Genomic DNA, 67,859 nt, shown 5'->3' on the forward strand with positions numbered 1-67,859 from the left:
TCACCGTTCCTGGTCTTCTCAGTCAGCGAATAACCTCCTGTTATTCTAGACTGGGTAAGTATTCGCACCACTCATAGTCTTCTTAGTCAACGAATAACCTCCTATTAAACTGGATGAGTATATTAGCATTACTCGTGGTACTAGATAACCTTGTCTAGATTTCCTTAACTCTACATAGTTCAACAAGTGTTTTAATTCTAATTTCTATATAAATGTTAGAATTGGTATAAAAATAAAAATGTTATAAATTCAAATATAAAATTTTAAAAAAACTGATAACAGTTCCAAATAAATATATTTAAAATTTTAAAAAACAAAAGTTAAATAAAGTTAAATGTAAAATATAAATTTAAATAAATTGAATATGTTAAAAATATTTAATAAAATATTTAAAATTGTCATTATAACAAATATATAAGAATTAAATTTAATCTCAATTTAAAAACGAATTAAATTATTAATTTTTTTTAAAGTGAAATTAAATCAAAATATCAAATACAAGGTCCACTTTACACGTGACATAATACTATATGTGATAAAAAAATGTCTTTTAAAATTTAAAAAAATAAAAGAAATTAATTTTTTTAAAAATAAAAATTAAAAAAGATCAACTAACATATAATACATATTTAAAGCTATTAATATAATAAAAAGCCCAATTGTTACATATTTAAAAAAGTATAAAAACCTAATTAAAATGAATATATATTTTCAAAAAGTAATTAAGACAAGTATTTTAACCTAAATTTATTGTAATATTTTAATACAATAATTATGATCTCTCAACACCTCACCAACAAATCACATTCTACAGTTCCACAGGTCTTCATCATTGTTGAAACTGAATCACTCACCTCGATATGACCAAAATAGCATTAAAATTTCTCAGTAAAAGACATCATATTCTAAAATGTTGTGATTATTTTCATATGAAGAATTTCATATGAACTGAGTGAATTATTGTGACAGTGTGGTAAGAAAAATGGTACGTAGGTACTTAGCTATGGTGTAGTTGTGAATGAAATTTGTACTAAAATTACTTTAGAAAGTTACATGTGCATCGAATAAAGATACTGACACCACATAATATATACTTCATTTACCTGTACAGTGCAGGAAAGCTTTATATATGCCAATAAACTTCTACGTATAATTTTCTGTGACTTTTTCATTGTTTTGTCAGTGCATGTATATCAATCACTATTTCTATGACAAATGTCACCTCTCACATTTCATATTTACAAAAAGAAAAGTAACATTATGGTAATCTTTTATCGATTAAACTATACAAAGTGCATAAGAAAATATGACACAGAGCTGAGAAGAAATTCTTCTGTCTGTCTGATTCTCCAATCTGTTCAAGTTTGTGTAAATATTTTTCATTTAGATTTTTTTTCTTTTATTTTCCTTATCTTTGTTCACTTGAATGAATTTAGAGAGATTAAAGAGATTTGAAAAAATTTAAAAATAAATTTTGTTATTGCTTATTTGATTGAATTTGGAAGTAAGTGAGAGTGAATTTGGAAACAATGTTTATAAGAATTAATGTAAAATTTGATTGATGTGACAGATTAAAAAAATTTACTTCTAAATCTATTTTTAGTTACCTCCAAATTCACTCAAATAAACGACAACAAAATTTATCTTCAAATTCACTCAATCATTCTTTCCAAATCCATTCAAATGAACAAAATTTAAGTGTTGTAAAAGTAATTTTGTTTAGATTGTTTAGGTTAACTTCATGTTGTGAATGACATATAAACTTTGAGGATTGTGATGAGAAGAAATTTTTTAAAATAGTTTTATGTGGTAAATATAATGTAAACATCTTCATTAAGAAATTTTCATTATAAGTTTATGGTCTAATTCTACTTTTACTCCTGAAATTTAGAATGCATATTATTTTAATCTTCCAAATATTAAAAAGAAATTCTCTATTAAAAATTACAGTTTTAATTTAGCAAATTTAGTTACATAATTAACAAAATTTTGAAAATTAATTTTAGTTCCTTAAATTAACTATACAAGTATTTAAAAAGTATTTTTAAAATTTAGAGGACTAAAATTGAAGTTTTCTTAAATTTTATAGACCACGAATCTATTTTTTATCATTTATAATTATTATAATGATTTTTTTTGTAATTGTTGTAATTTATTTTGATATACACATCTTATTGTTAATTTTATCTTTATTAATATAAATAATTTTATTACTTTACTCTTAAGTTTTTAAAAATATTTTTTTTTAATTTCAATAACTATCTCCCTAAAATTATAAAAAATGATTTATTTTATATTTTTACATTTTTTATAAATTTACTAATAAAATTGTTTTTTTATATATATTATCAAGAGATAAGAGTGGATGCCATGCACATAGTGCTTCTTTTCAGCAGTAGTGAGTGTAAAAAAAAGTATCAGTTAATAAAAACCCTAATTAATTACCTTTATGGGAATATTTTGTTCCAATTATATTTTACAGTCAAACTAAAAACCTTAATTAAAATATTCAAATTTGATCACTTGCTTCTGTAATATGATCACGTGTTTTAAATTCAAAACGTGTGAATAACATCATCAACTCCAATGGTATTTGATTTGATTTTATTCCTGATTTGGGATCCCTAATTCTGCCTAATTAGTAGCTAAATTTAGGTAACAAATGTAGGTGTTTCAACTTACAAAAACAACACTGTCTGGGCACGTGTTGAACCTATTTAACGTGCACGTTATAACACACAAAACTGAAAGAGAATATGATATGTCAATTACAGAAATACCCATTACAATAATAATAATCAATTACAGCATAAGAAAAAGTTAAAAACCCTAATCAAGTGATTTAGATTTTCGAGGGTCACCATGTAATTTTTTAGGTAGGGACAGAAAGTTTTTTATCAACATCATGACATGTAAAGTCTTAAACTTAGTTTTCTGGATACCCCAGATAAAGTTAATTCCCATGTTTAAGCAAGAAAAAATCATTATTAATATATTCATTATTCTATTAATCAACATTCATCAGTCATAAAACAATGTGTGTTTACAATTTATTATAGAACATGTTTCCTAATTACATTGTTTATTTATAAAATTTGAATTTGATTATATATATATAATTTGTTCACCTATGCCATTATTTAGAGTTAAATTTTTAAGTATTTCAAACATAATAATGATAATAATACATATTGAAAAGACAGGTTTTGTGCATTTAATTATGAGAGAATGTTAATTGTTTTATTGAGGCACATGAAAATGCTAATGTTACACTATTGATAAAGACAGAAGAACAGGGAAAGAATCTTTCTGTACTACCAACCTTATCATTGGTGTTACGCCACCAATTTTTTTGGTAAAACCATGTTTACAATTTCTAATTATTCATCTATGTAACAATTGTGTTATATATATATATATATATAACCAATTAAGTATTGCATTAAGAAATTTGGAATTTACTAATCATAAAATATGCTTTCTAGTTTCCTCTTTCATTGATTCTTTCTAAGATTATACTTCACATGGAAGCATATCTGATTATGCAGATTTTTATTTTTTTTACTTTTGAATATGATTGTCTATATGGGGATTTGTTTCTTTTTTATCTTAGATCAGGTTATGCAAAGTAGAGAGACATGAATTATAATTCAACCCATATGCACGAAATTTAAAATTTAATTTCCAAATTTACGGGTGAAATATATGTTTCAACATGATTGTGCTTCATGAAATTAGCACATCACCAAAATGTCGGTAGAATAATTTACAAAATTAACAATTCAAAAACTTCAAAAACTACATATATTATATTATATTATATTATATTATATTATATTATATTATATAATATTATATTATATAATATAATATAATATAATATAATATAGTATAAAATAACATAACGTAATATAATATAATATAATATAATATAATATAATATAATATACTATAATATATCATAATATAATATAATATAACCTAACATAATGTAATGTAATATAATATAATGTAATGTAATGTAATGCAAACTCGAATTTAAAGGGCTACTTTGGTTCCTGTAGTATTTTTTTGTTTCTTATTCATAAATCATATACAAACCCAAATATTAAAATTTTCAATAATAACATTCTCTTTCCTAAACTTTTTCTTTTATCAACCGAAATCATACATAACTTCTAATACATCTTTCTACCAATTTAGTAAATATTTAGTTTAATATTATAAGAGTACTTTCACTAATATCATTACATTATTTATTTTTTTTCAATTTAGTGTATATTCAGTTTATATTATAAAGTGTTTCTTCAAAATCCAATACAAAATTACACTTAGAAGTCAATGAAAAAAAAAAGTGATTTATTCTCTACTCTAAAATAAAATTAGTTTTTACTTTTTTCCCATTTAAAATCAAAATACTTTTATTTCTCACAATTTCATATATATTTTTTAATATGTTCATTCCTTAATTTCTTTTAGAAATGAAGTTGGTTAATAAAGATTAGTTATTTATAAAAGTAATAAATATTTTTGTTGAAAAATTCAAGTTTGAATATAAGAAAATTGAATACTTTACATCAAGGAAAAATATCTATAAACACATTGTCTTTAAAATTTTGGATTGGAACTAATGTTAATTTTTCTTATATGGATTAAGTTAATGTCTCATTGATAATGTATCTTCTTAATAATTTTTTTTTTTCTTGAAAGACCTATCAATTTTTATACTATAACTTTTTTAGTTTTTTAATATATTTTTATATGGATTAAGATGTTTATTATATTGATGGAAAAAAAAGTATTTAAAAAGGTGAAACTCTTTTAACTTTTATGTAATGTTCTTGTGGAATTGAACATAGTATGTAAAGTTTCTTTTTACTTAGCATATTCTTCGTTGTCGGATATTTGTCTTCCAAGCCTTCTTTGTTCTCTATTGAATGGTAAAATATCTGTAGAAATTATTTGATGCTTAAGTTAGTACATGGTCAGGGATTCAAGTTAAATTTGAATAATGCGAAAAAATGAAGTTAAATTATGATTAAAATAATATTTATTGGCATATATTTTGCTGACCATGGACCTATCTAAATGGGCCACAATTGTGGATCCATCGATCCAAGGCCCAATGACCAACTTACCTGTAAGTAATTGCAAATGTTTTTTTACTAAGTTATCTAATGCGACAATGTCATAGGTAAACACAAGGAGGTACTAGTACAATACCCTAACTTAGTGAGCAGCTTCGTTGTCAAAGAATGTTTTAGTATGAGAATTATAGTATTTGGTATTCAGTATTCGGTACTCGCTAGTGATTGTTAAACTTACCATTTAGTAATATAATCTTCGATATCCAACTAGATGAGTCACCCCTCATATAGTACCAAATGATTGTCCTGTCAATTATACGAGTTATATAAGTTATCTAATATCTAACATTTTAAGTATTTGATAAACGGTATCATATCATTATTTTAGATAATTCAATTAAAGGTTATAATTTTAATCAGGCGAGGGTCCTCAACTACATATTGTAATATGAGTTTGAATTATGAAAATATTGGTTTGGAGAGACAAAAAGAAAATTAACCCTAGAGTTAGAAGAAAGAAAGGCACTCACTTAGGTTAGCACATGCAAATGCACCTTAATTATGAAGGAAGAAGGGATGAGTCAAATAATTTGAAGTGCCTATATGTAGTGTTGTGAATAGTATACATGCAAGCAAGGGCACTCCTAATAAAACTTTATTATAAAGCAAACAGAAAAATGCAGATATGATTCCAATTTGTGTACACTGCATTTGGAATCAAAATGTGGCAAACACGACTAATTCAAACAGTGCATTATTACTGTTTCATTTAGTGGGAGAATTGATACAACATTCTTCATCAACTCCGCAAAAATAAAAATTATTAATAATTGAAAAAATTAAAAATCTGAATATAGATACTAAAAATCTCACATGAGAAATAAATAAAAATAGATTAATATTTTTAGAATTTATTGGAGTAAAAGAAATTGTATAATAATAATAATAATAATAAATAAATATCCCTGTTTTTAAGGGGCAATTAAAGGCCTAGTACGAGCCCATGCCAGGGTTGTTAGGAGCACCATGACCCCAACACCAAAACAAGATTAGTGACTTCATCAATCACCAAAATCCAAAACCAAAATTCATGCATGGTGGACCCAACACACAAGTGAAATAAAATACTAAATTAAATAAAAGAGCTTACGAAAAACAAAATACACCCATAATGTGAAGGCTGGTACACACAACACAACACAACAACACCACACCTTCTGACCTGTCCCTCTCTCACTAATCTTTATCTTTCTCTCCATTATTTAAACATATGCTTTCTTATTATATTATTATTACTACCATTAATTAATCATAAAGTAATCTTCATCTACTTGCCTTAAAAGGAAAGACTCTACAAACATTTCCAAGATCACATGCACTCCGATTATTGCATAGCAAATTGCTACTTAGATACATTACAAACCATTAAACAACATTATCTTTATAAAGTAATATTAGGATTCTCCCACACCATTACTCAAACAAGGAAACTAACTAGCCTCTCTTTTTAGCATAAGGCATATTTCTAGGTTGACTCAAACACTTCATTAAGAAGAATAATTAAAAGAATAACAAGGTTTCTCTTCAAATAATCATTGCCCACATCAAGTACATTTTCCATACTTAGATTACCCAAAAAATATATATAATTTTGGATTAGCTTTGTTCTTAGAAGAATAATAGAATAACAAGATTGTTGTTTGTTACCTATTAAGAACCGCCCTTAACACTTTCTGCCTCTATCTCTCGGACACGAGATGTGAAGAAAAAAACAATAATTACTTATTCCATTTCTGACCGGAGAAAGAGAAAAAAGTGTAAAATTCTTAACCCTCATCGCCATCATCATCATCATCATCTCAACCAAAAAGAACACCGAAACAGAATAACACAAGATATATTGAGCAAAGCAAATCCAATCCCAAAGGCCAAAAGTGAGAGATTGAGAAGAACAAAAGGAAAAAGAAGAACAAAAGGAAAAAGAAGAACAAACAAACAAACGAGGTTGGAATAACTGAAGCACTGATCATTATTATTTAGTACTAAACATTTAACTACAATAACTAAGCAGCAGAATGAAACAACAAAATTAAATTCCCTAAGGGTATCATCAAAACCAAATCTCTCCAATGTCAAGAAGGTGATCATCTCATTAATTAACCAAAACTAAACAATTAAATGAAAATTAAAAAAAAAAAAGAGAAAGAGAAAAACGACTAATCGAGTAATTAACCGGTGCCACCTCTTCATTACTCTATCATCTAAGCATATCATTATTCTGAAATTTTTTTTTCCATTTTTTTTTTAAGAAGAAGAAGACCCGTTTGTTCCACCACCATTTGTTCCACTGTCATTATCGTACTCGTTCACATCATGAGAAGAACCGAGGTTGTGGTTGTGGTTGTGGTCGTGGTCGCTGTTACCGTTGATTCCGCCGCCGTGTTCCTGTTCGAGGCCGTTAACGTTGCTTCTGACGGTAGCTTTGTTTGGAGAGGCGACATGGTTAGTCCCGTTAGCAGGGCTACCATTGAGGTTGTCCTTTTTGGCAAAAGTGTTTTTGTTGTTGTGCATCCACACTTTGAGGACTCCTCTGTCGACACCAACCTCGCTACAAAACTCCATGACCATGTTTTCGTCGCGCTTCTGCATCTTCCACCCCACTTTGTCGGCGAACTCGTGCATCTTCTCCTTCTGCTCCTGGGTGAATTTCGTGCGGAAGCGCTTCCGGGAGTGGTGCGCCAGAGCCGGCGCGGCGGTGTTCTCCGGGGCCACGGAGAGGCCGCCGCCGCTGGAGAGGGCGAGGAGCATGTGGGGTGCGGAGGGGTAGGAAGAGATCGGCGGCGGAGAGGAGGAATTCGGACTCCGGTGCGGCGGTGGCGGAGGAGGGTGGTGACGGTGGTGGGGCTGGTACTCCAGAACATGATGCGTCGCCGGAGAAATTGGTGGCTCCTCTGGCTCGCGGCGGTGGAAGTTACGGTGGCAGCCGCAAGCGGCGCATTTGATGGAGCTGGGGTCGTCGGCGGTTGCCGCGGGCGACGGCATGAACTCGCCGCAGCCGTCGAGGGCGTGGCCGCCTAAGCTGGCGACGTGGTTCTTCAAGCATTCCTTGTAAACCACCGGGGCGGCGGTGCGGTTGTTTGCATGGTGGCGCTTCAAGACCCCGTTGGAGAAAGACACCGGCTTTGGACTGGGATTCGGGTTTCCGGCGGCTTGATGGATCCGGGTGGGAGTCTCTATGTCGAGTTCCGGCGATTTGGGGGCGGCGTTTGTGGTAGTGACGGCTGTTGGTGGTGGCGTTGGTGTTATTATCTCCATCCTCTTAATAAGAAAATAATGAGAAGAATTAAATGAAAAGGTTAACTTTTTGTGAGGGCTTCATGAAAAGTGTTGGGGAAACTTGAAAATGGGCTTGGTGATTCTTATGTAGTGTTGAGAGAAGTAAATTAGAGGAAAGAAAAAGAGGTTATGAATGTTTCTTGTTGAAGTTGGAAGAAAGATGAAGAAGAAATTGAAGAAGAGAAGAGAAGAGGAAAGAAAAAGATGTTGATGATGTTTTTGAGTGAGGACTGTTGATAATGTGGTTGTCCCTTCTTAACCACTTGTTTTTTTAACCCTGGTTCTAATCTATGGTTAAGTTATTGACCCTACTTCAGGGTTAGATGTGAGTAATAAATATACCCTCTCTTCTCCTCCTGTACTATTTATTACTTCTATTTATTTATTTATTATTATTATTATTATTATTATTATTTAGTCTAAGGAAATGATGTTAATATATTAAATTTATTAATATAAAAAAATCACACAATAAAAAAAATGTGGTTAGCATTTGGCATTATTATTATTATTATTATTATTATTATTATTATTATTATTATTATTATTATTATTATTATTATTATTATTATTATTGGTTGTAAAAGTATTATAGGTTGAAAAGAATGATTAGAGTGTGGAGAAGAAGGGTTAGTGGAAAGAGGGAGGAAATTGAAGTAATGAATGTTGAGTTGACTGTAAGCCCTTCTTCTAATCTCTCAAGCTTTTCCCAACAAAGGACATTTTCCACAGTTAACTCATTATTATGCTTGTTTTAGGGAAGCCAATCCGAAACTTCTACTACTTAATGTAATTCACTTCTCTTTCGCCGTTTATGTTAATAATAATTAAACTAAACTCCATTTAGCCTTAGTATGATAGTGTTGTTTAAACATATTATTTTCATAATATAATATTTGATGTCTAAATATGTAAATATTTTAAGTGAAATTATATACAATTGGATCTAAAATTGAAATTCATTTTTGTTTTAAGCTTATAAAAATTTTGGTTTCAAATTTTAAAAATAAATTAATGTAATCTTTTTAATCTAACAATTTTAATTCTTTTTTACAAATAAGTAATGTTTCATGTTGATATTTATTGTTATTATAAAATGTTTTAGATTAACATTGTGTGATGAACCAATAACTATAATATTGTTTTAAAAAAATTCATTAGTAAGAAATTATATAGATGTGACTTTAATCTTATCCACATAATAGATTAATAATATCTTTAACAAAAATCTTATTACATTATATTTATAAGTTTATATATATATATATATATATATATATATATATATATATATATATATATGATTTCATGACTTTTTTTTCATATTATTTCCTCTACTTGACCATTTGCATTTGCTTTTTATTAATTTAGTTCTCTTACTATGTTAATTATGTATTTTTAATCTATTTATTTATTAGTTTATATTTAATTTTTACACTTAATATTTAGCACTAAGAACTACCACGAGAGTGCGGCACAAAACAAGTTGATGCAGAATATAACAAAAGTATCAGAGTTAGCATCTAAGTTAATATTTATCATTAAAAGTTAATAAACGAAACTCAAAATTTCACACTAAAAGGAACCTAAGAAAAAATTCATTCAAAGTAAAAATTTTAAAGAAAAATAAAAAGAAAAAAAATACCACTGAACCAATATACTTTCCCCATTCCATATTTATTGCCATTTAATTTTTGATACGTACATTAAGAAAATAAATAATTACTCCAAGATAGTGAAATTTATTACGGATCAGTTTTATTGAAATGTGTTACAGTCTTTTTTATTTTTTACAAACATATTATCAACTATTGCAATATAAAATTATTAATTGGAGACTAAATATAGAATAAAACTTAATATTTTGAAAAAGAAAGCACTAATAATTTTTTTAAAAAAATGCTAAAATGCAACTAATTCAAATATGATGAAAGTATATTGGTGTCTAAATTTATAACACACTAATTAACTCATTATACATTAAATTATAAAAATGAAGATTGATAAACACATTAATATGAAATTCAAAAAGTATGACAACATTATATCATCATTTCCTAAACATTATGAAACAATTTTTAATTTCATCTTATTTCTTAGTTTATTCAGTTTTAGTGATGCCAGCATTGTATTGTTTTGCGTACCGTCTTATTATTTTTTGACAGAAATGTCCTTAGGATTAAAGAATATTACTGTATTTGGACAAGTTTCATGAACCCTCACTGTTCCTCAACCATAGTTACTTCTAATCACAATTAAAGACGTAAGGAGGGTTCAAATCATGTGACACGTGTTAATCTAGATCAACGTAATGACACGTGTGAGTCAGCCACGTGTGAGTCAGCCATGCAGAACCAAAGTCAAAGTTACTAAACACTGTAGAAGTCACGTAAAGACATTAATGAAGTAATTAATTGAGAAATAAAATAATAAAATTAAATCAGATAATAAAAGGTAAAATGAAACATAGGTTTGTTATATTAGTAATACATTTAGAATGTTATATCATTATTATTAAAAAATGTAATTAAATAAATTTAATAATATTCCTTCAAATGTCTCTATTGATAGTTAAAAACATTACTAAAAAGTGATAACAACATAACATACATCTAATATTAATAAAATAATAACAGTTCATATTTTACTAAAAAAATAATAATGTTAATAAATAACCTTGTTTTGTTGCCTGTCATTCCTGCCACAGGGATAAAGGAGGAACTGATTTGCACAATAAGGTATCTTATGTTTAGCTGTTAAAATTGGCAAGACTTGGTAAAGTAAATATAGAATACAACCTAGGATGCTCTGTTCAATCTTTGTTTCATAGCATGCAGGGGTCTCTGCGTTTCTCTTTCTTTCTCAATTCACTCAAATCACCATAGAAGAAGACCTAATATTCTGTTAACATTCTATTATTTTCTTCTTCTTTTCTAAGATTTTACTTCACACACTTATACATAGGGATGAATACATACAGATATACTGTAGTTGCATGTTCAATCTGAGTTTTATAAGTTTTATCTGAAAACATAAGGACTAAACTGTTGGCTATTTATTATAAGTTTAATAAGAAGACAGTTGTGATATTTGTAGTTTTAAATAATTTTAATATTTCTTAAGTTTTATATTTAGCAATTTTATAGTTTAAGAATATAAAATAAAAACAAATTATGTAACTTTATTAAAAAATACTCTGCTTTTTCAAAAAAGTTCTACTGGCTACAGAAGCCCAGTTAATTTCTCTGTTATTCTGTGAACCAAATACAAAATGAGCAAAAATACGAAATTAGAAATCTGACGTCCTAGTTATGCGAAATTATCATTATGATTATCATTTTTCCCACAGACTCATTTCAGGATTGTAGGTGCCCTAGAATTTTGTACTCTACTGTTCTTCTTAATTGAGAGAACTGTTTGAATTGTTCTTTTAACCTTTTTCCTTTACAAGTTTTTGTTCAAAGTCACTATGAAGTTCTTAGTACTAAGGTATTCTAGGATATTTAACCAAAAAATTCTGCACAAATTAACTTTTATGTAAGTTATTTTTATTTTAACTTATAATCCAAATAGGCCACATGAGCTGTATTCTATCTGTCCCAGTTCACAATGTAAGAAAGATGCTGAAATGAACTTATTCTTCTTGTTCAGATATAAACTTCATTTACAATCACAGAAATTCTGAGTTTGTTTCATTTCTAATTCTGATTGGACCTTATTCTTCTTTTCACTAGTGTCACTGTGCTGCTACAAGGATCTGAGAGACTGTATTGTGAATACATTCAAATTACTATTACACTAGCGCTCACTCCACCCACCACCAAATCTTAAATCACAGGTACTTCTTCCATCTCTCTTATCCTTTCTATGAACTAATTGAATGTCACAATAATCTAATTCAGGTTTTGCTTCTACTTTTTTGGTATCTTATTATGGCAAGCTGATTCATTCTAAAGTCAACTAGAAGAAACCGTATGACAATAACTTTAAGGTTTTCCACCATAGTCCTAGCACACCTCCATCACATGCATTTCTACACTAGTAGCCTTCTGAGTTCTTTTAAACTAACAAGTCACTCATTCAAAATTTTCAGAAAATAATGCCAAAGGTTGGAAGGAAACTACCTCCAATTAAGAATACAACTAACACTATATTGAAATGCAATATGTGATGCTGCACACATGCAATAAACACTATATTGAACTTTATGCAGCCATAAAAAAGGTGATATCATACCATGGATTAATGCTAAATGAGCAAATGTATTTGGTACAGAATGTAACTATCCTCACTACAGAGTATCTAACTGTCTACACAGTGGTATATAGGCAATCAAAAAATACTGAAAAACCTTTTTACAATTTTATTTTGTCTAATGAAAAGATAAATAATATTTATGAACAGCAAGCTTCAAAATAACAATTAGTAGTTATTTTAGTTGTTCTTGTCCATCGGAGGTAGAACCTACTCCTACATAATGAACTTGATGTATGAGATCGACAATGTTTTCCTTGAAAAAAGACATAATCTGTTGTGATTTAGCATCCTTTGGCATCATCAAAAAGTACAGAACCAACAGCATTCACACTATTCAAGAGTTCCTTGTACATTGAGTACATTGATAAAAAAAAACTGCTTTCAGATATAACTTAAGAAGAATCAATCCCTAGCTCGGTAGGAGGGAGTGTAAGCACCCATAGAGGAGTCAAGTTGTCATTTTCCTCAATGAATTTTCACATTGGTTAAAATTGTGATATTGATATCTGTTGTTATATAACTCCAAAAACAATTGTCAACAAAGGAAAGAAACCACAACCAACCATCTGAGAAGTAGTGACATTTTAGACTCAATTCCCACCATTGCCTTTGATATAATAACGTTTCTAAACGTGGTACAAGATCAGTATGAGAATAAAAAGTTCCTAAATGAGCTTAAGAATCACCAGAAAAGTAGACAGAAAAAATCTCAACACAAGAAAACTCAATAAAATGTGTCAACTTACTATCTGATAAATTTTTACTTTTTCTATCATCTGTAGAACAAGAGAATTGTCAAAGTGGGCACTCTTTTAAAAAGAATAACATTTCTGAATCTCCTATGCCTGAAGACTACCAAAAGTGGGTTTTGAAAGATTCATAAATATAGCTATTTCAATCACCAAGGAATACTTAAACAACTTTTTCTTGGTCTAGGATGAATACAACTTCCTATTGCTAACATGTTATTCGTACATAGCATTGAAATGGATTTTTTTTTATTTCAGTTTTAATTTAGTAAGGAGCTATGCCCCGGCAATGGTCTAGCTTTCCTTAATTCTATATTGTAACACAAGTTTCACCTCTAATTAGTCATATTTCAGTATCAATACTATTCAACTTTTGGGTCATATTAGACAAAATATAAGCATTGCCAATTTCAACCCCCGCCAGTCCTTTCTGATCACAGCTACTGAGCATAATAGACAAAAACACTGAATTGGAATAGTGAAACAAGAAATGGATATTATCAAAATTTATAATGTTTTTTAAAAGTTTATTTGTTCAGCAATTAGACAATGATAGAAAAAAAAAGAGGATGAGAAAACATTTCCTTGCTGTTTATGTTACTGGCTTTTAAAGCACTTATTTTGGAACCATTTTCAAAAACTCAATAAACGTTAGATGATAAATTGACAGCACAGGGGTAGAGTTGCTTTAAAAAAGAGTTCAAAATAATATAAAAAAGAAGTAAGAAGTTTTTCAAACATGCCTTTATAGAAGTCACCCCTGTTTTTTAAACGCTACAAAGAGGTGAAACTTTATAAAATAGAGAATGAATGCCTGAGACAGGGTGGAAATCCAAGATTTATACACATGTTTTTTCACCCTTTCTATTGTAAATGATCTGAGGTTTGCCTATTCATAAAGCCCAAGTCATCAAGGTAGGAGCTTCCTTTTAAGTTCTGGCATTACAAATGCTCTAGCATCCAGTAAATAATTAACCAAATTATACTGCAATGTTGAAAATGCCTCCAGGATTAAAGTTTGCTCTTGTTGGTCTAAGTGGAAATTTGACATAACAGGCCCTAGTTATTACTAACAGAACCATTATTCCAAAAATTAATACATTAAATTACAAGATATGGAAAAAATCATCAACTCAGCTCTCATGAAGGATGGAACAAAAGTAAAGCTAAAGTATCTATATTATCAAGAAAAAAATGAAGTTTGAGTTTATCACAAACCTATGCAAGCAGTTGTACCCCCAGAAAATGCACTAATACTAAAATCCCTCACAGTTATAGATTTGCATGAGAAGAATATTCTTCATGAGGTGTCAACTCTTCCTAGAAAAAAAAAAGGAAAAAAACACATGATTGTGAAAACAAAAGCTTTTTCAGAGCATTTTTAAAGCATAAAATCATTCATGATTGTCACGAAATAAATGAAAAAGCTAGTTTTACATAGTACACTAATCACAAATCAATATGTGATAAGTTAGTTGACTTCGATGATAACACCCACTTTGAAGATCATAATTGTCAATACACAATAGGTTGGCTAAGGGTGTAAGACTGATTCCCATCGTCACTAAGCCATTAAACTCAATCAATTACAAAATTATCATTGGGGGTTGTAAATGTTATAACTTGTTCACTTTGTATAAAACTGTAGTTGTATAAATTAACAGTGTTTATCATCCTAAATTTTCCCGGCTTCTGTTTGTTATCCATTCTCCACAAAACAACATTCTGCAGGATTTACACAAATCATGCCATTTCACTCTTCCTTTCAGTAACTTAATTGACATAAACTACTTACAAAATATCAAAACTTTTTCTACCCAGTGTCCTCATCTTCCTCTGCTCCAAAATCAAACCCAGAATTTTTCATCTTTCCTATGTTAACTGCAATTATTCAAACATCAAATAAAACACTGAGCAAGTAAGGGGCGGGGAATTGGTCCAGATGCATAGTATGATGTATTGAATTGAACAAATTAAACTGATTACAACCTTTGTGCTTAAGCTCATGCATTCATCAAACTTCATCCAAATAAAATCTGGGAAAGGAAATAGCAATTTCCCATGAACTTATACAAAATATTCCTAATATAAATGCTTTAAATTGAAGCAGTATGGAAAGTTTGACAAAAGCACTTCTCATTATCAAAATGGTAATTTAATAGTCCAAAAGAATGCAAAAACATCAAAGTACAATCAAAAGCAAATAGGGCTCACGTTTTCCCCCAAATTACAGAAACACATTTTAGAATTTCAAGGGAATCACTACCACACTGCAGCTTCCATTAATTCAAATGAAAAACAAAACCTAATTCCGGCTCTCTGTTCTCCCTCTCTTCCGTCAACCTCAATCTCCAACACCACTATCAAGCCAAGGAATCCCATTTGCGCTCTCATTACCTCTTCCTCAAACATGAATTAGGGTTTCTCCATTATCTGAATTCCACTTCACAAACGCATACTCTTAAATCCCTTCTCTCCAACCAGATTTTCCTCAACTCGCCGATTCAACAACATCTTCTCAGTCCCAACACGAGTGCCACCTCTCTCCTCCATTTTGGGAACGCCGAGTGGGTTAACGGAAAACGAACGGGTTTTGCGCTTTTTAGTTTTCAAACTCTTTCTCATTTTCGCGGTAATGCTGAGCTCGATCTTTTTAACAGCAGGTGTAAATTTATATTTATATTTTCTAAAAAGCTATGTTGAAATTTTAAAAATCTAATTATTTTTTCTAATTTACTTTCAATTATATAATCTCATAAAGGTAGATTCGAAGAAAATGTCATAAAACAACGTGTATATTCATGAAAAATTATGTAAAATTAATTATTTTACAAAAAATACAATTTTAGATGATTTTTTATAAATAAAATAAAATATCATAATTGTAAATCCTACACTATTTTTTATGGAAAATACTACTTGAACCTTTGTCACAATAGTGAAAAAAAAAACTTTTCAATAACTTAATTTAACAATGGTTCTAGTATAAAAAATTAATGGTGACAAAGTTAAAATAAAATGAGCATTTTCTTTTTCACACACATGCAATAATATTATATAATTTTCCTAATTATTAAACATTTTAAAAGTATATGATGTATTTAAATCTTATTAAATTTATGGAAAAATTTATCATTTTCAAGAAATTGACTCGTAATTATTTCAAGTACAACTCAACCACAAGCAAGATATATGTAATTATAAACCTGTCCATGTCCACAATAATCTATGTACGTATCAAAATAATAGTTCATTCATTCAATCATCTTTCTACCCCCATTTGAATTTTAATAACAATTCTTTATCAAATTAAAAAGATGACAAGATGAAAAATTCTTGATTTCTCTAATGGTCAAAAAGAGTAAGAGATAGAAAACAAGACTCACTAGTAGTGATGTACAATGTTTCTGAAAAATTGACCCAATAAGTAGGACCTATATGATGATATGTATATATACCTCTTTTGGTTTCCCTCAATTGTAGTAGTATGAGTAATTGTCAAGCACCAACCAACATAATAGTATTTCTTCAACCATTGTCTTATCATTCTTTCATTGTAGTGTAAACCCTACAAAGATGAGTGCCAACTCAACTCTAACTTGTGTAGGACAATCTAAATCTCAATACCAAGGAAAGTGAAGTAGGGTTTGTGGTCCACAAAACTTTATGCATATAATTAGGTTAAATATTTTGGAGGAAACTTTATCACATGTCATGATCTTTTATAAAAATAAAACAAAAGTTAATTTTTTTTTATTCTTATGGTAGTAAGAATTCTTCCTTTTAGCTTTAATATATAATTTAACATATCTGTTATTAATCCTACAATTACAGGCATTTTATCTTTTAAATTATAGTCATCGAGTCTCAAACAATATTTACTCAAACTTGATGCTAATTAAAAATCAAAAGAATAAAGAAATTACAACTATGAAGATTAAAATATAAAATTTTAAATTGAAACATTAAAATAAAAGCTAAGTAAATATAAATTTTATCTAATTCATACACGAAAAGGAAAGTGTAAGGATTAAACTCTAAATTAGGAATGGTTTATCAACAATTTTTATTTTCAGTTTTGTTTGGTTCATATATATGTTTGATATCATAATTAATGAAATAATCGATTAGATGTTTGTATCAAAGCAAATTGTTAAATAATTTTGTGCATAAAACCATAATTTTTTATGGTCTGGGAATGGAGGTGGGGATGGTGTTTTTTTAGGGATTAAATGCCATTATTCTGCATGTCTAACTCTCAACTACTTAGAACAAATCATACTTCATAATAGTAGTAATATTAATTAATTTTATTTTCTATTAAATTATTTTAAAAATGTTTATTTCTTAAAATGCATTTGGTTATGCCAATGGGTGGTGTCCTCAGATAGCGAAGGGTTACCCAAACTTTTTAAGGTATATGATAACAATTATGGTCAATTTAACTTGTGGCCAACGAGACAATCTAAATATACGAAAGCAAAACAGGTGCTTAATAGTTGTCCAAACAATTTTTCTAAGAGAATATATATATATATATATATATATATATATATATATATATATATATATATATATATATATATATATATATATATATATATATATATATATATATATATATATATATATATATATATATATATACACTCTGTTAATTTAAGGATATTTCATGAAATTTATCTTTAATGATAATAATGTATTTTTTAGTCTTTTTATCAAAAATCACCAACGTGCAACTGAAGTAGGTTCATTTTTTTAAAGAACCGACTCTCACACATGTAATGAATTTTGGAATTGGTTCCACCTCATCCATAACCGATTTCCTTTCTTTTTGTGAAATTACGGAATCAATTCCATCCATCCATAACCGATTCCCACCTTTCCAAACCTCAACCATACATTTTACCATCACCTTCTTTGACCACCATGATGTTGGTATACATAAACTTTTGGGATTTTAGCGAGGATAATAATAATGTTGCATGCATGTGAAATGAACATGAGATTTGAACAAAAGTATGAAATCACTGGAAAACAGAAAAGATGGGTGTTGAATGGTGTTTACAAAGTGGTTTCCCAACATAGCATCTAATAAATAAATAAGAATTAGTAATGAAAAAAAAATTCACTAAATTTTATAGAAATTGTTTAGAAGGATTTCATAATAAAACTTGTGTATAACTTTTAAACTCTAGTGATAGAAAGAAGGGTGGATTTTAAAATGAATATTTTAAATACCTTACTATTGAATAAAAGTGATTTTACTCACATGTTGTAATTTACATAATCAACATCTAATGAATGTCGGAAAATAGATGGTTTAGTTGTCTTTTTATGATGAGAGCAAAAAGGCATTTAATGGAATAACTCAATAGACACAAGATTTGTATATTAGTTCACTCCAACTAAACTACATCCGATCTCTCCAAGAACTTTTGAGAGGTTTCGTTTATCTTTTTTAAAGATTACATATGAGTTAAACACATTCTTGGTTGAGCAGTATTATTCACCACTTCTGGTTGAATGGTGTTTTCAAATTCTTTTCACAACATAGCATCTGATAAATAAATCAAAATTAGTAATAAAAGAGATTTTTAGACGCTAGACTTTATAAGAATTTTTAGAAGGATTTCATAAGAAGACTTGTGTATAACTTTTAAACTCTAGTGATAAAAAGAAGTGTGGGTTTTAAAATGAATACTTTAAGTACCTTACTTTTGAATAAAAGTGTCCTTACTCACATGTTGTAATTCACATAATCAACATCTAGTGAATATAGGAAAATAGATGGTTTAAATCACTTGTTTAGACGTTGTCTTTTCATGATGAAAGCAAAAAAGACATTTAATAAAATAACTCAATAGACACAAGATTTGTATATTGGTTTACTCCAACTAAGCTATATCTAGTCTCTCCCAAGAACTCTTGAGAGGTTCCATTTATCTTTTTCAAATACAAATGAGTTAAACTCACTGTTGATTTTGCAGTATTATTCATCACTCCTAGTATCCCTATACTTCAATCTAGTTATGTTTAACTCATTCCTCATTGTGTAGTATTCTTCACCACTCTTGGTATCCCTAAACTCTCGTCTAGTTGAGTTTAACTCACTTCTGGTTATGCAATATTCTTCATCACTCTAAGTATCCCTAGACATATGGTATCAACCTGATACGCTGTCCATTTGAGTTTCACCCACTCGTGGTTCCCTAGACAACATGTCTAGTCTGAGTATTCTAGTCACTTATATATTTTAGTCACTTTGACACCTTAGTATTCTAGTGATTTTTGGCATCCTTAGACGTTTGATATCTATCTGGTATGTTGTCTAGTTAAGTATCACCTACTCGTGAATGCAAGTGTTTTAATACTCTCCTAAACATATAATAAATCCACTTTGAGATATTACTCATGAGTTTTTATTTAAAATTAAAAATATGTATTTTCCATTAAAAATGTGAGACCCTTTGTGTTTCACATTATGGACGACTGTAATGACCCAAGATTATATTTATTTACATTATATTTATTTATGAAATATTATGTTTGAGGAAAGTGGGGGTGTATAATAACCTTACAATAAAACTTTCTTTCTATAAAAAAACAACACATGAAATGATAAAATATCATAACCATTTTTATCCGAAATGAAACTTAAATTTATAGGTCTTCCAACTCATATTAATCCTAAACCTTAAACTTCCTTTAACATGTTATCTAGTAATAACAGGAAACTTATTAGCACGAAATGTGCCAAAAACCAAATATTCCCACTTGAGGGAGTGAAGTGAGTGCAAATGATGTGGCATGAGTGAAAAGAGTCTTATTCAAAGAGGTCCAAAAACAGCTGCAACAGTTCACATACCCTTATTATGGCATCTGACAAATCCACCAACTAGTCCCTTTCAATAATGCAACTCTGAAACTTTGAGTTAATAAACCATAAGACCCTCTCAAAGTGAGAATTATGGTCCATAGATCACAACTATTAGTTAGAGAAATGGAAGAAAGAGCATGCCCCTCTTGGACCCTACTTGCCTCTCTCAACCATTGCACCATTTAGTGAAACTAGTGAAATCTTAACTTATTAATCAATTTAGTGATTGCTTGCTTGAAATTTTGAAAAGCTTGACAAATACTTCAAGCAAAAATAATTGACTGAAATTTTTTTCATCATAAATTTTTAAAAAGGATGGTAAAATGATGATTCTAGAACACCCTGTAATGTAATTTTTAATTATGAAATGGCATTTTCGAAATTATTTAAAACCTTATTTTCTCAATTCCGAATGTTTTGAAAAAAAATCATTATTACAATTCAATATGGAAGTGTTTGAAAAAATATGAGGTTGCAAAAAGCAATTCCCAATTGGTTATACACATTTGACTGTAGAATATGGATGATGGACAAAAATAATACAGTAATCTGGGTCCAATAGTTTTCTTTTTCTTCTTGAAATTAATCTAAACTGGCATGTTCATCTCAAAAAAATAATAATCTGTGAAGAAAACAATTCACAATAATGAGATACAAACACTCAAACATGCTAGTTGTAAAATAATGCAAAGTTGATTGAATCAGTGACATTTCATAACAACAAACAGAAAAAGAATATATTAAAGTATATTTAATACAGTAAATAAATATATATATATATATATATATATATAATCTGTCTTGAATTATTGTATTTCTAATAAAAAAATATAGATTAAGTAAAAAGTACAAATAAAAAATTATAATAAATTAATTAATGATAAAAGATAAAATAAAATATTTGTTTAAAATATATGTAATACTATAATATATCGAATAAAGCCCAATTTAATTTCAAATGAACAATTGTATCTAATGTTAAATTGATGAATACTAAAATAATGACATTCGGTTAGTTTCACTTATAATTCTAGTAATGTTATGATTTTAAGTCAGCGGGAGTCAATCAATTTGAGAATTAAGAGAAGGTTTGTTTTAAAACCTATTTTCCGCATTTGAGATATTATTAAAGTTTGAAATTATAATTTTTTTAACTTAATAATATTTTAATTGTTTTTTAAAATTTTCTTATTTTCCGTTTTTCATAACTTTTTTTCTTTTTTTTATAAGTTTCTTTGTCGTTCTCATTCTAAATAGAACTGTAATTTGGTCCATTTCGTATAACTCGACATAATGCACATGAATCAAGTTAAAATAATCCACTTAAAAATATTTAGAGTAAAAATCTCATAAAAGTCACTACAAGAAGTTAGTAATTAATTACTGGCAAATAATATCAAACAAAAGAAAGATGCTATTAGAGTTTCTCAAATCAATTTTAATATAGTATAGTACTATGATAAGTTTATAATTTAGAGTTTACCAAACCCACATTATTTAATAAAATAATTTAAAGTAAAAAATAATGAGAAGTTATTCACATGGACGATAAAAATAGTACATATGGCATACACTATATTATATTTTAAATTAAATAATGCTATCGTAGTGTCGATTAAGGGGACATAAAATTGAATATAAAAACAAAAAATAATAATAAAATAAAGATGCGTGTGAACTAAGAAATAATAATTTATTAGGTGACATATACTGTTACATAATATAATAATATATTAATGTCAGCTTAATCGATATTCATTGAGGTCATGGAAAGAAAATAAATAAAGAAATAAAATGATTTTTTCTATGTTTTTTATTTAGGTATTTGACATTGAGCTTTTGAGAACTATATCCTTATAATTACTATTACTAAAATGATTCAAAGAAATTGATGGTTTCACTATAGTAACTTGTGTATTTTTGAATTTTGTATATAATTTAGTAACTTACTTAGTCAGTAATGTTGTATTACTATATTTTATGACTGTGATTTACAATTCTGTTATAAGGTTGAGATGTAAAATTGGTATTATATTAAGAGTATATTTTAAGTTTATGCATCCATTATTGATTTTTAAATATTATTTTGTATTACATAAACTATTACAGTGAGTGAAGAGTTTATTGAAACTTAATGGATTTATATAAATATTTATCCACTTTAGAAGTAAATTGTATTAAATTGTTCCATTTAATAGGTTTGCTTATACTAGGGAGAAAGCAACCATCAATTAAATAATTAAATCAAATCTCTATTAAATTTTGTGTTTATAACTTCAAGGCAAATACTTTTAATATTAAGAGTCTGTCTCTAATTCACTGGGTACAACAATTTAGGACTTCAATCAGAAAGGAAAACCTGATTTATAGTGGCTCTTACCTCCTTCAATTTCAATTAAAAAATGTATTTTAACTATTAAGGGATTAGGGTATAAATTAATCTCCAAGATTAATTTAAAGTAAATAGTAAAAAATAGTTAAAATATTAATAATTAATGTTAAAAACTAATTAAAAGTTAAATTCAAAAATCAATTATAATTTTTTATTTATAATAAAAACTATTTTAAATACTAGTAATTTTTAATTTATACAATATTGTCTAACTTAAAAAACATAATGACTAATTATTTTCCTATTCAAATCTAATTGTTATTTAATAATTTTTTTGCAGTGATTTTTTTTCTAAATTTACAATATATCAAAATCTTATATAATTATTATATTAGTTGCACTGTAGGGTCGTCCGGTCAGTAATTGACTGAACAATCAATCTCAGCAAATTACGATTAGTAAAACCTGATAGTTCTTCTAATATTGTTCAAACTTATAAATTAAATATGTTTATTGGTAAAGTATGTTTATCAAGTATTGGGGTAGTGATTAGGCTAATGTTTATTAAAAGTGTATTCCAAAACTTATAAATATAGATTTAAGATAAGAAAACAGGTGATTATATTTATTGTATTGTTGAAAATTAATTCTGTTTATAGAATAGTGACTTAAATATCAGAGTATCTTTTGTAGGTATCTCACACCACATAATTAAAAAAGGTAAAGAAGAAAAAGAGAAAAGACTTGAATTACAAGTATTTCACCAGTTAATCATGAATCATATTAATAAGAATCACGTTGATTTACTAAATGTGAAGGGAGAGGTGTTGTCACATGTGCCATAAGGCATTGTAAATTGTAAGTTATTGAATTTTGAAAGTTCACTACTTTTTCCATCTAAACAATCAAATTAATTTGGACACCCCGACTGTGAAGGGCACAAAGAATCACATGGAGGAACATGGAGCCCCACAATTTGTGTCCTTCTACCTTACTTTACTTCTATTCATTTAATGTACCTCATCAACTTAAATTGCAATCAACCAAACCATATTCAATGAGGATTCATTGGCCTAGCTTTTACTATTATTAGAGATAATTTTAAAAGTAGTAAAAGTTATTTTTCTTTTCATTTTTAAACTCATTATTGAAGAAATTTTGTTAGCAAAAAATAGTTATACCTAAGGGATAAAAATCCAAACTCTATAACACAATCATATATTAATTCTTAATAAACTCATAAAATAAAATGATAAGTATTTAAATTTGTTATTGTGAGGTACAAATAATCATATTAACAATAATGAAAATATGATCTTTCACATATAAAGAATTTTAGATATCATTTTTTATTTTTTCTCATGATGGATGAAGAAAAACAAAACTTTAATACAATCAATCATGTTGTCTTTTAAAAAAAAAACACATAATTAATTCATCTTATAATTATTGTCCATCTAGATTTTAATAATTTCAAAAATAGTAAAAATGATTTTTCATTTTCATTTCTAAAATCATTATCTCTCTTAAATACCTTAACTTTTCATTATTTCTAATTTTTTATAATTTCTTAGAGTTTATTTTCATTCTTTTCTTTATCAAATTGTACTGATGAGATGGTAATAGAACGAATATTAGTTTTTACTAATAACAATTTATTTTTGACTAAGTTCGTTTCTACTTTAGAAACTTTATATACATACATATATATATATATATATATATATATATATATATATATATATATATATATATATATATATATATATATATATATATATAAATCTTCAAAATCATTTATTATCATATCGATTATAATTATAGTAAAAATTAAACAACAAAAATACACTAATGAATTTATATTATTACTCAATTAATGAATATTTTATACAATATATTTTGATTTACTATGTGAATATAGGTATATCTACCATTAAATAAAAAAGTAATTATTATGCTTAATATGTATTCAAACCAAGCATATATATTACTATATATTTTTATTTTTATCTTCGAGAATATACACATACATATATACTAAATTTAATAAAATTGATATATCTTAAATCAAATTAATTGTTTCTTAATTATCATTTAAAATAATTAATTTACAAGATTTACTTCAAAATATAAAAATTAAATATATGTGCGTGTGCGTAAACTACAGATAATTACAAATTCTTTATTACTTTTGAAAAAGAAATAGTTTATAAAATATGTTCTAAAATTCGTAGCAAAAAAATATTTTTTAAAGAAAAAGGTCCATATATATAAGTATGATAATATATAAACTAATATATATATATATATATAATTTTTTCTTACTATTTTTCAAATGTTTCATACATTATTCTGAATTTAAACTCGAGACAAATTAATTGAATATTGAATTATATATAGCATTATATTTTTATGATTCTTAGATATTTTCTACAGCATCATTTATCCATCATATAACTACCACTTTTTTTCTCCTACTTGGTAGTATTTTAATTTCAAGGGAACAAGCAATTTGCAATTCTCTACAACCCTAAATGAAAAGTAACTTTCACACATTTAAGAAGAACCTAACTACCAACTTCCATATTCCAATCCGTATTGTGGACCGTACGATGAAATCTCATATATCATTAAAGAAAACAAATCAACTTACGTTACTCTGTGATGTAATACTAATAGTTTTTCTTAATCTATCTTCAAATTAATTACTTGAAAAAGTAACTATTCAACAACAAAAACTATGTTTGTAAGTCATCTTATTAATTTATAAATTGTTTTCCAAATTATACTTTATCAGAATAACGTGAGAAAAACTTGAATTCATGTACTTTTGAGACGGAAGCAACAGTATAGTTAGTTAGCATGACATAACACTTTAACAGTAACATCATCAATGCTGACAAACATGTGTGATTTTAGGTACGAAGTAAAACTCTCTGCTAGTGTTCACACTCGACAGTAATAAATTTTGCTGCTACTTAAGGTATCCCTTCCAACCATTCAGCCTTCTTCTATAAATGCTCCCACATTCATCTCTTTCTGTCACCACCCTCTTCTTCTTTCTGCAGCATCAGTTTGCACAATATATTGAAGAGCTTTCTGGTTTATGTTAGCTTCCAACAATGGCTGTTGTGACTGCTAAGCTACTATCTGCTTGCATCATTGCCCTCATTGCCATTTCCATGCTTCAAACAATGGTTGATCTTTTCACTACAAACACATACATTTACAACTCACAATCTTTGATAAATCTGATTCAACATTGTCGAGGTTTTGAAAGTTTATATATTTCTCACATTTTTATTGGTTTGGTTTTGAAGGTTGTGGCATCCCATGGACATGGAGGTCACCACTACTATGACAAGGTGTGTCTCTGTCTGTGTGTATATATATATATGTGTGTGTGTGTGTGTGTATATATATATATATATATATATATAATATAGCATGTCTTCTTATTTCTGGTTTTTCTGTTTTGTGAGTTTTTGATGACTTATGTTCTGCATAATTATTGTGTGATTATCAGAAAAAATTTGGACCTGGAAGTCTCAAGAACTACCGTAAGTGAAGTTCTTTCTGCTATCCATTCTTTTGAAGTTCTTTCTGCTGTTCATTATTTTGAAGTTCTTTCTGCTATTCATTCAGTTATTTTTCAATATACACTATTTCCAAACATGGGGTTCTCATTTGATTATGGTCAAATATATTTTTCCGTGATCTTTGGATCTGAGACTTTGACTTTAAATTTTTGAAAATTAATTTTCTCATTTACCAATAACTGTACATCCAATCACTAAGAACTGAATTCATATTTCACAAGAAGTTATTGCCCTTGCAACAACATAAGAACTTTTCAAATGGAAAAAACCTATATGGTTGGTATATATTATTCCAAGATGTGAATTAGAATTTTCTTTTTTTTTTCTTGAAACATGAATAATAAAGAATTTTATTAATTTTTAACACATATTAAGAACATTATCAATTACACTAATAATAATGTATTTAAGTTTTACTTTTATCTGTTCTTATTTTTTTAAAAAGATAAATCATTGTTGTGATAAATTAAGTATTTTTATGTATATATATGTATCTTATATTATTTTTATTACAAGACTTATAATATAAAATATTAATTTATCTTCTATAAATTTAATTGTGTTACATTATTTTTAAAAAATTTTACTTTAATTTAAGAGTATTATAAATTTATATTTTTATGATCTAAGATCCTAATTTGAGAGGACTAGGGTGGGTTATTATATTAAGATTCCTTTATGATTTCAGTAATCAATGGATGAAGATGCCTTTAAGTTGACATGAGAAGATTCAATTTATGTAAATATTTTAATGAGATTTTTTCTTTTCTTTGGGATATGATATGACCAGAATGCCCTTCGCAATGCACAAGGAGGTGTAGCAGGACCCAGTACCACAAGCCCTGCATGTTTTTCTGTCAGAAGTGTTGTATGAAGTGCCTGTGTGTCCCCCCGGGGTATTATGGGAATAAAGCAGTGTGCCCTTGCTACAACAACTGGAAGACTAAGAGAGGAGGACCCAAGTGCCCTTAACCTCTTCTTCCATCAAGTTAACAACAAAGTTATATAGCTTTAATTTCCATAAAATGTAATGTCTCAATTATTCAAAAGATAAAATTTTGAATGTAATTTTAATGTGTTTACTTCAATAATTAATCTACATCAGCTTTCATGGTTAATCTTTGACATAGATGGAAACTGAATTGAAATTTTGATTATAATTGAATGATAATAATAAAAAATCTGTTTTAGACAATACATGATATTTGTTCTTAAGGCCCTGTTCACTTGAGTGGATTTGAGGGAGAGTAATTGAGGGGATTTGAGAGGATTTGAAAATAAATTTTTTTGTTGATTATTTGAGTGAATTTGGAGGTAAATGAGATTGGATTTGGAAGTAAATTTTTTTAATCTGTCACGTCAATCAAATCCTACACTAATTCTCACAAACTTTACTTCCAAATTCATTCTCACTTACCTCCAAATTGACTCAAATAAACAACAAAAAAATTTATTTTCAAATCCTCTCAAATCCTCTCAATTACTCTTCCTCAAATCCACTCAAGTGAACAAGGCCTAAATGAAGTGTGTCTAATACTATTGCTGAGATCTATGGAACTTCTCATGCTTGCTATAATTTTCTTTAAATTAATTGAATGAACAGTGTCAACAGTTTGAAATGCAGTAAAAAAATATGAGAACAGGATTTTGTAAAGGCAACAGGGTTTTCTGTCTGACATAGTGTTCTGACAATGATCATGGGATCTTTATAATCATACCTTGAGGGAAAGAAAATTACACAAGAAAAGGTGCAAAAGCAGAACCAACAATTAATAAGCTTAAGGTGTCATAACTGAGATCATGTTGTCTGAGAATTTGGAAACACGGATCACGGCATCCTAGGAAAGTCATGAGATTCATCTGAAAAATTCATGATAAATGAAATTACTGTTAAGAAGAGCTATGAAATGAGATTTTTGTGTGTTCGTTTGAAAAGAAAAGGAAGGAAGACACAGACAGATTTGCGGAATAGAGAGTTTTTTGATTACCTGTAAAAGTGGAGAGTTTCAGAGAGATTTATAGTAAAATGTCTTACTTACCTTCAACGTTTTATATAATTTCTTACCTTTTTCAGCTGAGCTTGTTTGAGATTGTATCGTTTTTTGGGTAATTTTGTTGTTGTGTTTGAGTTGCAGGATTGTAGATGAGGATCAAAAACATTCTCGTGTATGGTAGATGAAGTTGATGGCATGAAGAATAAAGTGGTTGAAGATGAATACGCGTGTTTGAAGCTGAAAAAGATGAAAAACAATGCTTGAAATGAAATTGGAGGGAGGCGTATTCGATTCCATTCCATTGGTATTCGGTTCCATGCATGCCAATGATTTACATAAAACATGTATTCGGTACAATTAAGTTTTATTCAATTCACCATTATGCAGAACCACTCGTATTCGGTTCCCAACAACGCTATATTCGGTTCCACGACAACCACACTCGTTATTCCTGGAACCTCGTGGTTGACCTCTTGGGCAAGAATCGCTTCTTCTACGCGATATGGGTATGAGCAGGTGCGCATGAGCAAGGCACAACTGCTGTAACAGTGCAGAACTTGGATGTGTGTTAATGGAGGATAGAGACATTCGATCCTGCTACATGGCGTTGGGACAAAGTGAAAGAGGACGTTAGGGGACGGTGATGATGATGAGGCAGTGTTTCTTTGCACCAGCGGGGACTTGATCTCGCTTCACGGCAACGGTGGCAGAAGATATCGACGATACCGAAGGAGATACACAACGTGAAGCCCACGTGGCTTTTGGTTTCGATTGAGAGTTGCAACGGGAGGAAAATGGATTGCCCAGAAGGGTTCATAGGCCATATCCAAACCAATTGCGTTTTGAAGATTTATGATTTTCTCTTTTCTATTTTTCCATATAAAAGTTATACAAATTAAGAATTTACAACCTAAACCAATACAAGTTGGTTTTGTAAATAGCTTCATTAGACCTTAATTGATATTTCAGAGTTAAAAAAAATCCTTTTGTTCATTCTATTATATTGTTAAAAGATACATGTAACGTGTTTGTTTCAATGTCTACACATGGAAGTTCATTTCTAATCTTTTAATTTTCAATATAATAAACATTTTTCGACTAACTTTTTTAGAGGTTGAACATTGTAAAAGTTAGAAGAAATTATATTAAAAAAAATTATTTTCAAAAAGATTAATTCAATTTACTAAATTATAATTTTTTTTACATTTTATAAATGATTTTTAATAATAATTTTTAATTTTTTTCTCTTTATAAATATTTTTACAATTAAATATAACATCAACAATTATCATTTTATACTACTTTTATAACTAGGGACATTTTGATCATCTTTAATTTATACCAATTAAACAAATTTTTTAAATTTGTCACATCAATCAAATCCTACATTAATTTTAAAAAACTTTACTTCCAGATTCACTCTCAATTACCTCCAAATTCACTCAAACAAACAACAACAACAAAAATTACCCTCAAATATCCTCAAATCCATTTAATCACTCTCCCTCAAATCATCTCCCACAAATCATCTTATGTGAACAAAGCCTAAAGGAAGCCATAGAGGAAACACATATCAACTCATGTCATTCATGAGCGAATTAGCATCATAGTAAGCATTTTCAATCATCCTTAACGCCTAGAAGAAAATGCTAAAACATGCAAAAGTGAAAAAGTTTTGTTGGAAGTCTCAGTTAAAAAGGGAGATAAAATCAATTTATAATACCTCCTCACTTTACAAATAGGTCTTGTTAGATTTAAGGTCCACTCCAACAATTTTCCAAAACTATTGGAACTTCAATAAACATGTCTTCTCTGAGTACAATACAGAATAAGTACATACTAACAGTGTATTTACAACAATCATTTTGTTGATATACCCTTTAGCATAAAACTATACACTTTTGTCATGTATAAGCTTCCATGTCCACAAACCTATGCTTTTTTAGCACTTGTTGGTTTTGTGATTCAAAACTATTGAGATCATCTTCTAATTTTCTCTTGCCATAAGGATCAGAAAACCAAACAGCCTCCAGGCCACTTTCTTGTTTGAAAACATGAATTCCACTTTGTTTAAGGATTGATGTCTCTTCCAAACCTACGTATTTAACTTCAGCATGGTTCCATTCATTTTCTAAAGGAACTCCATATAAGTTATCTTCAGACTCTATCGTTAGAAGATCAAAAATATATGTATGATCCATTCCCATCATGAAATAGCCACTACCAAGAAAACACTCACTGCCATTGATGACTACCATAGGCCTAAACATTCCACAGTCATTCACAGGTCCAATAACAAGACAAAGAACCTTCTCAGGAAACCTATTACGAAACCAGAAAGAAACTGAAGGTCCATTACTTTGGTGATCAAACCATTCTGGAACCCTTTCTCCTGGTAAATAAAACTGAGTTTTTCCAGCCTCATGTAGTTCCTGTTAGTCACAAAGAACTCATAAGTTTTCCGACATTAAGTGCACTATATAGTACTAAGTCAAGTACATTAGAAACAAAACAAAACCAAACCTGATTTAGGAACATGCTTGTACTTGAGGGAGTCAAGGATTTACAATTTGTTGCTAAGAAATGTTTCAAGCTTGGTGGAATCCCTCTAATTTCCTGAAGAAGCTTGCAATCACTCACATTAAGCTTCCTTAAAAATTGAAACTCTTTGATGCATTCAGGTAGCATTGTGAAATTGTTCTTTGATAAGTCTAAGTCTTTCACATGAGCAAATCTCATGAAACCGATTGAAAAGAAATCATCACACAGGTTGCATTCTGAGGCCCAAAGATATTCTACATTTGAAGATACTATAGATGATCCCTCTTTTTCTTCATCCTCTTCCTGTTTCAGCCATTGCCACCCTTTCCATTTCCAACCAATAAGATCAGTCAGTTCTGGCATCACAGCAATGCTACTCGGTAATTGAACAACTCCACAGTTTGATAGTTGTAACTCTTGAAGCCGTGTAAGATTTTGAAAAGAATATGGAAATTCTTTTATGGCTGTGTACTCTAACTGAAGTTCCCTTATGTTTTCCATCTTTCCTAATATTTCTGGAAAGTTTTCAAGACTGTAACAACGTGAGAGATTGAGCTTTTCAAGAGCAGTCAACTTGATAGGTGGAAAACTCACGAGTTTGGTGCAGCCAAAAGCACTCAATATTTTGAGTTTACATAGAAAGCCAATGGAATTGTGAATTGCAGTTAAATTCTGACAATGTTGAAATGAAAGTTTCTCTAAATTTGGGAGACCAGATACATCAGGTATCTGTGTTAAAGATTTGCTTTTGTCCAAATTTAAAAATCTCATACCCATGAACTTCTGCATAAACAAGAAAAGAGAATCAGATGCACAATCCTAATGTAAGTTCATTGCATGATGAGAAAAGTGAACTAGTTAAACTTGCCTTCAATAAGCTAACCAGGTCATGTGACGTAAAGCAACTCTGAGGTAATTTGCACATGGCAAGTTTCTTTGAATGAAAATCTGATGGTAAATCATGTGAAGGATATCTCCACCATTCTAATACTCTTAGACTATTTGGAAGATATTTGGGACCTGCAGAAAAGTTACCACTTTTAATAATTAGTGTTTTGAGGTTTCTCATCTTCTTGAAGGCCTTTCTGTTCCATTCTACCATTTCTTCTTTGTCAAGTAGGGGAAAATCCAAATGTATGATTTCAATTTCACTAGTTCCCTGTTAATGCAAAAGGGCACATATCAACCACCAAGAATTTAATCAGAACACATTGACAATATGATAAAGTTTGTAGACTTTTTATGATAATTACATACAGTATATTTTTTGTTAGTTTAGAGAGAAAACATTTTTACTTGTCAATGCAAGGAATTCAGCCTCATTCGTATATATGCAAGATATCAAACATGCATATTATAAAGGAAAAACAAACAAACAACTATGACATAGCATACAATTGTCTGAATAGATAAACAAAATCTCACTCACTGTGTTGTCTTCTAAAACTTGTATTATATCCTCATGCAACCATAATCTGCTACGTTTGCCTGGATCTTTTGGTGACTCCTTTCGTACAATTTCCTTACCCATGTCCTCTACCAAGTCATGCATGGTCACCATCATACATTGCATATTAAACTTTAAGAGAGATTTATCAACTAGCACCCCAATATGATATTTCATGCAATCACCATAATGTGCATGAAGTATATCTTGGACCTCTTCCAATTCATATCCCTTGAAGCAACAAGCAATGTCAAGAAAAACATTCTTCTCTTCTTCCTCCAAAGCATCAAAGCTTACTTTAAGTATCTTCAGGATTTGGTTATTAGGAATTCTTTCATATTGTTTGATCGCAGATTTCCATTCTTCTATACCTTTTCCAAACAAGTTGGAACCTATTACTTCCAAAGCCAATGGAAGGCCAGAAGCATAAGCTACCACACGTTTCAAGACCTCCTCATAACTTGGATCAGCTTCATCAGTTCTAAAAGCTTTCCATGTAAGCAATTGAAGAGCATCCTTCTTGTTCAATTCCTTCACCTCATACATTCTTTTAACCTCATGAGATGCTAGCAGCTGTTCATCTCGAGTCGTTATGATGATTCTGCTGCCTGAACCAAACCAGTCAGATCTTCCAACAATAGCCTGCAACTGCTCATGCTTGTCAACATCATCTACTATCAAGAGAACCTTCTTTCGTTGCAGCCTATGTTGTATCATTGAAATTCCTTCTTGCACACTTCCTATGTTTATTCTCTTTTCTTTAACCAACTCTGCAAGAAGAATGCTTTGGAGATGTTGTAATCCATGTTTGTCTGAGTTTTCTCTCACGTTTTCAAGAAAACACAGACCATCAAAATGGTCAAAAACCAAATTATAAATTGCAAGAGCAAGTGTTGTTTTTCCTATTCCACCAATTCCATGGATCCCAACCATGTGAACACCATCATCAGTTCCAACATCCAAAAGCTTCATCACTTCTACCATTTGTGCCTCTAATCCAACTGGGTAATCCGCAACATGTAAAGGAGTTCGATTAATCTTGCTAGAGACCAACTCAACAATCCTTCTGATAAACTCATATTCATATTCATATCTGTTTGGCAGAAATGTTCCAATGAAGTTAGATTAAAGATGAAATAGTTTATGCACTAGTTGTATAAAGAGTTTTTCACTATCATTAACCATTATGTTTAGCAAACCTCTATTTTCTGTTGACTAAATCATTAGACAAGTGTAACTGAATCAAACAAAACTTGAGTAAAAGTTTGGTAAAAGGGGTACCCTTGTTTGAAATGATAGCCAGACAAGCTAGCCACATGATGCAAAGCCATCTTCCATTTCTCCAACCTCTCCATGTTATGGCTGAAACTTTCCTTTTTGTCTTTGAACCTTTCCTCATGCCTTGTCAATGCTTCTGCATAACTACCTTTCTGGTGTCTTACATCAGAAGGATTTAAGTCATAAAAAACAGGCAAAACCAACAAGCCTTTCTCCTTAGCACAAGCAATGATATGAACAAGTTCATCTAAACAAAATGATGAAGAAGCATAGTTGTGAGAGAGCACAGTGATGGCAATCCTAGACTCTTCAATTGCCTTCATAAGTGCAGGTGTTATTTCCTCTCCTCTCTGAAGCTTCTCATCATCAATGAAAGTATGGATTCCCTTGTCATCAAGAGCTTTGTAAAGATTCCCAACAAAACCATGGCGTGTGTCTGAGCCTCTAAAGCTGAGGAACACATCATGGGAGAAGGCATAGGAACATGATATTGCAGCCATGAGAAGAAAACTTGGTCGGTTTAAGATGGTTTTGTTTCTCTGAAATCAAACTCCATAGGTGAAAATTTAGATTAAAAAAGTGAGATAGATGTGCTACCAAACATTCATTGCAGAAGAACTTTGTGGAAAAATATCTCTTTTTTTCTCTTTCTATGAATTCTTAACTTGTGGTCTACAAGCAATCATATAGATACCTTCACATCAGATGAGCAATTATTTTCGTTTTGGCTTTCTTTCAATTTTAATTCTTATTGCCTCAAAAACATAACTTCATTTTATAAAATAATATCTGAGACTTATTAGCATAACAGTTTTTTTCAATATCAACATATATAATAAAATATATTAGAAAATAAATATCCAATACATTTAAGATTTGTTGGAAATTTAAACATGACTCTTTATGCATAATATTAGTCTTTATTTTTTATAATGAATAATATTTACCAATTTTTTAAAAAAAACATTTTTCTTTTCTTGACTCTTACATTTTTCTTTTATGGCAGACATTTAAATTGATTTTTTACTCTCGTGTTATCCATGTATATTTACTAAATAAATTATAATCTATTTTACTGTATTGAAAAGACAACTTTAATTTTCACTTGTCACCTTCCTCTTCCCTTTCTTAAGATTGTTTCCTTGTTTTATTCACTGCAATCACTTTCTGAAGAGCTGGTTTGCTTAAGTTATACATTGAAAGGTTCAATTAGAGAGAAAAACTTAAAATATACCAAGATATCAACTATAAATGATAAATTTACAGGTCAATGGAGTATGACATGAACTTCTAATGCATAAATACTACATGAAATATTTTTAATATTTTTTTATAATTAAATAATAATAAATTGGATCATATATTTTTGATAAAAATATTTCTTTCATCAAGATTAACTTTCTGTTTTGTCTATGTAGCTGAAAAATAATGATAACAACATTAACTAAAAGACTAACTAATTGATAGCAATATTTTAAATAATTGAAAATAAAAAACATGTCACTGATTGTAATTTTTCTATCTTTAGTTTTAAGAGTTGGGGTTCGCTAATAAGCTATTATTATTTTTTTTTAATTTCAGTTAAAAATTAAGTTGAATTAAATTTAATAAAGTAGAAAAAAGCTATTTATTATATTTTTTAAATTAATAAATTTTTAGGGTGAATTTTGTTTCTGAATTTAAATATATATATATATATATATATATATATATATATATATATATATATATATATATATATATATATATATATATATATCAAACATATTGGTATAGTTCAAAAGTTTGAATCAAATTCAAACACAGTGTAGCGTCATCTTTTTCTAAAAAATTACATAAATTGATGTTTTATCTTTTTTCTTGTTATTATATTAATTGATAAATTTAAGAATTGCATCGATATTATATTATTTCCAGTAAAATAGTTTAAAAAGGGTAATTGTAATTAATTAAGAAGAATATTAGTAAACAAAATAATTAAGAATTTGTAATTACAATAAAATTTTAAACAATATATATATAATAAGAATTAAAAGCTTAGATAAAAAAAATTAGGGATCGGATCATATGTGTGGGACAGTTAATTAAAGCTATATTAAAGTATAAGAAAGATTTAAAATTAATTAATTAGGTGAGAGTTATACAAATTATTTAAGTGAATAATTAGTTGGGTTGATTTTTCTTTTCTTCCTGGGCTTTCAACATCCTAAACCCGTTTAGCATTTTAACATAGAAAGTTGCTCCCTCCACCCCCCAACTTCTCTTACACCTCCCCATAATTTTTTTAATTATAAAACTACCTTTTTTACTTTAATCTTTTTCTTTTTTATTTTTTTATCAAAACCCCTGAATCTCTCATTTTTTACTCAGTCGTGCAGTTCCCCCTCCCCCACCACTCGCACTTTCAAACTTTTCTCCTCCATATCCGTTTCTTTCCAACCCCTTTCCTTCTCCAGATTCGTTTCTTCCCAACACATTTTCTCCATGTCCGTTTATTCGTTCTTTGTTCTCCGTTTCTTCCCAACCCATTTTCTCCGTTTCCACTTCACCCTTTATCTGATCAATATCCACATTTTAGGCGCTGATGATGATGGTTTCCCTCCATTATTCTTCCTTTCCTTTCTTTTTTCTTCATTTGTTTCTTTCACGAAGCCTGCACCATTACGAATCCACTGTAGAGTCCCTAATTTAAGAGTACATGCACAACATTGACAAAAAGATGTCGTAAGGGGTCACGCAGGTGCACGCGGCGGTGGCGCCGGTGAGGCAGACGGCGACATAGGGTTCGCTGGTGATGATTTTGCGGTGGCGGTGACGGGTGCGGTGGAGCTTCCGTTTCCCGGTGATGGAGGCGCTGCAAATGTTGAGGGCAGAGAAGAACCTCCGTTTCTCGGTGCACTCATCTTGGCCGGAGAGAGCAACATCGAGGAGGTGCAGCCCGATGACGTGATCACGCTAGCGTTCAGGTTCGAAACTAAAAGTTGCATCGTTCCTTCTGCGCTGTTGCTTTGTTTGATGGTGTTCATAACCAAGCAACATGGCGAACGTGTTGCAGTACCGATTGGAGCGCATGGTGAATGAGCTTGACGACCTCGACAACACCATTGTGGGATAGCCACAACTTTGATGTCCTGGAACTGTGGTGAGTTGTTGAATAAAACAAAAATGGTGGAAAGCTTTGTCTGCCACCAACCAAAAGCACCACTCACTCATTGCTAGTCTTCCGTAAAATGCTCCAAGCCACAACCTTCATTCTTGGACTCTTGCACTTTCTTCTTCCATAAATTGAGAAGCAAGAAGTGAATCCACACACCAACACAAAGAAGGAGAATACCACCGTGAAGAAAAGAGAGCCACGGTGAAGGAGAGAAATAGAGTTTTTTGTGTGTGAGAGAAATACCGAGAGGTGTAGACACAGTACAATAGAAGATACTGTGAGTGGAAAGTGAGAGTTTTGTGTACCATCCGAGAGGGTGAGATATTTACAGAGAGATCCTCAGAGAGTGAGAGAAACACTGTAATCCTACTTTTATAGTGGAGATAATTTTCTGGACTAGGTCCCGTGGTTTTTTCCGAGAGGATTTTCCACGTTAAAATTTCCAGTGTTAATTTTCTCTTTCCTTACGCTTTAATTTTTACGCTTCCACACAGTGCCCATTTTGGGGTTCACAGAGGAGGGAACAAATACCGCTGTTTCCCAACAGTGGTATCAGAGCTACCGATTCGAAAAGTCACGGTCCTGTGAAACTCAAGATGGAAGGAGACATGTTCAAGCTAACTGCGGATAATTACTCCTACTGGAAGCCGATGATGGAAGATCATCTATACTGCAAGGATTTGTATGAGCCGATCACAAATCTGGAAATTCCGGAAGGGAAGACTGAAAAAGATTGGGAGATTCTGAATCGTAAAACAGTGGCTATGATTCGGAAATACATCGACAAAAGCTTGTTTGAGCATGTATCGACTTATACCGATGCGTATGAGTTATGGACAAAGCTTGAATCTATGATTCAAAAGAAGACTCCGAGAAATAAAGCTCACCTAGTCAGGCGACTCGTAAAGTTGGAGTATTCTGACGACCAGAATATGATCGAGCATCTCAATACCTTCAAAGGTATTGTGAACCAATTAATGAAAGCAGATATGAAGATTGATGATGAATTACAAGCTCTTCTACTCCTTAGTTCTCTACCGGAGAGTTGGGACACGTTGGTGGTCACTCTCAATAACTCAGCACCAGATGGAAAGCTCAGTCTGGATAACATCACAGACAGTTTACTGAATGAAGAATCCAGAAGGAAAGAAAGGGGATCGAGTAGTCACTCAGAAGCCAATGTTGTTGAGAATAGAGGAAGGAGTGAAAACAGAAGCAAAGGAAAACGTGAAAAGTCACGAGGAAGATTCAAGTCTCGTTCCAAAGGTCTGACATGCTTTTATTATGGAAAAGATGGTCACAAGAAGCCAGAATGTAGATTCCTGAAGAGAGATCAGAAGAATGGAACTGTACACCCTGATATGGTAGATCCCAAAAAGAAGTTGGAGGAAAAGACTACAACAGCGGTGGTATCAAATGATGAGAATGTGTTCCTTATCACTGAGGTAAACTATCTAAATATTGCTTTTGATGACTGCACTTGGATAGTAGATACCGGAGCATCTTTCCATGTTACTCCTCATGAGGGATTCTTCTCATCCTATAAAAAAGGAGACTTTGGAACAGTGAAGATGGGTAATCATGTCACAAGCAAAATTGTGGGCATAGGAGAAGTGACTTTGACGACAGAAAATAGAAACAAACTTGTGCTGAAGGAGGTAAGACATGTACCAGAGATACGTCTAAACCTTATCTCAGTCGGTAAGCTAGATGATGCTGGAATGAACAACAAATTCAGCGATGGAAGATGGAAACTCTGTCAAGGAAGCATGATTGTTGCTCGAGGCAAGAAGGAAGGCTCCTTGTACTGCATGCAAGGAAAAATATACAAAGGAGAGACAAATGTTGCTCAAGAAGAAAGTAAGGAGTTGTGGCATAAAAGACTGGGCCACATGAGCGAGAAGGGATTAGAGATCCTCGCAAAAGATCATCTCCAAAGTATAAAAGGACAACCACTTGAATTATGTGAAGACTGCCTAGCAGGTAAGCAGCACAGAGTATCTTTCCATAAATCTGATAATGGAAGTAGAAGAGAGCATATTTTGGATCTTGTGTATTCAGATGTCTGTTCAACATCCGAAAGGTCCCTTGGTGGTGCTCAATATTTTGTTACCTTCATTGATGACCACTCTAGAAGATTGTGGGTCTATCCATTGAAAAGAAAAGATGAAGTTCTACGAATCTTCAAAGAGTTTCACGCCTCAGTTGAACGTGAAACTGGTAGAAAGTTGAAATGCTTGAGAAGTGATAATGGTGGAGAGTACAGAGGTCCATTCGAGCACTATTGCAAGACTCATGGGATCAGACATGAGAAAGTACCTCCCAAAACACCTCAAATGAACGGTGTGGCTGAAAGATTCAACAGAACGGTTGCCGAGAAGGTCAGAAGCATGTTGTCTCACGCAAAACTTCCCAAGACATTCTGGGGGGAGGCAGTGCTAACAGCAACTCAATTGATCAACTTATCACCATCAAGACCATTGAATGGTAAGATCCCAAAAGAAGTATGGTCTGGTAAAAAGGCCTCATATCGCAACTTGAGAGTCTTCGGATGTAAGGCATCAATTCACATTCCGAAAGATGAAAGAGCAAAGCTCGATGCTAAGGCGAAAGAGTGCATATACCTTGGTTCTCCAAGAGATGAATTTGGTTTCAGATTATGGGATCCTGCAAACAGAAAGATTGTTCGAAGCAGAGATGTGGTGTTCTTTGAAGATCAGACAATCCAAGACATCAAGAAAGTGGAGAAACCAACACTTAAGTTGATAAGTGATCAAAGCCCTATTGTGATGAACAACTTAGGGGGAGAGACTCATCAAGCTGAACCAGAGTTACAACTTGATGAAATGGCTGAAGAAGCTGATCAACCTAATCTGACGGAAGAAGATCAACCAATTGAGGATGCTCCGCAACAAACCCAATTGAGGCGATCAACAAGGCAGAAGCAACCGTCAAGAAGGTATTTTTCAGATGAATATGTTAATTTTACTGATGAAGGTGAACCTCAAAGCTTTGTAGAAGCAATGAAGATGAAAGACAAAGACAAATGGTTGCAAGCCATGGAAGAGGAGATGCAATCCTTAAAGGAAAATCAGACTTATGATTTGGTAGAATTACCAAAAGAAAGAAGAGCATTACAAAACAAATGGGTGTTCAAGCTCAATAATGAAGAGAACAACCCAAGCCCAAGGTACAAAGCACGAATTGTCGTGAAAGGGTGCAACCAGAAGAAAGGAATAGACTTCGACGAAATATTTTCACCAGTGGTGAAGATGACATCCATTAGAGCAATTCTCGGTCTAGCAGCAAAATTAGATCTGGAGATTGAACAACTGGACGTCAAAACAGCATTCTTACATGGAGACCTAGAAGAAGAAATTTACATGAAGCAACCAGAGGGTTTTGAAGAACCAGGCAAAGAACACTTGGTGTGTCGTCTGAAGAAAAGTCTCTATGGTCTGAAGCAAGCTCCAAGACAATGGTACAAGAAATTTGATTCCTTCATGATCCAACATAATTTCAAGAAGACCTCCGCAGACCATTGCGTGTTTGTGAAGAATTATGAAAATGGTGAGTCCATCATACTTCTCTTGTATGTTGATGATATGTTGATTGTAGGGAAGGACAAAATTAAAATAGCTGCTCTCAAGAAGGCATTGAGCAAGTCTTTTGCCATGAAAGACTTGGGTGCAGTAAAGAAGATACTTGGAATGAAAATCTCCAGAGATCGTTCTAGAAGAATGCTATGGGTATCTCAAGAAGATTATATTGAGAAGATTCTCAAAAGGTTCAACATGCACAATGCCAAATCTGCTCGTGTTCCAATTGCTGGACATTTCAAACTTAGCAAGTCGCAATGTCCAAAGAATGAAGAAGAAAAGGAAGAAATGAACAAGGTACCCTACTCTTCTGCCGTGGGTAGCCTTATGTATGCAATGGTTTGTACAAGGCCAGATATTGGCTATGCTGTAGGAGTTGTGAGCAGATTCCTGTCAAATCCAGGAAAGGATTATTGGGAAGCTGTTAAGTGGATACTGAGGTATCTAAGAGGATCTGCCAAAAGAAGCTTGTGTTTTGGCAATGGAGATCTAAAGCTAATCGGATATTCAGACTCAGACATGGCTGGAGATGTCGATTCAAGGAAGTCAACATCAAGTTATCTGATTACTTTTGCAGGGGGAGCTGTTTCTTGGCAGTCAAAGCTACAAAAATGTGTGACATTGTCTACTGCTGAAGCAGAGTATGTAGCAGTGACTGAAGCCTCTAAAGAGATGCTATGGATGAAGAATTTCCTAAGTGAATTAGGACATGATCAAGATGATTATGTGGTGAATTGTGATAATCAAAGTACCATTCATCTAACCAAGAACCCCATGTTCCATTCACGCTCGAAGCATATCGACGTGCGGTATCACTGGATACGAGAAGCGCTGGATGAGAAGAAATTGAAGATAGAGAAAATCCATACAGACTTGAATTGGTCTGACATGATGACTAAATCAGTACCAACCAAGAAGGTTGAAGATTGTTGTCAAGGTGCTGGTGTCGTGGTACCTTCCAACTAAGTCAAGATACGAAGACGGGATGGAAGCCCCATTTTTTTGTTTTATGGGGGAGTTTTGTTGAATAAAACAAAAATGGTGGAAAGCTTTGTCTGCCACCAACCAAAAGCACCACTCACTCATTGCTAATCTTCCGTAAAATGCTCCAAGCCACAACCTTCATTCTTGGACTCTTGCACTTTCTTCTTCCATAAATTGAGAAGCAAGAAGTGAATCCACACACCAACACAAAGAAGGAGAATACCACCGTGAAGAAAAGAGAGCCACGGTGAAGGAGAGAAATAGAGTTTTTTGTGTGTGAGAGAAATACCGAGAGGTGTAGACACAGTACAATAGAAGATACTGTGAGTGGAAAGTGAGAGTTTTGTGTACCATCCGAGAGGGTGAGATATTTACAGAGAGATCCTCAGAGAGTGAGAGAAACACTGTAATCCTACTTTTATAGTGGAGATAATTTTCTGGACTAGGTCCCGTGGTTTTTTCCGAGAGGATTTTCCACGTTAAAATTTCCAGTGTTAATTTTCTCTTTCCTTACGCTTTAATTTTTACGCTTCCGCACAGTGCCCATTTTGGGGTTCACAGAGGAGGGAACAAATACCGTTGTTTCCCAACATGTACCTATGATAATGGTGCAGGTCAAGTGATGGTGGTGGTGCGGTGGGGAAGAAATTTGGAGAGGTGGAAGAAGCATCTGTGTGGTGGTGGTGGAGGGAGCAACCTCCTTTGACATATTACTCCTTGGCTCTTGGTATTTGCATACTCAATCTTTGCTATATACACTTCTCTTTTGTTTCTTTTCCTAAAATAGCCTTTTTACTTTTATTTACCCCTTTGTATTCAAAATAATTTTATCTCCTCTTAACTCTTTTACATACTACCCACCCTCTTTATTGCTTTCACTCACCAAATCCAGAGAAGATTTTCAGATTTAATTCAAATCACATTTATTCTAGTCATTTAAATTAAAAAAAAAACAATCCATTTCCTTTTTATCCCCTATTTCTGATTTAATCGAAAACATTTCGTAAAAAAAAACTGTCAAAAATACGTTTTTTGTTTTCATTAGAATCCATGAAGTACTTTCAAAATATTATTACATATTTTATGTTTCAGAATCTAAGGTATTAAAAAAATGCTTTAAAAAGTACACATAGTAAAATACATTTTTTATTTTTCTAAACTATTACAAAGTGTTTTTCAATTTTTTTTAATATCTAAAACCACTTTATGAAATGTTAAGAAAATAAGTGTGTTAAAAAAATGTTTTAAAAAATACTCATATATCTATATAGAGAGAGAAAAAAAGAGAGATAGAGAGAGAGAGGATGAGAAGAATTTTGTGTAAGCACAGGTAAAAAGACTCCAAGTGCTTTTTATATAATTTATTTTTTGGTGAAAATAAATCTTTGGTATCATATTATATAAAAAAATGTTAAGATTTTTGAAAAATATTATAATTTATTACATGTATCTAAATTTCATATTCTGTTTTCTTACAACAAGTCACCATCAAATATGTCTTCAAATATTAGTCTCACTTGTTAATATTCATCGACTAATGACATTATAAAAGTAGTCTTAGAGCATTAACTATTTATCAATTTATTCTATATTTTTATATAATTTACTACTATTGATGGTTTATAATACTTGATATGTAAAAAAATTTAAATGAAAATTTAATTATTATTTATATTTAATTTTATATCATATTTATTCTTAAAAATAAAATAGTGATTATCTAATTTTATCTGTTTAAATGTTTTTTAATCTATCATATTCATTAATCATACAGAAATTTTTATTAATTTTTTACTAAAATTTCTTATTCCAAACAATTTTATAACCCATCTTCTATCCCCTCAAATTCATTTCCTTACTCTTTCTCCAATATCCAATTCAATCCAAACACTGTCTAAATGTAAATACAAAAACCATTATAAAATTGTAAAAACTAAATAGAGAAAAAAACTTATTTAAGTTAATATGTAGTATCTATCTCAAAAATTTTAAACGTACTCCTAGTTATCTTTTAAATCATAAAGTCATTATTTTTTTTTTCTAAAAAATTTCTGGTGAAAGATTGGTCCTAAAAATATATTTTTTGAATTCTTTTAGCACTTATAAAACTCTAAATATTGTAATTTAGTTTGATAATAAGTAGAGTAAAAGAATAATATATTTAAACTAACAATAAAAAAATAATTATCAAAATTAAATTATTACATTCATTAACGATTGAATGTACTAATTTAATAAGAAAGTAAATGTCACAACTAAATTAATATATTTTTATATATTAAGGGTAAAAAATATTATGTTTTTAATATAGGTAGGTGATTAATTGTATGAAATACCAAAAGCTAATTTAACCCTATGTATTTGGTGTGTGGCAATTGCGAATTCAAATTCCCGCCAATGCCCCTTTTCTCTTTTATTTGATTTTCAAAATTCCAATCTCTGCTCTCTCCCATCTCCAACTTCCAAACCTTCCGCGCCGATGAACCCGCACGCCGAGTCCGCGCCTGACTCAGCCACGCGCCGCCGCTCCGCGCGCCCTAGGCTTTTTATAAAGGAGATGATAATGCGCAACTTCAAGTCCTACGCCGGCGAGCAGCGCGTCGGTCCTTTTCACAAGGTTAGGGTTTCTCTTTCACTTCCCAGTCTTTTTTTTCTTCTCTTTCACTTTCACACTTCAATTTGCTTCGAATTCGCTTGCGATAATTTGATTGGTTCAATCTCACTTGCAAACTTTTGAATTGGCGTGTTTACATAATGTTTCTAGAAGTTCACGAGTCGTGGAATTAGAATGTTTTTTCTTCCTCGAACCTTTTTTAGTGTTTTTGTGCGTATTTTGATTTGCTCCGGTTTCACTTGCCAAACTTTTGAATTGCTTCGGTTTCACTTACGAACTTCAAATTTCTTTGGTTTCACCTCCAAACTTTGGATTGATTCGGTTTCTTGCGAACTTTGAATTGCATTAATTTCACTTGTGAACTTTTGAGTTGCTTTTGTTTTACTAGCATACCTTGATCCGCTTTGGTATCACTTGCGAACTTTTGACCTTCTGAATTGCTTAGGTTCAATTTGTGAACTTTTGTATTTCTTCGATTTCAGAGTTTCTCTGCAGTGGTGGGACCTAACGGGAGCGGAAAGAGCAATGTCATCGACGCAATGCTTTTTGTGTTCGGGAAGCGAGCAAAGCAGGTGTGTTCACAGATGTTCAAGATACTAACAATTTTTGGAATTAGAATGTTATTTCTTTCCTGCTCGATATGTTTATTGTTGGTGTGCTTATTTTTTATTTGGAAACTGGTTTTGGTACTTGCAGATGCGGCTGAACAAAGTTTCAGAGCTGATACACAATTCTACTAATCACCAGAATTTGGATAGTGCGGGGGTTTCTGTTCATTTTCAAGAGATTTTAGATTTGGTAATTTCTACTTATTATCAACCTTGTTATATGTTTACAATAATATTAATCGGTAAAGTGACATGTTTTTTAGCTCTGCAATATGATATAATAGTATTCTGAAATTTTGATATTTAACTGAGTTGAAAAGTGTGGTCTGATCTATGTAGCAGATCTCACCTAGTGGATAACGACTTTTGTTTTTCCTTTTGAACATGACATATTCTGTTTAGCTCTCTGCCTTGCTTTCAATAATTGACTAATTGTGACTAAAAAGTGCCTCCTCGAAAATTTGAGAATACAGCTAATAGATTTGATGTTTCTTTTCTAAAACTACATGGCTGAGGATGTGTGTGGGCTTTTATTGTTTTGTTGATATGTTTATAACTAAGAAATAATTCCAAAAAATTATTTTTTTAATCTCTGATTCCCGTTTTCAATAATTTCTGAAGTGATATTGAAAATTAAAAACAAACTATAGGAACCAGCAATGACACCAAAGAGTTCCATATCCTGGCTATGTTTTTGATTGCTTTTTCTATTTTTAACTTTCATTTATTTCCCAGTTATGACCTTTTTTTTTTAAGTTGATGTCTATGTTACAGTGACTAAAGAGTTTTCAAACTTGTTTTATTTTATGGAATGAGTCTGTTAAGAGAGCAAAATTTAAATTTAATTCAATCTAACAAAACTGGTTTGGTAATATGAGTCAACTTAACTCAGTTTATCTTTTGGTGAGTAAAAAATTTTGTAACCGAATTCAACTCCAGGTTAGTGGGATTAGATGAATTGACTCACTTAAGGATGTTTTATTCCTTTTATTTATTTTTTATATTTTTTACAGTACAACCAAAGTGGATTGACTTTACTCTTTTTATAATAGGACAATCAAAGTAATCACTGAATTCATCAAACATTACTATAAATATAATAGTTGAAAAATTAAAGTGTCAACTTACAAAATTTGACAAACAAAAGAAATTAAACATTCAAACGAATTAAATATTATTGGTCAATATTATAGTATTTAAAAATATCAAATTGTGAACCTACACAATAAGAAATAGTAAATAATTATAATAAAAAACATTTGGAAAATGTTAAAAAAATAATAAAAAATTGTTGTTGGTGAGTTTTGTGTCAACTCACTTTCAATTGGTCTCGAATCTATTTAACTCGTGTTAAGTGAGTTGGGTTCAATTTGATCCATATTGAAAAAAAAACAATTTTTTTTAATCCAACTCACCACGAGTTTGAATTGGGTTGATGGAAATTCTTCAACTCACCCTCTCTTGCCAAGCACTGGACATTTTGAGTGTGGGACTAGAGGGTGACACAATGTCCAACAAACTTCACTAGGATATGTTCTCAATGACTCTAACACCATCTTAAGAAAATGGAATATAAGTTTAATTCAATCTTATAAAATTGACTTGGTAAGGTGATACGATAAACCCTAAGATGGTATTAGAATTATTCAGAGCAGTCTAGTTTGTTAGGTTTAGTGTTATCCGCTATTGGATCCCCAACCCGATTGCATGCTCAGAATGTCCAATCCTTGTCATGAAGGGGGTGTTTTAAAGAGTTCACATTGACTAAAGATAATGTCAAATTATGTTATATAAGTGAAGTGTAAATCTCATTTTGTAAGCTAGTTTTGTGAGATTGAGTTAAATTTGAATTTGAATTTCTTACTATAGCCATTTCTTATTTCTATATTTTCTTAACGAAAGTAAAAACTAAAAGTATCAATGGTTGCAGGAAGATGGAACATATGAGGCTGTTCCAGGAAGTGATTTTGTGATTACCAGGGTAGCTTTCCGGGACAACTCTTCTAAGTATTACATTAATGATCGCACAAGTAACTTTACGGAAGTTACTAAGAAACTAAAAGGGAAAGGTGTTGACCTTGACAATAACAGGTTTCTAATCCTTCAGGTCTGTTATTTGTTATATGGTGATTTTAAGATTTTCTGGAAATCTTTCTATTCTGTCCACCTCTTTTGATGTTTGATCTGCTTCTTATCAGGGCGAAGTTGAGCAGATTTCACTTATGAAACCAAAAGCTCAAGGATCTCATGATGAAGGTTTTCTAGAATACTTGGAGGATATAATTGGAACCAACAAATATGTGGAAAAGATTGATGAATCACATAACATGTTAGCACTCTTTCCATAAGTCCTGATCGAATCAGGCCATGCAACTCAATCAACATTATGAAATCATTTATACCTGTTTGCTGTAGCGGTCTAATTTTTTATTTTTATTTTTTAAATTTGATCAAGTATTTAGAACATCCAATGATTTTTTTCTGTTTTGAAAATAGCTTATAATAAAGTATTAAGATGGCTTTTGAAGAAAACACAGCAATTCTTCCCAACTTTGTTTATTTCAAATTTGTTGAAGACTTTCTCAGGAAGTTTTAATATGGATTGTTTAGGAAATTAGCCAATCTAAATGCACTCTTATTTTAGTATATCTTTCATTGTTCTTCCTATTTTATTCTTTTATAGTATACATGTTTTTGAGCTCATTGTTGTTGAAGTATTTGCTTTATTTCAATTTTAGAGTATCTAATTTTTGAAACAATTTTGTGATGTTTTAGGTTAGAATCCCTGAATGAGAAAAGATCTGGGGTGGTGCAAATGGTTAAGCTAGCTGAGAAAGAAAGAGACGGCTTGGAGGTATGTAAATTTATGGGTTTGTGTAAGCATTTTATATTGGTCCAACACTTAGCATTCTTATGCTGCAGGATGTGAAGAATGAAGCAGAAGCATACATGTTGAAGGAGTTGTCTCTGTTAAAATGGCAAGAGAAAGCCTCAAAGTTGGCTCTTGATGATACAAGTGGAAAAATGGATGAGTTGCAAGGGAATGTTGTCACTGTAGAGGAAAATCTCAAGGAAGAAAGGTAAATTTGGATTACATAAGGTAATTTAATTGTTTCTTTATTGTTGAACTTGTATTCTTGTCTCATGAAGGACTTCGTGATATCATATTCCAGGGATAAAATCCAAGAAAGTAAACAAACTCTCAAAGAGCTTGAAACTAAGCACAACAACTATATGAAAAGACAAGAGGTTTGGATGACATGGGTTTTGTAATTGAATCAGTTTTCATAGTTATATTGCTGTGCATTTATTCTTAATAATAAGCTTTTGAGGTGGTAATCTTGCCATTATTAACTTTTTTCATTTTCAGGAGTTAGAGAATGATATGAGGAAGTGCAAGGAAGAGTTCAAGGAGTTTGAAAGGCAGGATGTCAAGTATCGGGAAGATTTTAAACACGTAGGTCAGAAGATCAAAAAGCTAGAGGATAAAGTAGAAAAGGTAGAGGGAAGTCATAATTCATTGCTATTGAAACTATGTGTTCACGAGTCATCTAATTCTTTTGTTTCTACTTTGTATGTCAGGATTCATCCAAAATCGAAGCCCTTATAAAAGAGGGTGAGGAATCAACTGATTTGATACCAAAACTTGAGGACAATATTCCAAGACTGCAAAAGTTGTTGCTTGATGAGGAGAAGATCTTGGATGAAATCACAGAGAGTTCCAAAGGTGGACTTTTATCATTTTTTTTAATATATTTTCAATATATTAGAAAGTGCTTTTGACGAAATTTGCTTTGCTGAAGTGGTGATGGATCTCCAACTCCAATAACTATACTTTAGTCAGCCTCCTTAAAACATTTTTTGATTCTTAAGCATACTTTGTTGCAAGTTGGTACATTTTATTTTCCATTCTATTTTAACATTAAAAAGTTAATTTTAGTCAGTTTCCTTATTCTAATGCCTAAGAGATAGTCATGGCTGTCTTCTGCCTCTTGAGATTATGAAACACCGTTAGAGTGAACACACATATTCTATTTGAATAGATTTCAAATTATACCTTGCTATTTTTGTTGGAGTAAGCTGCATATAGTTATCCCGCGAGGTCTATATTATTTCTAGTTATTGTCTGGAACACATCATACTGACTTTCAGTGTTATTTGTTGTGGAGGCTGGTATTTATATTTTGTTTATTATATACCTCTGTACACAAACGGAACTGATATCCCATTTTGAATAGAGGGTTTTTAGCTACTTTGTCGTAAGTAATTCTTTTTTATCTTTTGTGTCCCTGCCATTGGTTGGTGAGCAGTTGAAACTGAGACGTACCGCTCTGAGCTTGCTAAAGTTCGTTCTGAGCTTGAACCTTGGGAGAAAGATTTGATTGAGCACAAGGGAAAACTTGAAGTTGCATGTACAGAAAGTAAGCTTCTGAATGAAAAGGTGAGAAGGACATCTCTTACGTTTTAAGTGCTATGGCTCCCAGTCTCAGCTTTAAAGATAGTAATTTATTCTTTTCTCTTAATCATTCGTATATATTTTTTGAAAAATCATAGTAAATCCGTATATGTTACTGTAATTAATTATGGTGATTGTATAAGGAAACTCTCTAACGAGCTTTGCCTCTATCATTTACTTACAATTTTCTGCGACCATATAATTTGAAGGGTCTTTGTGATTAGATAAAATGTGAAGAACTGGACAGAACAGTTATTGTTCTGTTTGATTTTGAAAGAGGTCATGGAACTACATGAAAAGGGATGAAGAACAAGACAAAAATAAAGAATTTTATTACATAGTAAACTAAAGATCAACATTTGTCTAATGGGAAATGTAGAAAACAGTCCGAATGCTCTACCTACTTTGGTGTTCAATCACTGTTCTAACTCTTGGAAAGTTGATTGAAGTCCAATTCAATTTTACAAATTTAGCTTGCAAGGTAAAATTTGCACTTATATAGTATAATTTGGTCATATCTCTAGTTGATATGAAACTTTCAATTCAAGACACTCTCTTATGTTGAGGACTAGATATTTATGGGTGGTTTGATAGCAAGTAACATGATAGGCTCAATAAGCTTTGCTAAAATAGACTCTAATGCCCTCTTGGAAAGTAGATTAAGGTCTAATTTAACCTCACAAAATTTACTTTTAGGACTAAGTTTTTATCCATTTATATGTTGTAATTTGGCTATATTTTTAGTCAATACGAGATCTCTAATACTGATCATCAAAGCATGTCAACTATACTCACTCCCCCAATCATTGCCATCACAACAACTACCATTGACCCTGGTACTACCTTCGTGCTTGTTACTGTCTGTCCCAGCTTTTGCAGTCACTAGTACCATTATTGTCACCATGAGTAACACATGGGGTTTGATGTTCATTTCGTATTTTTACTAGTCTTCTGGCATATTAAACACTATGTCACAAAATTATTTGCGTTTTCCATCAACTACCAATCAGCAGACTAAACAAAGAGTTGTACTGTGGCTTAGTTATTCTAATTTGAACGTAAGAAACTGAACATGGACGCAAATTGATTCTTTCTCCACATGTAAACTTTTATTTTTTGTTTTCATCATGCTTGTGAACTTATTCCGTAGCTATTTCGATTTAAAAGCTTATGCTTGCCCTGTACTTTAAATAAAATGGCCCTCTCTGCACATGAATGCTCATGATTCATGGAGTGTGCACTTATTTATTTATATTGAATTTGAATTATGGTACATTTGTGGGAGCAGTCCCTTTATGTTTTCTTGTTGTTGGATGTTTAATAAAAGACTATTAAAATTGGCAGCATGAACGTGCTTCTCAAGCTTTTAGAGATGCTCAAAAGCAGATGGAAAACATATCAGAAACAATTAAATCAAAGACTGCCAGCCTTTCTCAAATCAAGAGGGATATAGAAAAGAGCAAGCGTGATGCTGCAGAAGCTCACAGAATGGAAGAAGTTAGCAAGTTTTCTTTCTTATCCTTAATTCTATGTTTCTTTTTTGAGGCTTGGGGTGATGTGGTTGCTTCTTTTAAAGGAATGTATCAAAGAACAAGATGAACTGATTCCTCTTGAGCAAAGTGCTAGACAAAAGGTCGCAGAATTGAAGTCTGTTCTAGATTCTGAAAAGAGTCAGGGATCAGTTTTGAAAGCAATCCTGAAAGCTAAGGAAACAAAACAAATAGAAGGAATTTATGGCCGCATGGGTGATTTAGGTGCTATTGATGGTGAGGTTCTCCAATAACACTTTTAGCTTCATGAAGTTCCATGCCTTCCAAATTATGACACTTGAATGTTGCAAAATTTTCGGAATGTGATTTTGGATGCTCTTGTTTGTATCTAAGATTAAAATTTATGTTCAAACTCAGCACAACAGAACATTCAAAAGAAAAACATATCTTATTCTACATGATAAAAATAAATAGGTTTGGTAGGCTTGACTAAAAGCTTATGATTATTGAAGTTTTGAACTGCTAGTTAAAGGCTAGGCTTGTACTTTGCCAATTCGTTATTTGATTCTTGTTTGAGATTAAGTAAGCTCATGATGGGAACTGTAACATCCCATTTTAAGAGTATAAAACTACCAAAATGAAACATTACATAGATGTTAAAAGAACAACTAGGTAAAACAAATCTCCCTCAAAGAAGAGATCTACTTCTGTAGATCTATCCAACAACTCATCTGCTTCTCTCTTACCTCTAGCTGGAACAATTGAAAAGGTGAATCCCTAAGCTCACACCATTAGGTGATCATCGCAAAAGAGAAACAACATACAAAGACAGACAACAGAAAAACAAAGGTAAGCTAGATTACAACAATTTATGATATATATATATATATATATATACATATATTAACACGATGGTAACATTCACACAATAATCCTAGACATCAAACCAAACAACCACTTGTTATGCATGACGACCCTTTTTACTTGACCATCCGGATTAGTATGAATATGTAGCTATGGCAGTTTGTGCATTTATTGTGGTGAAATAGTTGGCCTACCCCAAGCTACTACACAAGGTTAGTTCGTTGTCACTCACCTTAGGCCAAGGTGAAGCCCCTAGGCTGGGACCTCCAACTATTCTCACGACATGCCTCACCCCTCTCTACTTGAGAATAGGTGACCATTAGAATGTCAGGATGAACTCCAAGACTGAGCTTCCCATATTCATACTTACAACACTTTAAACCACCACTAAGAAGTTCCTCCTTGGAACTCTCTTTCACACCTTTGAATCCATTGATATTAATTCACATTCACATAGTACACCAATACGTGAGACTATTGATCATGCATTAAAGAAATAGAAACACAATTACAAGTCATCAGAAATCACCCAATAACACAATTTATTCATGGCATCTTGATACTCATATTTAGATAAGAAAAATAGTTCTAAAACCCTCACCAACAGCTCTGGAAAAGTCCAAAATGACCTAAAGAACGTCCAAAATGGACATCCATAATCCTGAAAACTCTCCAAAAATGTCGTTGTGCAGCCAAGTGCGCCCAACGCCCCCATAGGGGCGCCAAGCGCCATGACAATAGCAAAACCACTTCGAATTGGACCTTGGAGAATCTACCCTCAACTTCTAAAGACCTCTAGGACCCTCTAGAACTTGAGAAAACTTAGAGAACCCTACTGACCCTCAATTTGCACTTGAAAACTCACTTCTCACTCCTACAAGCTACCCAATTTCAATTTTACACCTTTAAACTTCCAAATCAATTTATAACCTGCATAAACTAGTCCAAATATACTTATTAGCACTCTCTAAAACCTCAGATTTGTCCCAGCTACATTACTTCTCTTTTTCACCCTTCAAAGCCTCTAAAATGGGCTAAAATCTCAACCTATGAAGTCATTTACCATTTCCTAACAGATTTTACTGGTTTAAGCACTTAGAAAAGTCCCAATAAGTGTGATAACATACCTCTAACCTTCCAAAACAGTGCAACACACTTACCTTAACATTTCAGTACTCAACACCCTCTTTTTACACCAAAAACACTTGAAAACAGCCCCTCTATACCACCCTTTTTAATTCACACAGTTTTTAATCATCTAACCCCCCTAACAAGTTTCAAATTACCTCATGACAGTACCAAAACAATTCTCATAACATTACCAACCTATTTCTAAATTTCACTACCCAAACCCCCTCCTTTTAAGCTAAAAATCTAAGTAACTTGATTAATACTCTCACAACCACTTGAATTCTGTTTCAAACAATAACATATCCTTATCACACACATTTAAAAGAGTATACAGCAGCAATCATATCATCATAGCAACTACAATAAAACCATATCAACAAAACACCAATTTAACATACGTCAAATTTACCCAAACAAACTAATTTTTACTAAAACGTTTAAAATTTATAGAATTACTAAATTTACTTTACAAACACAATTAAGACAAGGTCTAGCTTCCCTTACCTCAAAATAACATCTCAACCCACATAAGCGTCCCGCCGGTCGCTTGAAACGTAAGAAATTCCTAAACGGACCTATGAGGCACTAAAATTGAAACGGACAGAGTTCTTAGAACTCTAAATTCACCAAAAGCAAGAAAAGAGAACTAAATGATACATGCATAACAGTTCTGTGCATGATCATTGACCAAAGCAAAGAGGATAGAAAAACGAGAAGAGACTTACTTGCTCTAAAACAAAAATTGATCGGTTGGATTTGTAGACCTTGACGTCGTGATCGTTTAGACACCTCTTGATCATCAAAGAGATGACTCAGGAGTTAGAACTCTTAGAAAGAAGGTAGAGAACTCTAGAAAAGTGGTTTCTAGAGAGATGATACGTTTTAAAATAATGAAACTCATTTATAACAAAAGTATTTATAATAAAATCGTTTAATATTAAAATAATCGAGTCTCACTATTTTTAAACTACCACCACTTCTAAAAATACCATTTTTTGGGGTTTTACAGGAACCAACCTCACATCTAAAACTTAAAAACCTATCTCAAAAATCATACTTGACAAGCGTGTGTAAATTAATAGAATATATTTATAATATGCCTGTAATTAATATTCAACATTCCAAATGCAAATCTCAGAATCAATATAAAACTTATTACTTGTCTCATGTTTTCTGAAGCATTCTTTCTAGTCTTGGGAGAATTAATATTTTTCTTGATGGTCTTGATCATAGCCATCGAGCAGGAATTAATTAACTGCAAAGTTAGTACTTAGTGTACAGTGGTCATTTATACAGCATTGAAGAAAGGATATGTGATTTCTTCTGTGTTTTTTATTAATAGTTAAGACAATCCTGATTTTCTTAGTATGATAAAGTAGTCATATTTTCTTTATGGAAACAGGGATCTGTGATTTCTTCTGAGTTTATTATTTGTTGGTAACATAATCCTAATTTTCTTAGTACACTGGTTTTGCTTTTAGATTGATATTACATTAGATCAATACTTTTAAATTTAATTTTATCATGTGGCATTCTACTTTGTTTGTAATCAATGAATGTCATTGGATTCACTTCTTATAAATTGTTGCAGCAAAATATGACGTTGCAATATCAACCGCATGTGCTGGACTTGATTATATTGTGGTGGAAACAACAAATGCAGCTCAAGCATGTGTTGAGTTGCTTCGGACAGAGAATCTTGGTGTTGCTACTTTCATGATATTGGTATTTTTTTTATATTGTTTAATTTGTTGTCTCTAAATGACTATTTAATATTTCAAAAGGCATAAATTAAATTTCTTCCCTTATACTTCTGGATTCTTGTGTATGTATAGTCACGAATGGGTTAAGGGCATGCTTGGTTAATGGTTACAAAAATTGATTACATTTTCACTCTTTCTTGGTTTTAAACATTTGTACAAGAAATGGTGAAACCCTCTATTAAATTTCAACAAACAACCTGAGATTTTGGCATAGTTGGTCTTTAATTTTTAAATTACTTTGGGAAAACCAGGGCCAATATAATTTCCTTAATTCAATATAGTTTGCAAATGAATGTTAGAGATATATCACTTATCTCTAACCATGATTGATGCTCTATTTGGTTCTGTAATGCTTTTTAAAAATGCTTATTATACTTAAATCAGATATTCAATATATGTATTTAGAATGCATTTTCTTTATTCAGGAGAAGCAAGTTGATCTTCTTCCAACGATGAAAAAGAAGGTAAGCACTCCAGATGGGGTTCCACGCCTTTTTGATTTAGTGAAAGTTCAAGATGAAAGAATGAAGCTTGCTTTCTATGCGGCACTAGGAAACACTGTGGTGGCTAAGGATCTTGACCAGGTCAGCTTGACTTTTGTAGGAGGATACTCCATTCTGATGTTAAATATTAAGGATTTGTTGTAAAATGATATATTTCAGATATGAAAATCATCATGTCCATGTTTAGAATTGTTTGATAAGCAAGTTTCTAGATGTGGTTTTGTACTTTCAACGTTTATAACATTGTGCTTACTATTTGGTCTGTTTAAGAAATAAAGACATACTAATAGGATTATTAGGCTTAACTTATGTACCTTTTGGTTGCAATATGTAATTGTAGTTTTGTTGCATTTGCAATTTTTCTTGTCAGTAGAGTTAAACGGTTAAATAGTAACATTTTCTTATACTGTAAAATTTAGGCTACACGTATAGCATATGGTGGAAATAATGAGTTTCGTCGGGTTGTCACCCTTGATGGTGCACTCTTTGAAAAATCTGGAACAATGAGTGGTGGGGGTGGTAAGCCCCGTGGTGGGAAGATGGGGACATCCATTCGAGCTACAAGTGTTTCTGTAGAAAGTGTTGGAAATGCAGAGAAGGAATTGTTTGAGTTGACTGCTAAATTGAATGACATTCGCCAAAAAATTGTGGCTGCTGTGCAACGTTACCAGGCCTCAGAAAAAGCTGTTGCTGCTTTTGAAATGGAGTTAGCTAAAAGTCAGAAGGAGGTAATGCACTATTTCTGAGCCTGAGAAAAGTAAATTGTAATTTTCTTAAAGTTGTTGATGCAGGCATTGAGACTTTTTCCCCTTCCTCTACAGGTTGACAGTTTAAGTTCACAATTTAATTATATTGAAAAACAACTTGATTCCCTTGAGGCAGCATCGATGCCACAGGAAGATGAGCTTGAGAGATTGGAAGAGCTGAAGAAAATTGTTTCTGCCGAAGAAAAGGAGATTAAAAGACTAACTAATGGATCTAAACAATTGAAGGAAAAGGTTGGCTCGAAATTCGTTCTTTTAATTCCTTTACAAATTGAGGGTTGCCTGACAGGTCTTGCATTTATTTTTATTTCTAAATAAAGGTGGATAAATGTTGAAAATAAAGGTTATATTTGTATTTAACTTTGATAGTTTAATAAATGTTTGGCAATTCCAGGCTTTGGAGCTCCAGAGAAACTTAGAAAATGTTGGGGGTGAAAAATTAAAATCTCAGAAGTCAAAGGTCCAGAAAATTCAGTCTGTAAGCATCTCTTATATCAAGAACCTTCAACTATATTTGATATGGGGGATTGTTTATGTACTAATGATCCCTTTTTACTAGGATATTGATAAGAATAGTTCAGAAATAAACCGCCTCAAGGTCCTAATAGAGACGGGACAAAAGATGGTGAAAAAATTGACTAAAGGAATTGAAGATTCAAAGAAGGAGGAAGATAGGCTTACTGAACAAAAGCAGAAGTTAACTGGAGCCTTTGCAGAAATAGAACAGAAAGCTTTTGCAGTTCAAGAGAATTATAAAAAGACCCAAGAGGTTATTAATAGCCTTGTTTTGGATTTTGTAAAAATTTTGCCTTAGTAAACTATACACGTTAAAAATGTATAGTGCAATGCACCTTTTGAAACTTATAACATATACATATTGGTTGTGTAGGGTCATGGCTAATTTATTTTTACCGTGCAGATAATTGACAAACATATGACTGTCTTGGAGGAAGCACAATCCAAGTACAACAAGATGAAAAAAAAGATGGATGAATTGCGTGCATCTGAGGTACTGGTTTGTTCATTTTTCACATTGCAACAAACTTCAAGTTTTCTCATTACAGTTATTATTTTTCAGGTTGATGCTGATTTTAAATTAAAGGACATGAAGAAAGCATACAAAGAATTAGAAATGAAGGGGAAAGGTTACAAGAAAAGACTAGATGAGTTGCAAACTGCTATTCACAAACATCTCGAACAGTACGTTATGAGATAACTCTTTTGGAATACATGGTTTATCATTCTGAAGTTCTTATAAGATTGTAAATGGTATGCAGAATACATGCTGACTTAGTGGATCAAGAAAAACTGGAGGCTACATTGACCGATGAACATCTTAATGCTGATTGTGACCTAAAAAAAGCCTGTGAAATGGTTGCTCTGTTTGAAGCACAACTGAAGGAGATGAATCCTAATCTTGATTCAATTTCAGAGTATGAATTTTTCTAATTTGTTGCTCGGTTTATCTTTACTTTTTCTGATGTTGTATTAATGAAGATTTACAATTTCTTACTATCATCAGATATCGAAAGAAGGTATCTTTATACAATGGGCGAGTTGAAGAACTTAATTCAGTCACTCAGGAGCGGGATGACATAAAGAAGCAGTATGATGAATTGAGAAAAAAGAGGTGTGCATGATAAATATATATATATATATATATATATGTATGTATGTGTGTGTGTGTGTGTTTAATTTATTTTATGCCTTGCATTTACGTTAGTTGACTGTGTTATGACAGATTGGACGAGTTTATGGAAGGATTTAATGCCATATCTTTAAAGTTGAAGGAAATGTATCAGGTTTGGAGTTTTATCTCTCTTTGAATGCTCACTTTCGTTGCCACAAACACGTGAAATTGTTCTCCTCCAGATTTATTTGTGATATTTTAATTCCTTATGGATTTTGTCACCTCTCTTAGGACTTTCAGACCAGCGTGTTGGCAACTTGGTGTGACTATGATGCCAAGTTATCTGTAAAATTTGCATTACTGCTTATAAAATGATGTTAAATTGAACCAACAATTTATTTTTAAAAATTTTAAGGGGTTAATCTAATGTAGAGTCTACACATGTATTAGTTGCATAAATTGATATAATGCTCTTAGTTATTTTTCTTGAGAGTGCAAGTTTCAATATTAATCACAAAATTGGTAGTTTGTGGCAGCAGGAATAAACATTTGCTCGAATCTAGTGGTAATGAATGAGTTCACCATATAATTAGTAAAAATAATTGAAAAGGACCGCTATTCTTAAAATGGTTCCAACTTTACCATGTGAACTATCCATTTTTATGTTGCCTTCGGAAGACATGCCACTTCTAAATTATACCGTCTCCATTTCCTGAAATCATTGTTAAGAAGCTCTCACAACAATGTTATATCATTCTCAGGAACTTATTACCCAGTAGTTACCATTCCTGTTGTGCCATTTTTACATGGTGTCTTGCATTGCGTATTTTTTTTTTCTTCAATGCCCAGTTTTTGTGATACTGACATAATTTTGTAATTATAATCGGAATTCATGGTTTGTGTAACTCGTTAAAAGTTGAGATTTGGTTAATGTCAAACGCTTTATTTATATATATAAGGAATAACAAAAATAAGCAATACTGATTTCTCTATTTCCTTAATATTGATAATGAGAACTAAAACAAAATTAAGGTAACATTTTTTAAAACTATTTTGAGGAGACAGGAAAACGAAAACAAAAAAGTTTTCTCACTTCTGGTGGCTCCAAATTTAAAGCTGTTATGTTTCCTAGACGTATGATTATGGCATGTGTAACCACTTTTATCATTTGCAGATGATTACTCTTGGAGGTGATGCAGAACTCGAGCTTGTGGATTCTTTGGATCCATTCTCTGAAGGAGTTGTTTTCAGCGTAAGACCACCAAAGAAAAGCTGGAAAAATATTGCAAATTTATCGGGTGGTGAAAAGGTTATCTCTGCTTCTTGTCTGCATTTTCCTTTGGTTTGGTCTCGGTTGTTACATTGCAAAGTTCTATGTACAAACTAGAATTCTATTTTCTGGGTTGAACTTACATGAGAAATTGAGCATTATGCTTCCTATGCATAATATCATTTTCTTAGGCATGCAGAAAACGTTAAAATGCGTTCATGGACACCATGATTTTTTTTCCTTTCTATATATTTTTTCTATTTCTTTTGCAGACTCTTAGCTCGTTGGCTCTTGTATTCGCACTTCATCATTACAAGCCTACCCCGCTTTACGTAATGGATGAGATTGATGCTGCCCTGGGTACTTACATTAACTTTACACCTGAATTCTTTCATTGTAAATGCTATATGCAATACATTAAACTCCTTTTTACTATATGGCTTGACAGACTTCAAGAATGTTTCTATAGTTGGGCATTATGTGAAAGACAGAACCAAAGATGCTCAATTCATAATCATTAGGTATGTCCTTTTACCCGGATTATCATTAGTAAATTACATAAGAGAAATGATAGTAATGATCTCATTTGAGCATACTTATTAAGACCTAATTACATTTTTTTGTCATAAATTGTGTAATTTAGTTTTGTATTTTCTAATGGTACCAATTATATTTTCTAGATAATGTAACTGAATTTTTTAATCTTTTAAACACATCTCTCAACTCAAGAAAAAACTAAATTCGTAAAATAATGATATCAAGAAACTTTGATGTAATTGAAACTTGAGAACTAAAATTATTCACATTCTTGACATAAATGGAATGAGAGATTAAGATTAGACTATTGCTACATTTGAGGGATTAAAAGTTCAAATAAGTCATTTAATATTTGTTGAAGATTTTTAAAACTAATTTCTTAAATTTCAGTTGTGATTTATAATTTTTAATAAATTAACTAGTAATAGTGTTAGAGTGTGTTTCTACTATTCATACTGTGTAATATTTCTAATACTTGCAATGGTGTATGATTATGCCTCGTGTAGTCTTAGGAACAACATGTTTGAATTGGCTGATCGACTTGTTGGGATATACAAAACTGATAATTGCACAAAGAGCATTACTATCAATCCGGGAAGTTTTGTGGTTTGTGAAAAGGCTGCTTGATGGAATTGTCAACGTTTTGTTGATGATATTTTGAAAAATGCTTCCATAATTAGTCTCTTGACCAGGTTGATCTTGCATGTAATCCTAAATGTTACTAATTTATTTGTCTTTTATGTTGTATATAAAATTATGGCATGTCTGACTTTTCAGTGTACCATAGATTAGGGGGAATGAAATCTATGTAAATAATTAATACACTTGTTTCTTTGTGACAGGAATAGTTTAAGAAGTTTTTAATTTAGATTAATTTGTTTCAGAAAATGATTTTATATTTTAAACCAATTGTAAGAAAGAATAATATTAGTTCAAAATTTGTTTGATATTCATTGAAACTTTGGTTTAGTTTAATTATATATTTAGGCCAAAATGGTCAATTTTTATAATTAAATTAAGTTTTAATATAAACTCATTTGTTAATAAACTTGATGTTAGAATTGTATACATTTAGGCCAAAATGCAATTCGTCAGATTTGTATTCTAAATCAATATTCTTTAACATAAGATATATTATAAATAAAAATGTTTTTATGTGCACCGTTCTTTTTTTTTTCTTTTCTTCTGTCATTGGTTTCAACAACGTACTTGCTTTAATTTTAGCTAATTGTGTTATAAACCAAAAAGCTGATTTGACTCAAACAAGATACCTTAACAGTAGGAAACTGCAGCTATTAAAAAATGTAGATTCTGCAGCTCAATGACAAGAACTATTTTCACAACACAACATATACAATGCATGTTACATATACAATGCATGTTCATTATTTATAATCTACAATTCCTTAAAATGAGTTTTCAATCAGCATGTTTGCAGTGCTAAAAAGTTAAGTCAGAAAGAAACCTTTCGCATTTCATTTCACCATACAACAGCACTTAATTATTACCTCGGTTTTTTTGGTGTTGAAGGTAATTTCAATGTCATTCTCTACTAATTAATCACGAATTTTACCGTAATTATTGGTTTAACATGAAATTCGAATATATACTTTTATACGGACTATTTTTAGACAAACAAACTAAAGGGACAAAGCACCAAATCCGTTCCTTAAATTTAAATGTTAGTACATGACATCTTTAATACATTTTTGCCCTCTATATATTAATAGATAATTTGACAATAATAATTTAATAAATTTATTAAACAATAAATTTTGTTATAATAAATTTTATTTATTTATTTTTAAATTAACGACTAATTAAAATATATCATACAAAATTTTATATTTTTTATTTCATGTACAAGTTTAGGAAGTAAAATATATTTAACCTCTTGTAAAAAATTTACCCATAATCTAATGTTGATGACATATAGCATATTCATAGTCCAGATAAGAAGTCACGTGGTCCCTTGACAATTATCCCTAATTGTAGAACTAAAATGTTAATGGGTAAAAGCTTAAAATTTAGGAGTAGTAAAACAATTGTTTTAGCAAAAACACTTTAAAAAATAAATGACTTAAAAACCTATTTTATCCTTAATTTAATTATATTCTGCCTTTTTAAATTCATCCACCCTCTTGAGAAGAATTTTAAAATGAAAGGAATGTATAGAATTTTGGGTGGAGGTGATATACAAACATAATGGTAAAATGATACGTAAAATAAGAATAATAACTTTTAACAAGATTGTACAAAAGATTTTCAATTTTATATTTTATATTTCTCTTGATTATTTTTCTTATATAACGAGGACTTTAGGTTCATCTTTATTCTTTTTCTCCTTACCACCAACAAGAAAGATCACTATGCAATATTTATAATAATCAATGTAAACAAAATTAATAAATAATATTAAATAGATATCAATGATTGTATATATTTCAAAATATTATGAAATATCTCAAAAAGATATTTACATGTAATATCTTATGTTATAATAATCAATAAACAGATTTTGTTATATCATCAAGATATTATAAAATGTCTCTAAAATATATATATATATATTCAATATATTATGATATAATAATTTATTATTATATTATGTTATATCTCTAAAATATTATAATAATAATAATAATTTATTATTTAATATCTTTAAGATATTATAATATAATAATTGATTATATAATATTTTAAAGATATAATATTTGATTATTTTTAAGTAAATGAATATTTTTAATATATCTATTTATTTATGACTTAAGAAACATGGTAATTACTTTACTCCCATATATTTAGTTATTTTCGAGTGTCGAAGTCTTTTATAAATGAATTTTAACTAATTCAAAGCTCGATTACAATTTAATAATCAAGTTAACATACCTCAAAGATTATTCAACTAAATTTGATAAAATCACTAATAAATATTTATATTATTAATAAATATTTTAATTATTCACTTTTTTATGTGTAAGGGTCTGAAATTCTGTGGCAGTTGGGCCTTATGTTGGGGGCAACCATGCCCATAAGGCTAAGGGCACTATGACCTTAGTGTGGGATCCTTCAAAAATCAGAGTTCCTCATCTCAACCTTCCATTCTCTCTCTAAAAGTTCAGCTCTTCTTTTCTCTGCCTTCTCTCTACCATTCTCTCACATTTTCTCGTTGCATGTTGGTCTAGGTGGTGCTCAAGTGACCGCATCGCAAAGACCTTCGCAACCATCCAAATAGATTTTCATTCTCCTGCGGGTAAGTAGCTCTTCACTATTCTTCGCTGTTTGGGACCTAGGGCAAGTTGTATGTGTCTAGTGTACCCTTCTTCATGTTTTTCCTCCGTTCATTCTAGCTCTAAGAGTTGTTATTGATCACTGTTTTGTGGTCTGTAGGGTACAGTTTAAATTCCCTGTGACTCTAGGTACTGTAGAGGCGGGTCTTAAGCTAAACTGTGAAGTGGCAAGGTAAGGGGAGCTAGGTTTTCTTAAAATTTTATTACTATGAAATGTGCAAATGTGCTGATCTCTGTGTGACTATGTTGTTTGGGTTGAAATTGTATTTTTGATATTTGTTGTATGAACTGTATGCTGGAAATTTGTGACTGTGGATGTGGTTGGGCTGAGATGATATTTGAGATTGGTATGTTGATGTATGTATTTTGTTGGAAGGGTGATCAAGTGGAAGGTAAGGAAATTATGCACTGATTTGAATAAGCTGGTAGAGTCTTGGGTCACTTTGAGAGGAAGTGATGTAGTGATTTTGGGAAGTAGGGGTTTTGAGCACATTTGGGCTATTGGGATATCTTAGGCAAGTCATTTGTGACTTGTTAGGATCATAAAATTGGACTAGAACATGTTAAAAGTGGTAAAACCGAAATTGGGTCCTTAAGTATAGAAATTAATGTTTTAAAAGATAAAACTTGATCTTAATCACTTTAAAAAGATGTTAGTAAGGGTTAGAATCAGTTAGACATGTTTAATTCAATATATACTTCGAGTTGGAGGTGTTAGAAGTTCACCAAAATGGTTAGAATGAGTTTGGAGTGGTTGAGTTGTGCAAATCTGCAAAATTTCATTCTGCAGATTTTGCAGATTCGCCGAGCGAAGCCTTTCGCTCAGCGTGTAACGTCCCGGCAACTCACAGGAACCATCGACTGCCCCCACAGATCACCACGGGGCTTTCCAGTGTGCTCTGTAACAGAGGGTTACTCTCTGTTTGGTAAGTCACGTAGCGAATGTAGTCGCTTTGCGACTGTTGCTAGCTTGGGAAATTAGCCAAATTAATTCGAATAGCGAATTTGGGGCGTTATGCGAGGGTTTAGGGTCTGATAATGTGTATCAGAATTTTCAGTTTAGCATAGCGCACAGACTTGGTGCGCTATGCGAATTTTAGCTGAAAAGCACTCCCCCGTCAGGAAAATTCGCTCAGCGCACACAGGGTGGTGCGCTGTGCAAATTTTTGTTGTCTTGCCTTGCACCTTGGTGCGCTGTGCGACCTGGTTCAGTGAGTTTCACATTTTTCCTCATCTGTTTGAGCTGTTTGATGTTGTTTGACTGCCAGGGTGTATGTATGTCTATATAATTGATTTGGGTGGCTTGATTTTGCAACATGATTGAGGGTATGTTGTATTGTGTGTGAATTATAGTTTGGAAGTATGTATGAAACAAAGTTGTGATTGGCGTAAGTGTAACAAGTATGGTTCATGGACGTAATTCCATGATCCTCAAGGAGAGGATACATGGTGGTGCCCTAATAATGTTTAGAATGATTCGCACGGTAGCTCAGTCTTAGGGGTTTTTCTGACGCTCCAATGGTCTTTCATTCTCAAGTAGAGAGGCTTGATCCATGTGGTGAGGAGTAGCAGGAGGTCCTAGTCTTGGGTGCTTCCAGTATGGCCCAAGGTGAGTGATAACGGACTAACCTCGTGAGTGTGGTAGGGTGAAACCCATTAGCAATGACTTTGCAAAGCAGTAGAGGCCACCACGAGTGCATAACCCGCCATAGCTCGACAATCATTCTAGTCCGGATGAGTCAAGTTTAAGTGCAACAAGTCATATGTGTAGTGTAGCGTATCTATCTTACTTGCATGTTGCTTGTGACTACTATAACATGATTTTTATATCTAGCTCACCCTTGCTTTTGTGTTGTATGTTGCTTGGGTATGCTTTTCTTTTGTAATGATCATCCACTTGGATGTGAGCAAAGGCAGATGAGGTGCCTCTAGAGCAGGCTTTGGAGGAAGACGATGCTGCTGCTTAGTCTCCTTAGGGTTCTCTTAGTGTGTATCTTGCATTTCGAATTATTCTGTTGTTATGGACTTTCCCTGTGATTCTTATCCTTTTAAACTACTCTGTTTGTGTTTAAGTTTTAAATTCTGACTCGATTTAGGATGACTGTAATTCTAAGTAATCTTAACTGCTTTCCTATATTATGCATGATGACGTCTTCAATATATATGTTTTCTATATAATTATATTATGCATGAACATAAATATCATTTGTTTAATATGCATATTCTATTCTTTTAATGAATTTTATTTAAATATTTTAACGAGATCAAATTAGAGTTATCAATTAGATATATATTAGTTATTAAATAATTATTTAAAATTTAATTTTACATATATATATATATATATATATATTTATTTAAAATTATGAAATGGAAGCTGTATTTAAAAATATCATTTTTTAAAATTAATACTTTAGGACCCAACTTATTTATCTTTTAAATATATTAAAATATTTGTACCAATATTTTAAAATTAAGTTTACAAGTTTAATTCTAACTCCAAGTTACATATATTTCGATATTCCCAATTACTTCCTCCAAAAATATTTGATAAAACAGTGTTAGAACCAGTAAAATCCAAGCACGTCGCGCTTAGTGGAATTCACGTGTCAAGAGGGAGGCGCGACACTCAGATGACGAACGCCAGGTGTCAAGCGAAGAGGATCAGAAAGTCAGTTAGTGGAAAACAGGTGTCGACTGAAGAGGGGACGTTCGTTCTAACGCGCGGAGCAAAACTTGAATTTTCAGAAAGATCTACCCCACTCTCTGCATGCACCCCTTTCTAGATTTCTGAGAAATCCCATTCTCTCCTCCTTCTCTCTACGTCTTCTTCATCTTCTCTCTGAGAAAATACTCACTTTCTCTCCTTCGATCACTATTCCGGCACCGTAGGATCACTACCGGTGTCCCAAGCTTTAGTTTGATCCGATTGGTTTCAAATTCTGAACGGGTAAGTTCTTTTTATCTTAACCGTTCGTTCTTGTAAACATGCAAACCAAGTTCTGGTTGCATTAGCCCTTAGTTTCATTCTGATCGAGTTTGGTCTGTTGTTTTATTTTGGATCGAAGAGTCGTTGAGCGTTGAGGGTAGAAAGGATCGTAGTTCAGAGAACTGAGTCCCAGTCTGAGGAACGTACGTTCACGCTCAGAGGTAAGGGAAGCTTATTTAATTTAATTTGTATGCTGTTGAAATGTTTGAACGTTCGTTTAGTTGATTGAATGATTTTGATGCATGATGACTGAAGTGATTGGATTGCATGATCGTTCGTCGAGTTACTAAATTAAAATGAAGTATGATTATTGTGATATTTGACTATATGATATATGATGGTTGCCATGTTCTGATGCTTGAAATACATGAAACTTATATGATATGGGCTGTATGAAGTATGAAAGTTGATCATGATATGAATGTAATAAGTGGTGAAACTATATGTTAATAAATGAGTGTAAATATAAATAATCCTGATATGAGTTCCCCTAAGATATTGTACGTTTGTACTGAACGGTCATCGACCGTTCGGTTTTCTAGTGAAGTTGGTTGGGGGTGGATTCTTTCATTTGGAAAGAATCCTATTTGAGAACGAGCGTTTGTATCTCAAACCACTATGCTTGAGCGTTCGGCTAAGTACAACTGTGTATTTGTTGTCCTGTTATAAATTTAAATATCTATATATGTAGTTATTCGAAAACACGATCCCAGTAATATATATATATATATATATATAAGTATAATTATCAAGCCTTTTTATTATAAGTTTAGTAGTGCTCGGTCTTACACCAAGCGCTCATACTGAGTAGTGCTCGGTCTTACACCAAGCGCTCGTACTCGTTCATTATATAATCTATCTTAATGAAAAATAGCGTTCGTCTAACTTCAATAAAATTTTCTTATCTACCGTGCTCGGTCATTTACTGGCATTCGGACTTCTTGATGCAAGATCAAATAAGTTAAATATTCATAAACATTCGGTTTCTTCATGAGAATTTTTCTAGGTATTTTTATTGGAATATCTTGAAGTGTCTGTATCGATTGGTTCCAGCATAGAGTTGTAGCCTTTGGCGAGGTCTTTTCAGCGTTCGGTCAGAGTTATCAAGAGTCAGTTTATATACTTGAATCACTTTGTAATGAACGTTCGGTTCATTCGTTCATTGCTATATTTAGTACTCTCGGTCTTATTCTATTCTGGAACTGGAGACCTCTTTGTCTCGTTCCAAGTGTTCGTCCTCGTTTTGAAGGAGGATTGAACGTTCGGTACCTGATGTCCTTAATAATCTTTGAACAAAGAGGAAATTGAAATGATTGGTAATGAAAGACAAACTTGAGATGATTGATAATGATTGATGAAAAAATATCAGATGAATGAAATGTTGTGAATTTGAACGAGCATTCCAGGGAGGAACGACTCAGGTTTGACAATTTGAGATTTGTAAAGTATGACTGTGGTTATGCTAGTGCTTGCAGTTCATCCTGATGTTTCGTGGGTACTCATCCTCACGTAGAGGAGGGTAAGTCATGTGTGGAAACGGCAGGAGGTCCCATCCTTAAGGGTACTTTGGATGAATAGGACTAACCTCGGGTGGCAGCTGATGAGAGTATTCCAGTTACTACATCACCCGGGTGCACGAACGCCTGCAGCTACACAGATTTCATACAGTCCGGACAGTCAGTCTAGTTATAGGCTTTGAATGATATGTTTGACGAAATATACCTTGTTTTGTTGGATTATTTGAAATGCATGTTTATACTTGAATTAAATTACATAAGCTTACCCTGCATTTCCTGTCGTGTCTGGTTTTGTACGTCCGTCCTTGTCTTTGCAATGATCATCCGTGTGGATGTGAGCAGAAGGAGACGAGCGGCTGGAAGAGGCACTGGAAGAAGAAAATTTGGAAGAAATTGAAGTCAAGACGGGAGAGTAGGACGTTCGGGCAATAGTCTAGTTGTAGTAAGGTGGACATCTGCTCACCTTTACTTTTGTTTAAGTATGAACGATCGGTATTGTTATTTTTGTAAACCGATCGCATAGTTTGGGTAGTGAGGTACGATTTTAAATTGTAACTCTTTTTGTAAGGCCGTTCGGCCATGAGCATACGCTCGATTCTAGTGTAAGACTGATTCTGGATTATTATTGTGATTATTCTAATATATAGTTTATTGTTGTATTTTTGGGATGTTACAAACAGGTTATATACGAAGACAGAAATTTAAACAACTTAAAATATTTAAAACCTTGGTATTTCTTTTCAAATATTTGACAACACTAAAGAACATATCATTTTGTTTTACTAACAAAGGTTTGAATAATATTGTTTCATTACGTGTCTTCCATGCTTTGAGTTATGTTTACAATTAGTTAGCATCATTACCATTCATGTTATGACCACCAATTATATAAAAAAAATTGTTTATAATTTAAAATGAAATTGATATATATATATATATATATATTATATTAAATTTAAATATTAAGAAAGTGACTAATGAAATAGGGAAAAAAATATTATCGATGTCTTTTTTCTATTTTGATACAAATTATAGTAAAATATTTTAGATTAAAATTTGATTTTGTGTATTTAAATGGATTACAAAAATTAATAAAGCTTATTTGTCTTGAATTAGCTTTTACAACATAAATAAACTATAAATAAAAACAAAACCATCAAAATTTACTATACATGTTTTATGGTCTTCCAACA

At 31.5% G+C, this 67,859-nt stretch overlaps 4 protein-coding genes and 1 long non-coding RNA gene across 7 annotated transcripts; 2 read left to right on the top strand and 3 right to left on the bottom strand.

Annotated features, from left to right (window-relative positions):
* Window positions 1-7,210: 7,210 nt before the first annotated feature.
* LOC108344764 (zinc-finger homeodomain protein 9) lies at window positions 7,211-8,771 on the bottom strand. Its single transcript, XM_017583251.2, has one exon. It carries the CDS (start codon window positions 8,400-8,402, stop codon window positions 7,392-7,394), a length of 1,011 nt encoding a protein of 336 aa, XP_017438740.1. The 5' UTR covers window positions 8,403-8,771; the 3' UTR covers window positions 7,211-7,391.
* Window positions 8,772-11,957: 3,186 nt separating this feature from the next.
* Window positions 11,958-27,358, top strand: LOC108345022 (gibberellin-regulated protein 4). 3 transcript variants are annotated; one of them, XM_017583577.2, is made up of 7 exons: window positions 11,958-12,034; window positions 12,158-12,261; window positions 25,561-25,624; window positions 25,710-25,838; window positions 25,962-26,006; window positions 26,168-26,201; window positions 27,031-27,358. In XM_017583577.2, the coding sequence occupies exons 4-7, from the start codon at window positions 25,764-25,766 to the stop codon at window positions 27,210-27,212; spliced, it is 336 nt and encodes a 111-aa protein (XP_017439066.1). In that variant the 5' UTR covers window positions 11,958-12,034; window positions 12,158-12,261; window positions 25,561-25,624; window positions 25,710-25,763; the 3' UTR covers window positions 27,213-27,358. The 3 variants fall into 3 exon arrangements, with proteins under 3 accessions (XP_017439066.1, XP_017439067.1, XP_052723033.1); XM_017583578.2 differs by lacking the exon at window positions 11,958-12,034 and having other exon boundaries at window positions 12,122-12,261; XM_052867073.1 differs by lacking the exons at window positions 11,958-12,034; window positions 12,158-12,261; window positions 25,561-25,624 and having other exon boundaries at window positions 25,659-25,838.
* Window positions 27,359-29,965: 2,607 nt separating this feature from the next.
* Window positions 29,966-34,158, bottom strand: LOC108345610 (TMV resistance protein N). Its single transcript, XM_017584233.2, has 5 exons — window positions 33,504-34,158; window positions 32,205-33,315; window positions 31,644-31,934; window positions 30,758-31,558; window positions 29,966-30,666 (listed from the first exon to the last, which is right to left on the bottom strand). Exons 1-5 carry the CDS (start codon window positions 33,998-34,000, stop codon window positions 30,139-30,141), a joined length of 3,228 nt encoding a protein of 1,075 aa, XP_017439722.2. The 5' UTR covers window positions 34,001-34,158; the 3' UTR covers window positions 29,966-30,138.
* Window positions 34,159-43,614: 9,456 nt separating this feature from the next.
* Window positions 43,615-59,767, top strand: LOC108345609 (structural maintenance of chromosomes protein 4). Its single transcript, XM_017584232.2, has 28 exons — window positions 43,615-43,857; window positions 44,337-44,426; window positions 44,551-44,652; window positions 46,393-46,569; window positions 46,661-46,791; window positions 47,238-47,316; window positions 47,385-47,542; window positions 47,636-47,711; window positions 47,833-47,961; window positions 48,045-48,189; window positions 48,773-48,903; window positions 50,263-50,415; window positions 50,495-50,684; window positions 53,995-54,128; window positions 54,592-54,750; window positions 55,089-55,397; window positions 55,491-55,667; window positions 55,828-55,911; window positions 55,993-56,202; window positions 56,353-56,442; window positions 56,512-56,633; window positions 56,711-56,866; window positions 56,956-57,063; window positions 57,175-57,235; window positions 58,238-58,372; window positions 58,606-58,693; window positions 58,782-58,854; window positions 59,377-59,767. Exons 1-28 carry the CDS (start codon window positions 43,720-43,722, stop codon window positions 59,495-59,497), a joined length of 3,726 nt encoding a protein of 1,241 aa, XP_017439721.1. The 5' UTR covers window positions 43,615-43,719; the 3' UTR covers window positions 59,498-59,767.
* LOC128193499 (uncharacterized) lies at window positions 50,985-53,265 on the bottom strand. The gene is made up of 3 exons (XR_008244776.1): window positions 53,129-53,265; window positions 52,908-52,988; window positions 50,985-51,185 (listed from the first exon to the last, which is right to left on the bottom strand). It is a non-coding gene; the product is annotated as an uncharacterized LOC128193499 (long non-coding RNA).
* Window positions 59,768-67,859: the final 8,092 nt, after the last annotated feature.

Source organism: Vigna angularis, chromosome 8 (assembly GCF_016808095.1).
Source record: "Vigna angularis cultivar LongXiaoDou No.4 chromosome 8, ASM1680809v1, whole genome shotgun sequence".
NCBI classification, from domain to species: Eukaryota; Viridiplantae; Streptophyta; class Magnoliopsida; order Fabales; family Fabaceae; genus Vigna; species Vigna angularis.

What these genes read in the sequence shown, in the direction of transcription:
- LOC108344764 (XM_017583251.2), bottom strand. Translation starts at nt 8,402, where the DNA reads ATGGAGATAATAACACCAACGCCACCACCAACAGCCGTCACTACCACA.
- LOC108345022 (XM_017583577.2), top strand. Translation starts at nt 25,764, where the DNA reads ATGGCTGTTGTGACTGCTAAGCTACTATCTGCTTGCATCATTGCCCTC. An exon ending in TTTCCATGCTTCAAACAATG is followed by an intron (nt 25,839 to 25,961) that starts GTTGATCTTTTC and finishes TTGGTTTTGAAG; the next exon opens with GTTGTGGCATCCCATGGACA. An exon ending in TGGAAGTCTCAAGAACTACC is followed by an intron (nt 26,202 to 27,030) that starts GTAAGTGAAGTT and finishes TGATATGACCAG; the next exon opens with AATGCCCTTCGCAATGCACA.
- LOC108345610 (XM_017584233.2), bottom strand. Translation starts at nt 34,000, where the DNA reads ATGGCTGCAATATCATGTTCCTATGCCTTCTCCCATGATGTGTTCCTC. An exon ending in AAGTTTTAGAAGACAACACA is followed by an intron (nt 31,935 to 32,204) that starts GTGAGTGAGATT and finishes TTGCATTAACAG; the next exon opens with GGAACTAGTGAAATTGAAAT. An exon ending in ACCTGGTTAGCTTATTGAAG is followed by an intron (nt 31,559 to 31,643) that starts GCAAGTTTAACT and finishes TTGTTTATGCAG; the next exon opens with AAGTTCATGGGTATGAGATT.
- LOC108345609 (XM_017584232.2), top strand. Translation starts at nt 43,720, where the DNA reads ATGAACCCGCACGCCGAGTCCGCGCCTGACTCAGCCACGCGCCGCCGC. An exon ending in ATTGATGAATCACATAACAT is followed by an intron (nt 46,792 to 47,237) that starts GTTAGCACTCTT and finishes GTGATGTTTTAG; the next exon opens with GTTAGAATCCCTGAATGAGA. An exon ending in AATCACAGAGAGTTCCAAAG is followed by an intron (nt 48,190 to 48,772) that starts GTGGACTTTTAT and finishes GTTGGTGAGCAG; the next exon opens with TTGAAACTGAGACGTACCGC.